Consider the following 72,089-nt stretch of genomic DNA (forward strand, 5'->3'; position numbering starts at 1 on the left):
ATCAGCAGTATGACTTTCCAAAGGCCAAAGCTACAAGGACACCCTGGACCATAAGCTGTGGCCTCCTTAAGCCAGACCAATGCCAGGACCTCTCAGCCCTCAGAGAAAAGAAAAAAATAATAAAATAACGAAAATTAAAATTATGAAATATAAGATAAGAAAAAGTGGCTTGGCACCTGTAGTATAGTGGTTATGGTGCCAGCCACATACACCGGGCCTGGTGGGTTCAAACCTGGCCCAGGACAGCTAAACAACAATGACAACTGCAACAAAAAAATAGCTGGGCATTGTGATAGGTGCCTGTAGTCTCAGCTACTTGGAGGCTAAGACAAGAGATTCACTCTCAAATAAATTAATAAACAAATAAATAAGTAAATAAGTAAATAAAAACAAAAAAGAGAAAAAAGGATATCTTAGCTGTTGCATGAGAAATTTATGTGGAAAATATTTTAAAAAGTGAAAAAATGCCTACCAAAATGGAGGGGAAAAGTGAGAAATAAAAAAGAAAAAAGAAAAGGACCTAAAAAACTGCAATGAAAATGGAGGACCCCTTGCTATTGAGGAAAGTAAAACTGAAAAACTAAAAATACAACCAAACAGAAAGAACACAACAAAAAATAACAACCACAACCATAAAAAATCAAAAAAACTACAGAAAAAAAATTGAGAAAGGAGCAAAAAAATGAGAGAAATATACGTGTGTGTGTGTGTGTGTGTGTGTGTGTATGTGTGTGTGTCATACGTATACTGCAATATATTGTCTGGACAACAGGTGGTGCTGTGGTGCTAGGAGACAGAGAATGCACATGCTGGTTTTGCTGTATAAAATGGGGGCCAGAAGCCACTCTCTAGTTGCAGAGGAGACCCAGTTCTGTCTCCATGACTTATTTGCCCTCAAGCAGAGCCTGGTTGCTTCATCAGCTTTCAGTCTCCATAGGTTTGGGGTCCTAAAGCTCTTGTCACATTTCTTAGGAGGCACATCAAAAAGTGCCTCCTGTTAACACAGTGGCCTTTCTGGAGGCCCCTGGGGCTGCCCACCTCACCCCAAGGATGTTTGCCCAGGCTCAGCAGGCATGCCAGAGACTGCTATGCACTAAGAACCTGCAGATCGTTCTTCCCACACACAGCCTTCCCACAATGATGGCACCCTGCTAGTAGCCAAGCTAATGGGAGATCCACTCCACCCAGTATTCAATCCCTCTCACTGTTTTTGGACTCTGTTCAAATCCACTCACTCATTTAAACCTTCCAAGGCAGATCCAGCAAGCTGCTCAGTTCAAAATCAAAAACCTGCAGGATAGCCCTTTCCAGTCCTCCATGGAAGGGCCAGGTGATCAGGTCCTGCTCATACATAGCAACTTGCCTTCTGTGCTAGTTTTCCTCAGCTCAAGACCTCCTTCCTCACTGGCTGCTGGAGTCCCCCACTGCTTCATTGTGTGTGATTTCCCTGGGTAGGTGCCCTGAGCTGGAGATGGAAGTAGTCCTCTTTCCCTTGTCTCACTGTGAGTGGCTAGTGAGGAGATGCCTTAGTCTGCCATCTTGCTCCACCACCACCCCCATTACTTTTCTACACATACTTTTTTTGGCAGAAATATCTAGAATTTGAATTGCCGAATCAGAGTATACATATGACCAGTATTAGATATAACCTTTAAAGCAGATTTCCAAAGTAATTGTACAAGTTTACATTCCCACCAGCACTGTTTGAGAGTTCCAGTTGCTTCATGTTCCTGCTAACATTTGGTATTACCTTTTTATTTGTTGTTTTAATTGTAGCCATTTGGATGAGAAAGTAATGCTATCTCAGTATGGCTTTAATTTAGATTTCTCCAGTGACTAATAAGGTTAGATGCCTTTAGTGTACCTGTATCTTCTTTTGCAAACTACCTGTTCAAGTTCTTTGTTCACTTTACTAATGGATTGGCCATTTTTTCTTTCCTGATTTGCAGGTATTGTTTGTATATTCTGAATTCAAGCCCTCTTCGGTTATATGTGTTGCAAACATCCTCTTAAAGTCTTTTTAAGTACTGTTTCGGTAATCCAAAATTTTTTAATGTTGATGTGGTCAAATTTTTCAATCTTTGTCTTTATGTATGTGTGCATTCATTTCAGAAATCTTTCCTCATCCTAGGTTTATGCAGCCCTTTTTCTATGTCATGTTCCAGTGTCTTTATTCTTTTACTTGTCACACACATGCAGAGCTACAACCCACTGGAAATAATTTCTGTATATTTTGCTTGAGGTAGGGGTTCAAAATTTTTTGTTTATATATGGATATTCCATTCACTTAGTGTTACTATTTAAAAGATATTCTCTTCCCCCAATCTTCAGTGTCATTTTTTTTACTTTTTATTAAATCATGACTGTATACATTTATGAGGTATAATGTGATGATTCGATATATAATGTGGAATGCTTAAATCAAACTAATTAACATAACCATCACCTCACTTATTTCTGTGGTACGATATTTGTAATATACTCTTAGATGTTCTGAAATACACCCTTGCATTGTGAATTTTAAAAAAAAATGACACACACTAGATGGAGTGCCATTTTTTTTAATTCACTAGGAATCATGTGTTTCTGAACTCTCCTATTTCATTTACCTATGTGTCCCTCCTTGTATCAACAGAACATTATTTGAAAAGTCTCTAGTGTTTTCATCTTTAAAATTGTCTTGCCATTCTTGGCCTTTTGCATTTTAGAATCAGCAGCCTTCACCCCCAAAAAATTCTTTTTTTTTCCTTTTTTTTTTTTATTGTTGGGGATTCATTGAGGGTACAATAAGCCAGGTTACACTGATTGCAATTGTTAGGTAAAGTCCCTCTTGCAATCATGTCTTGCCCCTATAAAGTGTGACACACACCAAGGCCCCACCCACCTCCCTCCTTCCCTCTTTCTGTTTCCCCCCATAACCATAATTGTATTAATTGTCCTCATATCAAAATTGAGTACATAGCATTCATGCTTCTCCATTCTTGTGATGCTTTACTAAGAATAATGTCTTCCACGTCCATCCAGTTTAATACGAAGGATGTAAAGTCTCCATTTTTTTTAACGGCTGAATAGTATTCCATGGTATACATATACCACAGCTTGTTAACCCATTCCTGGGTTGGTGGGCATTTAGGGTGTTTCCAAATTTTGGCGATTGTAAATTGAGCTGCAATAAACAGTCTAGTACAAGTGTCCTTATGATAAAAGGATTTCTTTCCTTCTGGGTAGATGCGCAGTAATGGGATTGCAGGATCAAATGGGAGGTCTAGCTTGAGTGCTTTGAGGTTTCTCCATACTTCCTTCCAGAAAGGTTGTACTAGTTTGCAGTCCCACCAGCAGTGTAAAAGTGTTCCCTTCTCTCCACATCCATGCCAGCATCTGCAGTTTTGAGATTTTATGATGTGAGCCATTCTTACTGGGGTTAGATGATATCTCAGGGTTGTTTTGATTTGCATTTCTCTAATATATAGAGATGATGAACATTTTTTCATGTGTTTGTTAGCCATTCATCTCTCATCTTTAGAGAAAGTTCTATTCATGTCTCTTGCCCATTGATATAAGGGATTGTTGGCTTTTTTCATGTGGATTAATTTGAGTTCTCTATAGATCCTAGTTATCAAGCTTTTGTCTGATTCAAAATATGCATATATCCTTTCCCATTGTGTAGGTTGTCTCTTTGCTTTGGTTAATGTCTCCTTCGCTGTACAGAAGCTTTTCAGTTTAAGGAAGTCCCATTTGTTTATTTTTGTTGTTGTTGCAATTGCCATGGCAGTCCTCTTCATGAAGTCTTTCCCAAGGCCAATATCTTCCAGTGTTTTTCCTATGCTTTCTTGGAGGATTTTTATTGTTTCACGCCTTAAGTTTAAGTCCTTTATCCATCTTGAGTCAATTTTTGTGAGTGGGGAAAGGTGTGGGTCCAGTTTCAGTCTTTTACATGTAGACATCCAGTTCTCCCAACAGCATTTATTGAATAGGGAGTCTTTCCCCCAAGGTATGTTCTTCTTTGGTTTATCAAAGATTAGGTGGTTGTAAAATGTTAGTTTCATTTCTTGGTTTTCAATTCGATTCCAAGTGTCTATGTCTCTGTTTTTGTGCCAGTACCATGCTATATTGAGCACTATGGCTTTGTAGTACAGACTAAAATGTGGTATGCTGATGCCCCCAGCTTTATTTTTGTTACAGAGAACTGCCTTAGCTATACGGGGTTTTTTCCGGTTCCATACAAAACGCAGAATCATTTTTTCCAAATCTTGAAAGTACGATGTTGGTATTTTGATAGGAATGGCATTGAATAGGTAGATTGCTTTGGGAAGTATAGACATTTTAACAATGTTGATTCTTCCCATCCATGAGCATGGTATGTTCTTCCATTTGTTAATATCATCTGCTATTTCCTTTCTGAGGATTTCATAGTTTTCTTTATAGAGGTTCTTCACCTCCTTCATTAAGTATATTCCTAGGTATTTCATTTTCTTTGAGACTATGGTGAAGGGAGTTGTGTCCTTAATTAGCTTCTCATCTTGACTGTTATTGGTGTACACAAAGGCTACTGACTTGTGGACATTGATTTTATATCCTGAAACATTACTGTATTTTTTGATGACTTCTAGGAGTCTTGTAGTTGAGTCTTTGGGGTTCTCTAAGTATAAGATCATGTCGTCAGCAAAGAGGGAGAGTTTGACCTCCTCTGCTCCCATTTGGATTCCCTTTATTTCCTTGTCTTGCCTAATTGTATTGGCTAGAACTTCCAGCACTATGTTGAATAGTAAAGGTGACAGAGGACAACCTCGTCTGGTTCCAGTTCTAAGAGGAAAAGCTTTGAGTTTTACTCCATTCAGTAAAATATTGGCTGTGGGTTTGTCATAGATAGCTTCAATCAGTTTTAGAAATGTGCCACCTATCCCTATACTCTTCAGTGTTCTAATTAGAAAAGGATGCTGGATTTTGTCAAATGCTTTTTCTGCATCCATTGAGAGGATCATGTGATCTTTATTTTTGCCTCTGTTAATATGGTGGATAACGTTTATAGACTTGCGTAAGTTAAACCAGCCTTGCATCCCTGGGATGAAGCCTACTTGATCATGATGAATGGCTTTTTTGATGATAAGCTGTAATCTATTGGCTAGGATTTTGTTGAGAATTTTTGCGTCTATGTTCATGAGTGAGATTTGTCTGAAATTCTCCTTTTTGGGGGGGTCTTTTCCTGGTTTTGGTATCAGGGTGATATTTGCTTCATAGAATGTGTTGGAGAAGATTCCTTCTTCCTCAATTTTTTGGAATAATTTCTGCAGTACAGGAATAAGCTCTTCCTTGAAGGTTTGATAGAATTCTGGAGTGAAGCCATCTAGACCAGGGCATTTTTTGGTTGCAAGATTTTTCATTGTTTCTTTGATCTCAGTGCTTGAAATTGGTCTGTTCAGGAGCTCTATTTCTTCCTGGCTGAGTCTAGGGAGAGGGTGTGATTCCAAATATTGATCCATTTCTTTCACATTGTCAAATTTCTGGGCATAGAGTTTCTGGTAGTATTCAGAGATGATCTCTTGTATCTTTGTGGGATCAGTTGTTATTTCCCCTTTATCATTTCTGATTGAGGTTACTAGAGATTTTACTTTTCTATTCCTCGTTAGTCTGGCCAATGGTTTATCTATTTTATTTATTTTTTCAAAAAACCAACTCCTTGTTTTATTAATTTTCTGAATGATTCTTTTGTTTTGAATTTCATTGATCTCTGATTTGATTTTGGAGATTTCTTTTCTTCTACAGAGTTTAGGCTTAGATTGTTCTTCTTTTTCCAATTGCATAAGATCTCTTGTGAGATCGTTGATGTGCTCTCTTTCTGTTTTTCGAATGTAGGCATCTAAAGCGATGAATTTTCCTCTCAAAACTGCTTTTGCAGTATCCCACAGGTTTTGGTAGCTTGTGTCTTCATTGTTGTTATGCTCAAGGAAGTTAATGATTTCCTGTTTTATTTCTTCCTTCACCCATCTGTTATTCAACAAAAGATTGTTTAGTTTCCATGCCGTTGTGTGGGGTCGAGCATTTTTGTTAGAGTTGAGTTCCACCTTTAGTGCCTTATGGTCTGAGAAGATACAAGGTAAAATTTCAATTCTTTTGATTCTGTTAATAATTGTTTTGTGTCCCAGGATATGATCAATTTTGGAGAATGTTCCATGGGGTGATGAGAAGAATGTATATTCCTTATATTTGGGATGGAGTGTTCTATATGCGTCTATCAAGCACAGTTGTTCTAGGGTCTCTTTTAAGTCTCTTATATCCTTGTTTAATTTCTGTTTAGAGGATCTGTCTAGCTCTGTAAGAGGAGTGTTAAGGTCCCCTGTTATTATGATATTATCAGATATCATATTGCTCAGACTGAGTAAGGTCTGTTTCAAGAATCTGGGAGCATTTAAATTGGGTGCATAGATATTTAGAATTGAAATGTCTTCTTGTTGTATTTTTCCGTTGACCAATATAAAGTGACCATCTTTGTCTTTTTTGACTTTAGTTTCTTTAAATCCAAGTGTATCTGAAAATAAGATTGCAACTCCTCTTTGCTTCTGAATTCCATTTGCCTGAAAAATTGTCTTCCAACCCTTGACTCGGAGCTTTAATTTGTCTTTTGAGGCCAGGTGTGTTTCTTGCAGACAGCAAATGGATGGCTTGTGTTTTTTAATCCATTCAGCCAATCTATGTCTCTTCAGTGGGGAATTCAAGCCATTAACATTTATTGAGATAATTGATAAGTGTGGTAGTATTCTATTCGTCTCATTTGGTGAGAGTCCATTGTTTAGTTTTATCTTTTGCATCAGTGTGGAGGTTAGGTTCTGTCCTTTGATTTCTGAGTTCTTACTTTGCTTCTGATCCATTGTGGTGGTCAGTGTGCAGAACAGGTTGAAGTATTTCCTGTAGAGCTGGTCTTGTTGTGGCGAATTTCCTCAATGTTTCTATATCCATAAATGATTTGATTTCTCCGTCAATTTTGAAGCTTAGCTTAGCAGGGTACAGAATTCTGGGCTGGAAATTGTTCTGTTTAAGTAGATTAAAGGTAGATGACCATTGTCTTCTTGCTTGGAAAGTTTCATTAGAGAAGTCTGCGGTCACTCTGATGGATTTGCCCCTGTAGGTCAACTGGCGCTTACTCCTGGCAGCTTGCAGAATCTTTTCTTTTGTCTTGACTTTGGACAGGTTCATCACAATGTGTCTTGGAGAAGCTCGGTTAGAGTTGAGGCGACCTGGGGTCTGATATCCCTCTGAAAGCAGTGTGTCAGAATCTTTGGTGATATTTGGGAAATTTTCTTTTATAATATTCTCTAGTATGGCTTCCATTCCTCTGGGGCATTCTTCTTCCCCTTCTGGAATTCCTATAACTCATATGTTGGAACGCTTCATAAAGTCCCATAATTCTGACAGTGAACGTTCTGCTTTCTCTCTCTTCTTTTCTGCCTCTTTTACTATCTGAGTTATCTCAAGAACTTTGTCTTCTACCTCTGAAATTCTTTCTTCTGCATGGTCTAACCTGTTGCTGATACTTTCCATTGCATCTTTAAGTTCCGTGATTGACTGTTTCATTTCCTTCAGCTCTGCTATATCCTTTTTATATTCTTCATATCGTTCATCTCTTATTTGATTCTGTTTTTGGATTTCCTTTTGATTATTTTCCACTTTATTAGCAGTTTCCTTCATTGTTTCCATCATTTATTTCATTGTTTTCTACATGTGTATTCTAAATTCCCTTTCTGTCATTCCTAACATTTCTGTATAGGTGGAATCCTCTGCAGTAGCTACCTCATGGTCCCTTGGCGGTGTTGTTCTGGACTGGTTCTTCATGTTGCCTGGAGTTTTCTGCTGATTCTTCCTCATGGGTGATTTCTTTTATCTGTTTGCTTGCCCTAATTTTCCTTTCACTTCCTCTTGCTCTTTAAGTTCTCATGCCTGTGGAAGTTGTGGGCGGGTTTAGACGGATTGAACACACGTGACCACTTGCCAGTTTTCCACTGTTTTAGTCCTCCTCTTGGGGTCCAGAAGTCTCTCGCTGACTTCCTGTATCCTTTCAGGGGTGGTGGTAGGCAGATCCCACCAGCCAGAGATGCCTGGAGTCCTATATCCCCAGACTCACGGTGCCCAGATGCAAGGAAGCTGTTACTCGGCTGCCATCTTGCTCCGCCTCGCTCTACTTTAGTTCTTCCCCCAAAAAATTCTTAATCATATGTATGCATATTATAAGTATCATGTAATGAAGTATCATGTTAAGATGTATGATGTTTAAGATCTCTATCTTATCTCAAAAATGAATAAAGTTATTAACAGACAACTGCTTTATATGCAATAACATGGCCTTTCTCAGCAAACCAGATGCACATCTTTTTTGTTGTTGACACATGGCATGCTTTACAAAACATCTACATGTGGTACTTAGTCTACTAATTGTACCGGGAATTCAAATTGAGTCTTTTCCTGAAGATCATTTTTTTAATGTATTGTACTGAGTGTAGGACATATAAATATACACATTTTCTGTATAAATATCCACCTCAAAAATGCCCCATTGAGAAACATTTATGCCTTATACAGTTTGGGGATTAAAACCCAGGCAGCATCAACCATAAATGTGTTTTGAAGGGTATGCTTGTAGCCATTTCATAGAACAAGAGTATAGACACACCAGCTAAATGTCATCTGTTAATTTGAGATTTGGCAGTCATTAATTTAAAGAGATTAAGATTTTATACATAAGCATTTTAATTGTTGTGTGATGGATAAGCAGAAGGTGAATAGTTGGATCCAAGCAGTGATTGGGAAGAAAAAGACAATTGTGAGTGTCTGCAAGGGTGGTGATAGCGGTGAGGCTTCCACTGCACACTGGGAGGGACAACTGCAGGGCTGATACCCAGTGAAAAAATGTGCCAGTACTTTTCTTTTATAGATGTTTTAAGAAGGTTTTTGGCATTTCCAAAGCTGAAAATGATTGTCTGAGGCATATCTGACCAAAATATATTAAAATTGGATTAGGCTGATTAGAAAAATCAAGGTCATCTCTGCCACCTTCTTCCTTTAATCTCTCTTTCTCTGATTCTTGCTTTGTTCTTTTCCTTTCCCAAGCATATTTCCCCTCTCCTTTTTATCTCTCAATTTCCTACCTCTAAAGCCTAAATTACTCGTTCTTTCCTTGTTCTTTTCCCTTTCCTGTTCTTCTATTTCCTGATTCAATCTTATCTTCCTGTGAAATACCAGGATTGAGAGACAGTGGTGATGCCAAGGATTAGTAAATAATGGCCCGCCCTTTCTCTTGAATTTCTTTGCCTTTCTGCTGCTTACACGTGTTCTACCGAACACATATTATGTCTATAGTTTATTTCTTTGTAAATGGTATCTTGCCTATACATTATTTGTTACCATTTTCAAAGATGCTCACACCCATTACATAATGCATGTCTCAGAACATCTCACTGGCAAGTTCAAGAAAACCTGACTCTTTAAGTATTATACTCAGCAGAGAAGGAGATCAGTTCTGGATGCAATCCTCTGTACACCAGCCATTCATGTTCTTACAGAGAGCTAGTAATTCACCCCTCAGCCTTAATTTAAAAGTTCCTAATGTATTAACAGTACAATTTTCAAAATGAGGTTTGGTAAGATACGCTTAATAATTAAAACCTAGATCCTATGTTAGGATGTCAGAGGGCTAAGCTCAGACCCCAGAGGGCAGTAATTGGAACTCGGATACCAATGCTACAGTCTTGGGAAACACTTGTTTACAAAACACATACTACGCATCATTTCACTTCATCTGGCAACACCTTATAGACGACGTGGGTCTGCCTTTAATTAATGAGAACCATCAGTTGCTGTGCTCCTGTCTCACCTTGGAGGTGGCAGCATTTATCTAACCCGGATTGGGGCCTCTGGCCATGGACTGTACATTATGCAGCACTAATGATGCAATTAATCCCCTATATTAGCTGACACATCATTCCTTAAAGTAAAAATTTCCAAGTTGAAACTGTAAAAAGAAAAAAAAAAAAAAAGAAAAGGCAAAGCTTAGGGTTAGCTAAAAAAAAGACTTGTACGAGGAGTCTTAATTCATTCCCAGCTTCTGCCTATTATATTGACAAATACAGTACTTTAATCTCTCCTTACCAGGCCTTGCACATAGTGGTCAAGAGGCCACTTTATTAGTTTCTTTTTTTTTTTTTCATCCATTGGTTGTAAGAAAGGTTATGAGTACAAATACCTCATAGCCAAGTATTAAAAGGACATACTGGCAGGAAAAAAAATTATATAGTCAGTCTTGCTAAATTAGTTTACCTAAAATTGTATGTGTGAGTGATTTTAATCAAAATCTAATTTCCCCTCTTTTTAGAGTAACTGAAATGAGATTTTTCTAATTTACTTTTTGCGGTTCAAGTTTCTCATAATTCTTCTATGGTAGTGACAGCACCGTGAACGCGTCTGCTGCTACAAAGCATTAAAAAAAAATTAGATTTTCAAATTGATGTGCTAAATTAAAAATGTTTAATGTTTCTCATCAAAAGGCACAGGAGTATGCAAGGGGCCTCCAGTACAGTTAAAAGCGCAATACTTTTTTCATCTGTTTCTTTAATTCACAACCCAGGGCAACTGTACTGTGAAAATTAACAAGCTATAAGTAAAAGAATCCTTGCAAGCAGTGTCCTCTGAGAAGTTTCCTTTTAATTTCCTTCTGTCCCTTGACATGGTGACCTCAAGGATGTCACAATGAAAATGGATGTTGATGCCTTGGGTTTATTTCTTGTTTATCTGCTTCTTATTGGGTATGGAGTATGTATATGTGTGTGTGTGTGTGTGTGTGGTTTTTTTTCCTTTCTGCCCCAGTTGGGGTTTGCCAGATGTTATTAGGGCTTGTGAGCCTCAGAGTAATTGTAACTCTCAGGCTTGACTAGCTAATTCCTATAATTTAGAAAATCATAAATTAGCTATAAATTAGCTGCAGTTGTTGTAATAGAATCCAAGCTTCTGCCCTTGCTGGGTGCCTACTGCTTAGCCCAGGGCAAGGCTGGGCTAAAGATGTGGATGAGGTCCACATCCAGACTTTGGAAGGTGACTCAGTAGGTGGAAAGGCATGGGAAGGGATTTGGGTATGCAGCCTGGTGCTCAACTTTCATATGCATTAGATTCTCTCTGAGTAGAATGTGAGAGTTCAGAACCATTCTTGCTATGAAATTGAATTTTATTTCTGAGATCCAGTGCTCAGATACTACAGCCTTTTCTGCTTTTCTAAAATATGAGCCCAAGGTCCAATTAGGAATGATGTAGCTAGTCCTATATGGCCCCTCTCACCACCACCCCTGGCATGCTGTTAACACAAGAGGTCTTCAGAAAGAAAAATAGTCTTGCCTAAGGCCACACAGTAAATCTTAACAAAGCAAGGCCCAGAACCTAGGTAACCAACCTGGTATCCAGTGCTATTTCTAATCCATGAAATGCACTCCCATCTCAGTGAAGGGTCTCTCGGCTCCTGATTTGGCTCACAGCAAAACCATCAGCCCCCACGCCACAAGCAGGCAGGCACAAATGTGTTAGCACTTAACGCTGAGTAATTGCAGCCATACCCCTTCATCAGAAAAGGATAATGAAGAAAGAAGGAAAAAAAAAAACATGACTCCTGCAGACCCTGCATGGCCAAAGCCTTCAACTATAGCTGCTGAGATTATAGAGCAGCCCCAGTTTGTTTTTCTCTTCTTTGTCTCCCACCCACACTTCATTCATGAAAACATGTCAATTTCTCATTCTTTCCCCACAGTTCACTCCTCTCCTACTTAACCTTAATGGGACTCTGGAGCAGCAAAGCCCTGCTATAAAGAAGCTACCCACTTTGGTTTGAATGTGTCCCCCCACAAAAGCATGTGTTAGAAACTTACTCTCAAAAGCAACAATGTTGAGAAATGGGACTTTTAAGGGACAAAAAGTCCTTCAGAGCTCATCTGTCATAAATGGACTGATGCAGTTGTTGCAGGAGTGGATTTATTATAAAAGCAAGTTTGATCTTTTCATGTGTTCCCTTTATTTTTCCATCATGAAATGATGCAAAAAGGAGGCCCTCACCAGATGCAAGGTTGGACAATTAAGTTCATGAACTCATGCTAGAAAAAGTACTCCATACCCCACTGCTGAATATCAATACAGTTGCCTTTGAAGTACTCCCCTTGGCTGCTGGTGACTACAGTGATATTTGGCAATGAGGTATGTACCATTTTTTCTAGGATGAGTTCACCAACTTAATTGTCAGACCTTGTACAACGCAGCTCTTATGGCCATTCCAGAAAAAATGTTCCAAAATTGCTTTGAAGGGTGAGCAAGGTGCTCAAATTGATGCATATCTTTTCAAGAGGAATACTTCAAAGGTGACCATAGTGATACTCAGCAATGAGGTATGTGGCACTTTTTCTTAGGATGAGTTAAAGAACTTAATTGCCCTCATACATCCCTCAGTCTTAGACATCCCTGTCTCTGGAATTGTGAGCCTAAACAGTTTCTGTTTATTATAAATTTCTCAGTCTCAGGTATTCTGTTTCATCAGCAGAAAAACCATCTAAGACACTCAAGATATTGCTCTTCTAAGTAATAAGGTCTTAATCTATCCACAGAGTAAATGTCTTTAGAAAGCACCTACCCACAAACCCCAGTGGTGGGAATGTTGGTTGCAGTGGGCTAGGGGAAGAACTATTAGACGTCTTCTTGGCCTTGAGGTACCTTGGGTCACACTGCACAGACTGCAGGTCTAGTCCTGCCACTCCATCACCAAGTAAAGCAAACTTCTGTGCTATCTCTTTCTAATAATGCTGGAAGCAATGAAGTTATATGGAGAGGTCAACACAGATTCTGTCTTGATAGAAGTTAGTGGAGCCATCTTAATTCACTGGTTTTTCTTCCTTCACATGTTCTATCAGCTGATACTTACCCAAAACAAGATCCTCTCCCACCTCAACCCACTCCCAACAACTCAGTTTAATTTTTGTTTTGAAAAAAAAAAAAATTATTTCTCCCCATTCACTTGTTCTTGTTTTTTCTGTATGTCATTAGGCTATTTTGTGGTTTCAAATAATTTTGTAAATTATTTGTTTTATGGAAGCTGCAATTAAGCCAAGTTATATTGTATTGAGGTCATTTTCTCCCTTGGGATTGTGTCTGTTGTGATCACCAGTGCTGCAAAGATGACAGCTTCTGCATATTGCTGTGGACCTAAGGACAAAGGAAAAAAATTAGTTCCCCTAGAAAATATAAATATAAATATAAATAAATGGGCCTCCTCTGCTAGCTTGTAAGAGTTGGGATACATCTTATCCATCCTTTGTTCAACTCCTCTGGTTTGTTTATGGTAAGTATTCCATAAATATTATAGTTACTGACTTAATGAAGAATTCAGAGACTTTGATGGGGACCCTGACTGTCAATGACCACCCAATGTCATTTCCTAAGCTTTAATGTTTTAACCTTGTAGGGACTGGCATTTTCTGAAACTACATGAGGAGTTTTGGAGTTGGGATGTCATATGGGGCAACTTTTTGTACTAGGATACACGGGGCCTGGAGAGTGAGGAGGAAGGAGCAGAAGGAATGGCCAACAGCCTCGTTGACTCAGCGAGTTCCAACTCCAAATAATTTTTTATTTTTCAACCTAAGCTTGTATCTCAAGCTAAAATAAGATGAGGAAGCAAAACTTCTGAGTAGATGGCATAGATAACTGTGAAGATGAAACCTACTGAGACTTTATGATTCCAGGACTTAGTAATAAATGCTTAAATAAAAGAAATCCGTATCTAGGGATATTTTGTGATACCAACTCATTATCATTCAAAACATCCTAAATATCACTTATCTTAAAGTGATAATAGTAAGAAGATATAAGTTTTGCCAGGCACAGCAGCTTGCATCTGTAATCCCAGAACTCTGGGAGGCCAAGGCAGGAGATATCTTGAGGTCAGGAGTTTGAGACCAACCTGAGCTAATCAAGACCATGTCTCTACTAAAAATAGAATAAGTAGCCAGATGTTGTGATGGACTCCTATAGTCTCAGCTATGTGGGAGGTTGAGGCAGAAGGATTACTTGAACACAGGAGTTTGAAGTTGCTATAAGCTAAGCTAATGCTTTGGCACTCTAGCTTGAGGCAACAGAGTGCGAGTCTGTCAAAGGACAGAAGGAAGTGGGGAGGGGAGGAGGAGGGAGGCAGGAAACGAGAGAGGGAAAGAAAAAAGAAAACTTTTAACTTTTGCACCAAATTTTGCATAGGCTATATGAACCAGGGTTTTCTAGAGAAACAGACCAATAGAATATAAATATAAATTATATATAAGAGGAAATTTATTATAGATATTGGCTAACACAGTTATGAAGGCTGAAATTTTCTATTATCTGTCATCTGCACATTGGAGAACCAAGAAAACTGGTGGTGTAAATCAATTCAAGTCCAAAAGCCCCAGAAGCAAGAATGCTAATGTCCAATGGTGGGAAAAGATGGATATCCCAGATCACCTATCTAGGTCCTCACAAATTGGACAATGCCTGGCTGCATTGGTGAGGGCCACCTTCTTTACTCAGTCTGCTAATTCAGATCTTAATCTCTTCCAGAAACATCCTGACAGATACCCTCAGAAACAATGTTTTACTAGCTATCTGGGCATCTTTTAGCCCAGTTGAGTGGACACATAATATTAACCATCACACAAAACATCATGTAAAGAAAAGTCTGGCAGCAGAGGCACTCACAGAGCCACTTTAGAGAACTAACATTTTCAAGCATTTTGAAAGCTCACACTGATGTATAAACAATAAAAGTTAATTACACATCATTCACACATTCACACAAAGATCTATATTTGGCAAAACATCCAGCAACATTTTGTTAGCCTAGAATATTTACTGTGCCCATTTGAAAGTAATAAAAATGACATTTCTAAAAATGTATTCCATTATTCAAACCATTCCCTGACCCCTCTGTGAGCACAAACCACAGAGATTTTGCAGTAAATCTTGAGAAAATCCTCTGCCTTATAAAGTGCTACCAAGTGATACTAGAAGTCACATATGTTCAAAAGTCCAGAAGCATTAACTACTCACAAAGTCTTAGATTATTAGAAACTAGATAGGCAAATTCTGAGATCACTCACTCTAACCTCCACATTATAATGGTGAAGTAGAAGTCTCAGAGAAGTTAAATGATTTGCCCAAAGCCAAAAAATAAGATGTTTAGTTGGGACTTGAACCCTCAGACTATGACATTTCAAAAGATAGCAGATCTATCTACCACTTTGCATTGCTATCTTTTAATCTGTAACAAATAATTCTGGAATAACAGAGAACGCTGCTGTGAACAGAGCTCCCCACTGATGGCAGTAATCTAACTGCATGCTGATTTTGTCTCTGTCCTATTATTTTACATGTCAAAGACATAGTGTACTTCTCCTTTTCTAAAGTATAGCAAGTGCGTCTATCTTCTCCATGGGCCTTTGAGCCTGGGCCTAATCGTACAGAGGAAACTTCCCCCCCTTACTTGATAGTACATGGAGAGATAATGCATTTTTTCCAACTCAGCCCCAGAGCAATCAGTTGACAAGTCCAGAGTAGACCTCTGCAGTAAAGTGAAATACAAAGACCCTCTGGGTAGCAGGTGTATCCCTTTTAATGACAGCATAACTTGTGGAGTGTTGAGCAGAATGCTATCATCCCTCCCTGCTGTTTGCACTGGACTGGAAACAGCAAAAACTTGGTTTAGTGATGTTTTAGGTCAGGTTATTACGTCAGGAATTTCCCATGCAGCCAGTGAAGGTTGCAGGGCTGTAGACAACTGCAGCCCACACACCTGTAACTAGATTCAAAGAAGGATGAACCCAAAGAAAGAAGGGTACCTTGAGGGCTATGGTCCACAACAAGACCTTTAAGGGGGCAGAAGAGAACAAAGGGTGGGCTTTATCTAGAAACACTAAGCCATTTATATGTATGTACTTAAAAAAAAATTATATATCAGGGTGTGAATGAAAAACAGATGGAATTGTTTAAGGCTGCAGTGATTCCTCAATCTCTCATCCTTTTATTCAATAGATTCATGAAATTAAGCTCTTTGAGTATCAAAGTACTCACTAGGCCATGGGTAGGTACTCTCCTTAGTGTCAAACTTCAATAAATTTATAATCTGAAAAAGCAAAGAAAAGGTGTACAAATAACTTTTAGCACAATAACTGTAAAGAAAAGGTGAATTTGCTTAAGGATTAGAATTTCTACAGATCAGAAGAAATAAAATAACTTTATAAGCTTAGCAACCAGGATGAATCAAAGATTAGGAAAAGAGCTATGTCATGGGATATCAGGAAATAAGGAGGAAGTATTTTTTTTCTTTGTTAAACTATAACTGTGTACATTGATGCATTTGTGAGGTACAGCGTGGTACCCCACTGATTTGATATACAGTGTGAAATGTTTACATCAAACTGATTATCACAACCATCACCCCACTTAAGACAAAGCTCTTCATAGGAAAATAAAAAATTAATCCTGAAAATAAAAGCTTGCCCAATAGGGTGACATACCCCAAGTATCTGAGCAAGAAGTGTTTTCTTTCCTTGTGAGATGCTGAAGGTTCTGAGCAAGAGAGTGGTGGTATTGTCTGAATATCCACCCAAGGCAAGTGGAAAGAATAGATGAAATTACAGGGTGGAAAGGAATAGTAAGGAAAAGAACAGGGAAAATGGAGGTTAAGTTGAGTTGGATTCATGACGTAAAATAAAGGAAAGCATAGGCTAGGAAGAGTTGAGGGGAAGAGTAGGAAAGGGGAAGAGAAGAGTAGTTAGGTAGTATCTCAGAGAAAGACAGACACAAGATTCAAGGGTTGCTCCAATTCATTTAAGCCCAAAGGAGACAGTCAACCAAAGAAAAAAATGGCAAATGAAACCAAAGCTCTAGAGTGGTGTCTTGGTCTCTCTGGGTTGCCACAACAAAATACCACAGACCGAATGGTTCATAAACAATGGAAATGTATTGCCAATAGATTCAGGGTCTGGTGAGAGCCCACTTCCTGGATCAAAATGGCCATCTTTCGGCAATGTCCTCACTGGCAGAAGAGGCGGGGGATCTCTCTAGAGTCTCTTTCGTAAGGACACTAGTCACCTCACAAAGGCCACACTTCTTAATACTATCACCACAGGGTTTAGCATTTCAACATAGGAATTTTGAACACTAAGTTCATTGCAAGTGGCACTGAGGCAAGATGAAGTGGTTGGGACTCAAAATGGCAAACAGAAGGAATGGACAAGAGAAGTTCTCTATGGGAACAGCAAGAGACAAGTCCGCTGCACAAAAGTCTATGGCTCCGAAATGGTATCACACATGCCAGTCACAGTCTCTGATGACATATTGTTGGTTGGATATATTGAAAAAAGAAGAGGAAAAAAATAGGAAGAAAAGGAGAATCAATTTAGTGAGCATAGTTCATCAACTCCCTTCATATCCAGAAGAGATGGAAACCTAAAGTGGCTAACAGCAATGGTGACAGAGAATAAGCAGCCGAGTGCAAGAAGGAGCAAGGTTTGTGAAGTGTTCTTCCTGAAGCTTGGCAGCTCATTGAGTGCAGGAAAAAAGGGAAACAAAAGAACTAAAGTCTGAAATGGCTGGATGAAGCAGATTTAAAAATGCAGATAAAAAGTAAGAGCTTCTTTGTGAGTGAGAAATGGGAGACTTGATCTGAGTCATAGTGAGTTTGAGAGGTGAGCAAGATGTCCAAGACAGTGGCAACTAGTCAATCAAAATCCAGGGATTCAGCTCTGGAGACCAAATGTGTTTATAGAAAATTTAGAGTTAAAAAGTATTCACACACCAGTTGCAGTTGAAACCATGGATTGTGGACAGAGATAATTCTAAGAATACATGCTCTAAGTCAGTCCTCAGGCATGACAGTGAACCATCCAGACCCGATAAATGAGGTTGCTCTTAAAAGATTACATAGACATCAATACAGAATGGATTCTTGAAGAGAATCCATTGAACATTTTTGGCCAGTTAATTTAATCTTGAAAAGGGCCAGGTGTGATGGCCTGTAATCCTAGCACTCTGGGAAGCCGAGACAGGTAGATTGCTTGAGCTCACAAGTTCAAAACCAACCTAAGTAAGAACAAGATCCCATCTCTAAAAAATAGCCAGGCATTGTGGTGGGCATCTGTAGTCCCAGCTACTCAGGAAACTGAGGCCACTAGATCACTTGAGCCCAAGAATTTGAGGTTGCTGTGAGTTGTGACTCCCTGGCACTCTATACAGTGTGACAAAGTGAGACTCTGTCTCAAAAAAAAAAAAAATCTTAAAAAGGTAGAGTGATTCTTAAAATGACCTGTATCTCCTACAGTAGGCAATCAACAAATTTTAGGTCATTGAAGATGTGTAATAATTTACCTTAATTAGATAGAAGATTCATGTCTAAGGAAAGATGACATCCCTGAGAAATTGGGTTGATTAGAGAAGGAGGAATGGGAAGGACGGCACTGGATTGCCTCTGTGGCTCCTGGGCAGACTGGTACATACTGTGGAAATGAACAAATGAGGATATTTCAGGTGTGACTGCCAGGACTTAGTTTTATGATGAATGTTTAAAGGTTTCAGGCTATGAAAATCAGAGAACTCTTCTAGTTATGTTTCAAGGCATACCTAGAAACCTGATTATATTAACTTAGATCCCATGCAGTTTTTCTACAGAAAGAAGATGTGCTGTCAAATGGAAATGAAAATTCGTTCCCTTTGGTCATTATATTTCACACTATAAATTATTAATTTCCATTGTGTTTTTCATATCAGTGTCTTGTGAACTTCATATCTTAAGTTCTCCAGCACAACTGAGTTCAGTCATTCCTGGGACAGCTGAAAGATGATGTTTCTGTGTTTGCAGGGTTGAGAGCAGGACTCAGCACCATGGGAAATACACCAAGCTGACAGCTTTCTGACAGACCTCTCAGTAGCCAGCCTACTGATATGCTTTAATCAGCGATGGGATTTGTCCTATATAGTAAAACCACATTGAACATTTTTGGCCAGTTAATTTAAGACTCAGTAAATTATAGCTGACTTTCCAAAAGTAGAAATAGAGGAACTTTTAAATTCACACTGGAATTGTATCAAGCCTTTCTCTCCCATATTGACTGAAAGAGGCACATAGAATAGCACAGTAAGAACATATATTACATATATTCTGGGTCCAATTCAGCTCTGCACTTACTGGCTGTTGTGAATTTCACGTGGTAACTTGATGTCTACCTCAATTCCTGTATTCATAATAACTAAGATGATAATACTATTTATCTCATAGGGTTAAATGAGGTAGTATTTGTAAACACTTAAAATAGCAGCTACTAAATTTAGAAACAAACCAAACTGACAATATTGAGTGCTATCAAGGAGGCAGAGCAACTGGAACTCTCATCCATTACTGGTAGGAAGGCAAAATGGTACAGCCACTTTAAAAAAACACTTTGGCAGCTTCTTACAAAGCGAAACACACATTATAGTCAACATCCCACCCAGTAATCTCATTCCTGGTTACCCAAGAGAAGTAAAAACATGCCCACAGAAAAACCTGTATGCAAATGTTCCAGCTACTTTATTCATTATTGCCACAAACAGGGAATAATCCAAACATCCTTCTGCTGGTGAAGGGATGAACAGACTGTGACCCACCCATGTAATTGAACACTACCCAACAAAAAAACGGAATAAGCAACTGATAGACCCAATGACTGAACCTCAAATGCATTATGCTAAGTAAAAGAAGCCATACTTGAAGGTTACATACATATAATTGCAAATATACAACATTCTGTAAAAAGCAAAACTACAAGGAGAGAAAATAGATCAGTGGTTGCTGGGGGCTGTGATCATGGGGCATTATTACAAAGGGTCGTGAGGAATCTGGGAGGTCTGATGAAACTGTTCTGTGTCTTGATTGTGGTGGCTACACTACTGCATATATTTAACAAAACTCATAGACTTATACACCAAAAATGATAGATTTTACTGCCATAAAAAATATACAAAGAAAGGAGAGGAGGAAGGGGAAGATATTAAGGAAAAGAGGGAAGGAAAAGAAGAGAGAGAGGAAACCGGGGGTGGGAAGGAAGAAAGGAAGAGAGACGATAGTGTCTGTTTTATGGGAAGTGTTAAATTAGAAATTTAAATGTTATATTAAAAATTAAAATTTTTGGCCAGGTGTGGTGGCTCATGCCTATAATCCTAGCACTCTGGGAGGCCAAGGTAGGTGGATTGACTTAAGCTCAGGAGTTCAAGACCAGCCTGAGCAAGTGCCAAACTCTGTCTCTGCTAAAAAAGAAAAAGAAGAAAAAGAAGGAGAAGGAGAAAAGAAAGAAAGAAAAAAAGAGGGCAGTGCCTGGAGTAGGGCGCTGGCCCCATGCACTGGAGATGGCAGGTTCAAACCCAGCCCCAGCCAAAAACTGAAAAAAAAAAAAAAAAAGGAAAAAAGAACTAGCAGACCTGGTGGCACACAGTTGTAGTCCCAGCTACTGGGGAGGCTGAGGCAAGAGGATAACTTAAGCCCAGGGATTTGAGCTTGCTATGAGCTATGATACCATTGCACTCTAGCCTGGGGGAACAGAGGGAAACTCAATCTCAAAAAACAATTAAATTAAAATTTATTTTTTGGCACGTTCCTAATAATCCTAAGACCTTATTGTCTAAAAATACTGGTAGAAATATTTCCTAAATTCTTACAGAGAAAAAAACCTAAGGATGATAATTACATAAGTAATTCATGTTCCTTGGGATGAAAAAAATGGAAGATACAGACAAAAAGGAAAAATAATCACCCATAAATCCACCATCTAAATATGACCATAATTGAAAATGAATTTATAGCCACCTATATTTTTGCTATAGGTGAATAAACCATTCTTTAAACTTAGAAAATGGTTTCATATCATACATTTGCTGTGAAAGTACTTTGCACTTAGCAATATGCTCTGGAAAAAAAAAACACAGATCTACATCATCACTTTTGAAGACTGCTAATTTATGCTACTGAACCTCTGTTGCTGAACATTTAATTTGGCTCCATTTTTTTGGTAGTATAAGCCAGAATGTGTTGAATAACCTTGGTATAGATAATTTAGTGCATACAACATTATTTCTTAATGGTAAATTTCCAGAACGGGAATTACAGTATTGAAAAAATATACATTATATGATTTTTCATTCATATTGCCAAATTGCTCTCCAGGAGATTATATAATTTCCTTACAGCAGCTGCAAATGAAAGTTGAGGCTGAGTTTCAGGGGTCCCTTTCCTTCAAAATCTGACAATCCTTTTTTCTAATTACTTTGTATATTTATAAATGCTGATTTTTTAATTAAAATACTATTAAATTGACCTTAAACACTAGGAAAATGTGCTCAATTTTTATTGGGCATCAAGTGATATAAAACATAATTAGGAAATTAAATCAGCTGAGCATCTAAAGTTACCTTTGGATTAGTTTTGGGGGGTATCACCTACACTATTTCTAACTACCTTGCCTGGTAGTTTGAGGAGAAGTGAGTTCACTTTGTATTCAGGGACATTTCTTAGAAAAACAATAGTGTTCTGCATGTTTCTAGAATATCCAATCATGATACTTTGAATTTTGACTTGTTCAACATATTTATTAACAATCTTGAGTTACACTAATCACAATAGCCTCTCATTCTGGGGAAGGACCCTAAATCAACCTACCACTTTTCTATTAGGTAAACAAATGAGTACTGTCTGCGTTCCTTTCCTTAATCCAGTTACATCAAATGATTAGGAAGCCAGTGAAGAAGCACCACCCTTGCCCACCACCATTTCCCTGAAGCTACAAACAAACAAAAATCTGAGTTTCATTCTGCACAAAGATCTATATTTTGTAAAACAATGTATATTCATCTCCATGCTGCCATTCCTCATTAAATCCTCTCATGATTTCACAGGTCACCCCAGGCTTATTTCAAGTAAGTCTTGTTCAAGAGAAGAACAAAGTCAATTGTACCCCCAAAGATCAGAACTAGTAAGCAAAAATGAATACATGTTTAGTTCAGACAGAAAAAAGTGGGTCAATTCGGGGAACACAACCTTTTTCGAAGACAAAAGGACTCATTTAACATATGTATCTATTTCCATACAACTGCTGGCCTACATGTGTCTAAGATCATATTACTTATAAGACCTTGAGTTATTTCTCTTAAAATCTAGACTGTCTAAATAATTAGATTCTAATTCATTCTATGTTAAGATAATTCAGGGGATTTCTTTTATTTCTTAATTACCCCCACTGAGATGGAAACAATAACATCTTAATAAGAATGTTTGTGCCATATATTCATTAATTACATAACACGGTTATGATTGTTTTTCAATTAACATATATATTAACCTCCAACTGTGTGCCAGGCATCATGTTGGGCTGTGAGGAAGTATACTGGCTCTTGTAATAAATCTTTGTTGTCATGGAAAGGGAGGTGTAGCCCCTTTGTGACAGACAGGGGACCTCGGGCTTGCTGCTGGTGTAAGTAACTGAAATGAAAGGGGATTGAGCGTCCTCCTTGACTGGTGCTGGGCTCTGTAGTACCCTGATCATTGCAACCTTTTAATCTCACAGGCTCTGGAAAACTGACTTGAGCTAAAATATTTCTACTGTTTGGAAAGTGAAGGCGCTGGCAGGAGCTGGGCTGCCAGGTACTGGGGGAGCCCATGAAAGCAAAGAGCCTAAAATAAAAGGGCCTCTATTCACTTACTGCAATGGGATATAAGAGGTTAAAACTAGAGAAACTTGTGCCAACTGCCCCTGTCCCATCTTCTCCCAGGGTGGTGGTGGCTCAAGTGAGTCAGCACAGACTGGAGGCTGCCTCATGTTAGGGGAGCCTCTCACAGCTCCATGTCTCTGACACATAAGCAGGGGGCAAGGTGGGAGGACTAAGAGTGAGAACGTACAGGGTCTTTCAGGCTTTCCCAGTCCCCAGCCTAAGGACATCTCAACAGAGATGCCTGGAGGAGACCTCAGATGGAGAAAACTAGGTTCCTACAAGGTACCTGGGCCAGGAGCAGCAAAAACGGTGAGAGTAGGAATGACAGAGGGGCCTAAGACCATGACAGCAGCCCCTGCAGAGACTGGTGTGGGGAGGGCAGCTTCTCACATAAGCCTGCCAGGAAAAGCCTTTGTAACTGCTACAGTTGGACTTGGGGGGGGGAAATCATCATGGATTTTCAACAAGGAACCAGACTCCTCAGCTGCTAGTATGATAGAAATCCTAGCAGTAGACATCTCTCTCAAATAATAAGAACCAGCAATTTGTCTGAATTGCTCCAAACTCTTCTGAGATGAGAGTGGATTCGGAAATCCCTGAGAATTCCAAAGCAAGAACCTCCTTCCCTGGGCCGTCAAAACTTGTCAGGACTCTGGCGCCCCCACAAAGAGTTCCCAATGAGCAGCAGGACCTTCAAATGTCTTCTGCGGGACTTGCATGAGCAGCAGCCGGAAAGTTTGCAAATGGTGTCCTTGGAATAGAAGCAAGGACAAATGACTGAGAAGAGGGAGGGAAAAGAGTGAATTAAAATTAATTTAGCCATAATTTACCTAAGGCCAAGTCTCAGGGAAAAAAATTATCACTGCTTCATAACTACCTTTTCTAACAGTTTGGAGTTTCTTCCTAGCCTTCTGTTTATTTTCTTTACTGTAGTTCTTTCCAAGACATGTATTCACAGCATGATTTCTTAACACTCATGAAGTTGTAGGGCTCTCATAAGCTAAACCTCTCATTTTACAGAGGCCCTCCTAGTGTGCCCCAACTCACGCAGACAGTATTAGGATAAATGGTCAGTCCCAGGTGTGCTAAATCCCTCCCTGGGGCTCTTCTTTCCTTTCCTTTTCCTTTTTTATTTTGAGACAGAGTCTCACGCTGTGCCCTGGGTAGAGTGCTGTAGCGTCATAGCTCACAACAACCTCAAACTCTGAGCTCAAGAGATTCTCTTGCCTCAGCCTCCCAGGTAGCTGGGACTACAGGCACCAGCCACAATGCCTGGGTAGTTTTTCTATTTTTAGTAGAGATGGGTCTCAGTCTTGCTCAGGCTGATCTCGCAACTGTGAGCTCAGGCTATCCACCAGCCTCGGCCTCCTCCAGGGCTAGGATTACAGTCTCGAGCCACCCGCACCCAGCCTGGAGTTCTGCTGACAGCAGGTAGTATTTCTACCTCACTGTTCCCACCTTCAAATCTGATCTGACTTAAAAGTGTTTATAGATTTAAACCCAGATATAACCTACAAGTCCTCACTTCAAGATATCCCACCTTTTGGGCCAAACCAATGGACACCTGCCATGTGTTGATTTATGAGTGTACATATAAGTCCTGCCTCCATGAATGTGTAAAACCCAACTGTAATATGTTCTCAGCACCTCTTGAAGCTATCTGCTCTGGGCCAGTCACACCCATTAAGCTCAAAATAAACCCCTTTAATTTTTTTTTTTTTAATCTAGTATCTTTTGTAACAAACTGGATGCAACTGAAGACTATTCTTCCAAGTGACATATGACAAGAATGGAAAAATGAACACCACATGTACTCAATAATAAATTGGAAATAGTCGATCAATCCTTATGTGTACATAGAAAAGTAAAACTCAACACAAATCAAGTAGTGGGGGAGGAGGGAGGAGAAGATGGGTAAATTCACACCTAACTGGTACAATGCACAAATTCTGGTTAAGGGCACACTTATAACTTTAACTGAAGATGTACAAAGATAAATTATGTAACCAAAACATGTGTACCCCCTGTAATATTCTGAAATTTAAAAAAAAAGTTTTAACAAAGCTGGTATTTCTTCAAAAAGTGCTACCTATATCTAGAATAAAAGAATCTTAGGTTTCCTGATCATATCAAAGAAGTCACTTCAATTCCTACATCAAATCTTCAGTGTCTTTCAAAAAGTAAGTTCTTAATAGTCACATTAAAATGAAATGGACTTTTTTTGAGGGAGGGAGGGGTCAGAAACTTGCACTAAAAATGTTTACTCCACAGATCAGTAATCCTGGAGTCTAGCAATATATACAGCCTGGAAATACTCAAATTTAACAAAGGACATATCCACAGGTACATTCATTCTAGTTTTTACTATGTAGTGAAACTTAAAAATAACTACCTTGAAATAATGTAAAGATATGTAACTTATACTGCCTGCCTCCAGGAATAAGCCAATAGAGAAGATGTATATAAAAACATACAAGGTACAAGGCTAGGATTCCAAGAAGGAAAGGGAATCTCTTGACTAAGAAAATGCTTCCTGGCAGAGGTAGCATTCCTTTCAGGCATTTAGGCTGAGCCTGAAAGAATGAGTAAAATTTGGACAGAAGACATGATGATGGATGGGCTAATTCAGATAAAGACAAGAGTCCTGTAGCAGGAAATTATAAGGACTGCCAAACAAAAGATGTGTACTCTAGATGACTGAGCGTGGGATGCACAAAAATGCACAATGAGAGAAAAGGCCCCTGTTAATATGAAGACACTTTGTAGATGGCATAAAAGGCCAAGCTCTGGAGTTCTTTTCTTTTTAACCTAATTTTGTGGGCAACTCAGGCTTCTGGAAGGTGACAATACATTTATAGAACCACTCCTTCCTTTTCCAAAGTCTAGCCCCAATGGAGTTTGCAAACTGTAGTTTCTTTGCTTTATTGACTAGCCAACAATCACCTCATTAAGCTTGGGTGAACAGGATTCAGAGAGTCATCATTCTATTTTGGTGGCATTGAAACTTGATCCTTTCTATGGTTTTCAATTTTAAATGCTTGGAAGCTTAGCTGTCAGAGAGGTTTGGCCATCCTTACCTGGCAGAAAAGCTTTGTGAGTCAGTAGATTGGGTTTCATTTAACTTTCCAAAGTGTGTTGTGGCTGTCACTTCCACCACTTTAAACAATCAGAATGAAATGTGTCAAGTCCAGGGTATTGAGAACCTCAGCCTGAATTGTCAGAAGGAACTGTCCTCTCGACCCCCCACCTGAGGACTTCTATATCCCCATTGGAGAGACAAGCTTTCCCAAACATTCCCAAGCACCCATCCTGTTTGGGAATTTTCTGATCTCCAAGGAGCTGACAGTCAAGAAGTAACCCTTTGTGTGAGTGTGGAAGGTATGATAAATTCCCTTGTGCTCTGTCACCATGTTGTTGCTACTGTGAAATCCCCAAAACAACTCAGCTCGGTGAGTACAGCAAATGCATTATCTCGGTACCGACCCAGAGGAAATTTGGCCATATACTATTCCAGCTTCAATCTCAGCTCTGCCTGAAAGTGAGCAGAAACTTCTTTCTCTTTCTTTAGATGTGGTCTTAGACCAGTGGTTCTCAACCTGTGGGTCACGACCCCTTTGGGGGTTGAATGACCCTTTCACAGGGGTCACCTAAGACCATCCTGCATATCAGATATTTACATTACAATTCATAACAGTAGCAAAATTACAGTTATGAAGTAGCAACAAAAATAATTTTATGGTTGGGAGTCACCACAACATGAGGAACTGTATTAAAGAGTCACAGCATTAGGAAGGTTGAGAACCACTGTCTTAAACTATTTTGCTGGGCAGAAAATAACTAGGTTTTACCCTATTTCATGATATTTCTATTCACTCCTCCTTCTAGATCTGTCTTCACTACCTCCCCAGTATAATGTGCTGTCAATGGAGCTAAAATATCAAAAAGAAAAACAAACACCCTCCCTATAGGGAGCTAAACAAATCAACTGACTTGTTAAAGAAGGCTTTGACCAAAGCAAGTTCAACTAGAATAAATCTATCCAGGCTATAGCTTCACAGGAAGAGCAGCATTTTCTACTGTGTCCTAATTGTTCTTAATCAAAGCGCATTCCTCCTCATGAATATTTGCTTTCATCTGCTTCATTATATATGATTTAATTTAAATGCTGAATGTTCCAGAATGGCAGCTTAAATTCTTGCACCAAGTGCATTGCATGCTAAGTATCTCTACTATCAATTAGTATAATGCCAAGCCCTGAACAGGGTACAAACTAAATCTTCAATGATTTCCGGATCCTAAACTACAGTGAAGATCATATATTGATTCCTTCCTAAACCAACATTATGATAATCTAGCTAGTTATTTTCAACTCCAGGGTGCAAAGTAATAGCTGTTCTCTTTATGAGTATGTGATGTGAACTACTGACAAAATTACACTGTAATTACTATGTAGAGTCAAGGTAATTACATAGCAATTGTCCTATAATTATTGGATTTTGTATCTTATTTATAAACTGCAGTATGAATTACATGGTAATTAATACTGGGTCTTCCTGGTATAATTTAGTTATTATTCATTAGTTCCTTAGGAAATCCTGCATTCACACAGATCAGTGTGTTTCAACCATAGCAATCAGTATTCAAATCTCTAAAACTTAGGAGTCTGATTCACATGTTGAATAACTAAAAACACTAATGTAAGGCTAGTTACAGTTTGACAAAATTAACCAAAGCAGTGCTCAAATGTGATGCTAATCCACATAATAATATTTAAGAAATTTATATATTTCCAGTATTTAGGAAACATGTACTTTTACATACACACACATCATATTTGTTTTTGAAAACTACCACCAGTTCTACATCTGTTCCTACCAAGCAGATAAATGTGGAGTATTGCACACAACAAGTCAGGTGGCTGAAATAAAATCCCCCCACTACCACCCAAAACATTTTCATGCAGCTGTTCTCAATGCTGGCAACACATTGTCCTCACCAGGGGAGCTTTCAAATGCTGATGCTTAGATCTTACTCCCAGAGATTCTGACTTAATTGATCTGGGGTAGGGGCTGGGATACTGAAACTTCTAGAAGTTTTCTGGATGGCTACAATCTACAGCCCAGAAGGTTTTTATTTGCAGTCATTTTGAGCACCACTGATTTTGAAACACCATTGGAGACAAGGCCTAAATGTTGCTGCGTATTTGCAATTTCCAAAACTCTAAAGTAAAGTTTACCAAGTGTAGAGTATAAGGGTTTGAACACAATAATTAAGAAAATGCCATGAAGGCTATGTTAACCAGTTTGGTGAAAATATTTCAGACTGTATATGGAACCAGCACATTGTACCTCATGATTGCATTATTGTACACAGCTATGATTTAATAAAAAAAAGAAAGAAAGAAAAAAATACACACAAAATAAAAATCAAAAAAATAATAATAATAAAATAAATTTTTGTTTTGTAGCTCACAACGTTTGGACAATAGAGGCAAAGACTATTATTACACTTTGGGTAACGAAACTTAATGTAGCTCATCCTGCCTTGCTAAGTGTGTTCTATCACGTATGTTAACTTTATTATTCATTTCTTTTTTTCTTTTTTTCTTTCTTTTTTTTTTTGCAGTTTTTGGCCAGAGCTGGGCTTGAACCTGCCACCCCTGGGTATATGGGGCCAGCGCCCTACTCCTTTGAGCCACAGGTGCCACCCACTTAATTATTTATTACTTAAAAATTTTATGAAGATATATAGATATGGGCTGGATGAGATGGTGGCTTACACCTGTAATTCCAGAAATTTAGAGGCAGAGGTGGTAGGTTCCCTTGAGGCAAGGAGTTCAAGACTAGCCTGGGAAACATAAGTGAGATCCTATCTAAACAAAAAAAATTTCAATGATAAGTATATAGGTACATATTTTTTTAAGTCAAAATACTACCATGGGGGTTTGTAATGGAAATCAATAGCTCTCTGTTTTACTTCACCCTAGTCTAGTGTTATAATCTCTAGAGATAGTTAACACTAACTCTCCTAGCCATTTGTAAAAAATGCAGTTTAGACTGCTATAATCTTGATTTTACAGTTTGATACTGTATCATTGGATTTCCTCTCCACCCAAATCATCTCCTTACCACACATATAAACACACCCCATGGTTCTCCCAGTCTCCCAAAACCCTTCAGCCATAATGTTGATTAAATCAATAGTTAATGGCTATATAATCATGATGGTAAGTATCTTTGACAGTGGGAACTTGTGTTATAATACTCTGTCTCAAGGAGGGGAATATGTGTTCAATATTCCATGTGACTACCAGTAATTTATCCCCAAATTATCCCACAGAGTCATAAAACATTTTTAGAAATAAAAGGAGAACATAATTGAGGCCTTATTATATGCTGGGAACTATTTAAAGCACTCTGCATGTATTAATTTCACCTTCACCTAACCTAGTATCCTTATTATAATATTTCCAGTTTGCAAAAAAGAAAACTGAGTTAAATAATATGGCAGCATGGTTAGTAAGCGATACAATGGAGACAGAAACCCAAGCAATCTGACTTCTAGAGGCTGAGCTCTTAACTCTGGCCCAAGATAGTCAAATAAGCCCATCAGCCTCTTGTCACCTGCCTAGGGAATTCTCTGAACTTCAGGTCTCTTCTTTCCTGAACCTCATACTCTTCCTCATGCTGGGCCTTCATTTAGTAAATACTTTCTCTAGTAAATTCCCACTAAAAAGGGAAAAAGAAGGAAAGCTTTTGAGGCATGAATATTTAAAGCGTCTTTCCTTTGCCTGCACACTGGATTAGTAATTGGACAGTGTAGTCTTTTCTCTTGCCAGGGTAACAAATCACCACGGACATAGTGGCTTAAGACATAAATTTATCTGATGATTTCTGCAGAATAGAAATGTAAAATAAGTCTGCTGGGCTGCTCTCCTTCTGCAGCACCAGAGAAGATCTATTTCCTTACCCATTCCACCGATATCTGGCTGTCTATCTATCTCTTTCTCTCTTCTCCATCTTTGCATCACCTATTCCTTGACTCTGACCTCTTGTGGTTATACCAGACACACCTGATAATCCAGGCAGCTCTCCTCATCTCAAGATCCTTAACTTGATGACATTTGCAAAGCTGCTTTGCTGTAAAGTTGTCCCCTGAACATGGGTTCGAGCTGGACAGGTTCACTTACATGGGGATGTTTTTCAACCAAACGAGGATTGAGAATACAGTACTCTTGGGATCAGAAACCTGTATATAGAGAGAGCTGACTTTCCTACAGACTCAGGCTCCCTGGAGCCAACTGCAGGACTTGAGGGTGGCTAGACTTTGGCACACCATGGGGGTCCCGGAAGCATTTCCCACAGGTGTAGGGGGATGAGTGTATATGGTAATGTTCACTAGTTATGGGATTAGGACATGAACATCTTGGGGGGCAGTGGGTGGCATAATGCAGCCTACCAAAACCAGATAATAGAGATTTATGTTGAAAATCACTTACCCTCAAATTTTGAAGAGATTGATTTGTGGTGCTTTTGCCATCCTGTGCTGCTCTAGCGGAGCCTACAGCCAATACATGTCCTTATCTTGTGTATATGGCCTGGTTTTTCATCTCCTGAGTAAGCTTTTAGAAACTTCTATTTATACCTCTTCAAACTACAATGAATGCCTTGGTGCAAGTTTTTTTTATATGTTATAATGAGCACTTAAGTAAGCACTTTATATAAGAAAATGCATGCTTTTGAATTCTGAGAAATCTTATTAATTTATTTCCTTGATACTGCCTCACATTTTTTCTTTTCTTTCATTCTAGTATTTGAAGTCAGTAAAATATATACATATATTTTTTGGGGGGATTATATTATATATATATTTTTTGGGGGATATATATATATTTGGGGATTCATTGAGGGTACAAGAAACCAGGTTACACTGATTGCATTTGTTAGATATAGTCCCCCTTACAATTGTGTCTTGCCCCCAAAAGGTGTGGCACACACTGAGACCCCACCTACCTACCTCCGTCCCTCTCTTTGTTTTTCCTTTTCTGCACCCCCTTCCTCCTTCTCTCTCTCTCTTTGCTCTCTCCTTCCCCCACCCCCCACTGTGTACTAGGTCATTAATTGTCCATTTACCTAAATTAAGTACATAGGATTCATGCTTCTCTATTCTTGTGATGCTTTACTAAGAATAATGTGTTCCACTTCCATCCAGGTTAATACAAAGGATGTAGTCTCCATCTTTTTTAGTGGCTGAATAATATTCCATGGTATTCATATACCACAGCCTGTTAATCCATTCCTGGGTTGGTGGGCATTTAGGCTGTTTAACATTTTGGCAATTGTAAATTGAGCTGCAATAAACAGTCTAGTGCAAGTGTCCTTATGGTAAAAAGTAAAGTCAGCATTCTTAAATTGACACCTCCTCCAATTTTCCTTTTTTTTTTTTTTTTTTTTTTGTGCCATTTTGTACTTCCTGGGAGAGTTCTTTAACTTTAACTTTCAACCTTTCATATGATTTTTTCATTTCTGCTATTCTATTTTTGCATTCTAAGACTTCCACGTGGTTCCCTTATGTTGCTTTTATGTTATTGGGGCAGAGGGGTGTTGTTGGTTTTAGTTGCTTTTACTCTGAATAAGGGTATCTCCTTGTTATATGGATATATCAGCTTTTGTGTATCTGAGAATATGGATTATAGTTATTTTTGTGGTTCTGTGTGTTTTATTTTACTTTGAAGTTATCTTTTCCCTCTGCATTGCTTCTATATTGTCCAATTTGCTTTTTGTCATTGTGGGTGATTTCTTTACTGCCTTTCATGTTTGAGGCGTTCATCAATTGTGTGGTGCTTGTTGGCTGAATACTGGGGATTGAGGCACTAAAAGCTACATGTCATTTCTGTGTCAGTAAGTGAGTTCCAGTCTCATATGTTAGGGGCCTTTTCACTGAAGGAATATCCAAATGTCAGTATCTGTAGGTCTTTTTTCTAAGGTCAGCTAACTCCTACAGAGAAGAATGCCCAATCTTAGCCCTGCTGAGGTGGAGGCAGTATGTCTCCATCTGAAAGCATTCTTGGAACTGCAAGCATTGGCAGACATACAGGGGACAGTGGTCCTGATATTTTAGTACATGGACTTTCACTTCTTTCCCCTGTTATTCACAAGGCAGGTGCTCTGCCTGCTACATGCCAGGTGACCCGAAATCCAGATTCTCACAGGTTCAGTCTCTCTAAAGAAACCAATCTTTGGCAAAGATTTAAGAGATATTCTGAAAACCTAGCTTCCCCTTAAAAGACCTTCACTCATTCTTGTTTTCAGTTTCGTCCTTCATCTCTACTTTCAGAGATACCTGGTACTCCAATTTCCTGAGATTTTCTATGGTCCTGAAGCAGGAATTGAACTGTTTCTTGTTGCTTTATCCCTCTGAAAGTTCTTAAAGTGGAGTTTCTCTGTTTTGTTCAGTAAGTGTTCCAACTTCCAAAATGTTGTTTGATTAATTTTGTCATCTTCTCTCACATTATTTTGCCCACACAAGTTTAAAGCCTTTTCCCCCTTAGAAGTAGAATTTACAGAGGTATAAACAGATGCACAGTTTTCCATGTTTAAGACTCCAAAACGTAATCCAGGCCCTGATAGGAAACAGATAAAAAAAAAAAAAAAAAAAAACTCAAAATGGATAATTGAGGAGATTTTAACAAACTGTTTATTTAGGAAAGTATAGACAAGGAGGACCCAGTAATCTGACTAATGATAGTGAAATTCTACTACCCCTAGGAATAATTAGCAAGAAGAAAGAAAAGGAACCCAAAGAAAAAGCTACATTGGGAGAGCTATTAAACAAGACATGTGACCTTATGCTAGATTGTCAAACTAGCCACAATTTTTTTTACTTTTTCCTGTATTCACATCCTTTAAAATATAGTTTTATAGTTCTTTCTTCCACCTCTTGAATATAGATTGATTGTGTGTTCCATTAGCTAAGAGAAATGTAATAACAGATACTAGATATTTAGTCAAAGGGGAAAAAAGGCATTCTACCATAAAGACACCTGCATGTGAATGCCTCACAAGTCACAATTGCAAATATGTGGAAACAACTCAAGTGCTCTTCAAGACATGAATGGGTGAATAAAGTGTGAGCTATGTGTGCCACGGAATATTATTCAACCATAAAAGAAGGTGGAGATTAGGTATCTTTTGCAACAACCTGGATGGAATTGGGGACCATTCTCCTAAGTGAAGCATCACAAGAATGGAAAAACAAACAATACATGTATCCAGTACTAAATTGGAACTAGTAGATTAACAACAACATGGTCTCATGAGAGAAAAACCCAGTAAAATGAAAGGATGGTGGGTGTTGGGTACACTACCTAGGTGTGGGACACACCTATAAATCAGATTTTGACCTTATCTATGCAAACTACAGACTCTACTGTTCATACCCCCACATTAATGTGAATTAAAAAAAAAAAAAAAAAGATGGGGTAGAGCAAGATGGCGGCCGGGTAACAGCTTCCCTAAAACTGGGCACAGTGAGTCTGGGGAAATAAGACTCCAGGCATCTCTGGCTGGTTGGATCTGCCTATAATCATCCCTTTAAGGATACAGGGAGTCAGCAAGGTACTTCTGGACCCCAAGAGGAGGACAAAAATAGTCAAAAACTAGCAAGTGGTGCTCGCTTGGGCAGCACATATACTAAAATTGGAACGATACAGAGAAGATTAACATGGCCCCTGCGCAAGGATGACATGCAAATTCGTGAAGCGTTCCATATTTAAAAAAAAAAAAACAACTAGCAAGTGGTTATGTGTGTTCGATTGACCTAATCCCATCAGCAACTGTTAAGTACAAGCAGCAGTGAGACTGCAAACTGGAAAGGCCTTACCCGTGAACTGTTTCAGTGTTTTTGGACTTGGCACTCAGTTGAACTGCCTTGGGGAGAGCTTGAGCAGGAGTGCGGAGAACTTTGGGCATTGTATAGGGCCCCAGACTGAGCCGCTGAGCTGGGCCGCTGGGAGCCATTGTGAGAGAACTGGCCTGGCAAGCTCCGCCCTCAGGGTCCCAGAGCAAGGATCGGGCGGGAACTAGTAACCTAGTGACTGAGCAGCCTAAAGGTGGGGACTGAGCTGCCTTACAGCCTTAACCCTTAGGGGCAGAGTGAGACTGGTTTTGCCACACTGGAGCCTTGGGCTGTTGCCCTGGATAGAGTGCTGTGGCGCCACAGCTAATAGCAAAATCAAACTCCTGGGCTTGGTGCTGCCTGGACGTCCATAAGAGCTGTGCCACGACCCATGCCCACTGGGCCTCCACATGCCCTGACAAGGAACTCGGGAGCCATACAACCCTGCATCCTCCCTCCTGTATCCTCCCTGCCTCCACACTGGCCCACTCGTCTGGCAGGGATACTGGTAGCTGCATGCCATCTGGAGCCCTCCCTGCCTCTGTGCAGAGCCATTCTCCTGGCCAGAGACTGCTATAGCCTTGGGCACTCTGTACCGAAGTCACTGTACCAAAGTCACCCCAGAAGTGTGCACACCACCTCCTGCCCTGTTGCTGGATCCGGGTGTGTCACACTCTGGAGCTGCTTCCACAACCAAAACTCCCAACCTGGGTCAGCCCCAGAGGAACTACACAGGGTCACTCCCTACAAAGATCCAGCAACAATAGAGTGATCCCCCTGGGGTCTAATCTCGGAGAGACACCTCCCCAACTCTGAGGAAGGCCAGAGGCAATGGTGAAAAACAATCATGAGGTGAAATCAACAGAAAAACTCTGGCAATAGGAATAATCAGAGTAGATCAACTCCCCCAAGGATCAATGCAAAAACAAATAGCTGAGATGTCAGAAATCGAATTCAGAATCTGGATAGCAAATAAGATCAAATTAGAATTCCAAGCAGTAACCCAAAAGGTATCTCAAGAATTCAACAAATTCAAAGACCAAATGACCAAAGATTTTGACACATTTACACAAGAAGTTTCAGCCCTCAAAGATCTGAGAAATACGGATCCCCAAAAGGTATGAAGTGGCTTCACAAGGCACAGAGTCTCTTCTCCATGACATTATAAAGGAGAATGTTCCAGACATGCCAAGAGATTCTGAAATTCAGATAGCAGACAGTTTCAGAACTCCAGCACGACTCAACTCAAATAAGAAATCACTGAGACACATCATAATCAATTTCACTAAAGTTAATATGAAGGAGAAAATTCTGAAAGCTGCCAGATGAAAGAAAAACATTACCTAAAATGGGAAGAATATTAGAATAACTGCAGATCTTTCTGCTGAAACTTTTCAAGCTAGAAGAGGATGGTCATCGACTTTTAATCTCCTAAAACAAAATAATTTTCAACCCAGGATTCTGTACCCAGCTAAACTGAGTTTCATTTATGACAGAGAAATAAAATACTTCAATGGCATTCATGTTGAAGAAATTTGCCATAACTAAACCAGCTCTCCAGGATATTATCAGACCTATCCTCCACAAAGACCAATGTAATCCTCCACCACAAAAGTAAACCCACCCAGAAAATTTTGATCAAAGTCCAACATCCACAAGCACAAAAGGATTAAAAATGTCCACCAGACTCTCGAAAGGCTTACCAATATTCTCAATTAATATGAATGGTTTAAACTGTCCTCTAAAGAGGCACAGGTTGGCTGACTGGATACAAAAACTCAAGCCAGATATCTGCTGCATACAAGAATTGTATCTTACATTAAAAAGCAAATATAGACTCAAGGTGAAGGGATGGTCATCTATATTCCAGGCAAATGGAAAGCAGAAAAAAGCAGGCTTTGCAATCCTGTTTGCAGATGCAATAGGCTTTAAACTAACCAAAATATGGAAGGATAAAGATGGACACTTCATATTTGTTAAAGGTGATACTCAATATGATGAGATCTCAATTATTAATATTTATGCACTAAACCAGAATGCACCTCAATTTATAAGAGAAACTCTAACAGACATGAGCAACTTGATTTCCTCCACTTCCATAGTATTTGGAGATATTAACACCCCTATAGCAGTGCTGGAGAGATCCTCCAAAAAGAAGCTAAGCAAAGAAATTTTAGATTTAAACTTAACCATTCAACATCTGGACTTAACAGACATCTACAGAACATTTCATCCCAACAAAACTGAATATATATTCTTCTCATCAGCCCATGGAACATACTCCAAAATCAACCAAATCCAAGGCCACAAATCTAACGTCAGCAAATTTAAAAAAAATAGAAATTACTCCTTGCACCTTCTCAGACCATCATGGAATAAAAGTTGAACTCAATACCAACAGGAACCTGCATACCCATAAAAAACATGGGAACTATACAACCTTACACTGAAGGATAGATGGGGTAGAGATGAGATTAAGAAGGAAATCACCAAATTTTTGGAACAAAACAACAATCAAGACATGAATTACCAGTTGGGATACTGCAAAGGCAGTCCTAAGAGGGAAATTTATAGCACTGCAAGCCTTCCTCAAGAAAACAGAAAGAGAGGAAGTTAATAACTTAATGGGACATCTCAAGCAACTGGAGAAGGAAGAACACTCCAACTCCAAACCCAGCAGAAGAAAAGAAATAACCAAAATCAGAGCAGAATTAAATGAAATTGAAAACAAAAGAATTATACAACAGATCCATTGAATTGGATTTATACAATAAATCCAAAAGTTGGTTTTTTGAAAAGATAAATAAAATAGATAAACCTTTGGGCAACCTAACCAGGAAAAAAAGAGTAAAATCTCTAATTTCATCGATCAGAAATGGTTATGATGAAATAACAACAGACCCCTCAGAAATTCAAAAAATCCTTAACGAATACTACAAGAAACTCTACTCTCAGAAAGAAAACTCTACTCTCTAAAAGAAATTGACCAATACCTGGAAGTACACCACCTACCAAGACTTAGCCAGAATGAAGTGGAAATGTTGAACAGGCCTATATCAAGTTCTGAAATAACATCAACTATACAAAATCTCCCTAAAAAGAAAATCCCAGGACCAGATGGCTTTACATCAGAATTCTACCAAACCTTTAAAGAAGAACTAGTACCTATACTACTAAACCTCTTCCAAAATATAGAAAAAGAAGGAATATTACCCAACACATTCTACAAACCAAACATCACCTTGATTCCCAAACCAGGGAAAGACCCAATAAGAAAAGAAAAGTATAGACCAATTATCACTAATGAATATAGATGCTAAAATACTCAATAAGATCCTAACAAACAGAATCCACAACACATCAAAAAAATTATACACCATGACCAAGTTGGATTTATCCCAGGGTCTCAAGGCTGGTTCAATATACATAAATCTATAAATGTAATTCAGCACATAAACAAACAAAAAAATAAGTACCATATCATTCTTTCAATTGATGCAGAAAAACCTTTTGATAATATCCAGCATCCCTTCATGATCAGAACACTTAAGAAAATTGGTATAGAAGGGACATTTCTTAAACTAATAGAGACCATCTACAGGAAACCCGCAGCCAATATCATATTGAATGGAGTTAAATTGAAATTATTTCCAGACCCAGCTGCTTCAGCTCCAGGTCTCTGAGCCTCTGGGTTTCACCGTCTCCCCTCCAGGATGGACCACGACAGCTCTGCTAGCCAAACCAGAGCAACAAATCATAGGCACAGTCACACCAAACTCACAGACGATCAGCTGAAAATCCTCATCAATACCTTCAATCAAAAACCTTACCCGGATTATGCCACCAAAGAAAAATTTGCTTTAGAAATTAACACTGATGAGTCAAGAATCCAGATTTGGTTTCAGAATCAAAGAGCCAGGCACAAATTGGAGAGAAAAACAGAACTTGAGGAAACTTTAGAATTGAGCCAAAACCAAGGACAAATTTGCCCTGCAGAAGAGAAGCAAAGAAGAGAAACCAGATGGTGTCGCACCTCCTTCAGTCCCACACAGTTACAAACTCTCATCCAGGCTTTTGCGAAAGACTGTTACCCCAGGATTGAGGGCAGAGAACAACTTGCTGAAGAAACTGGGGTTCCAGAGTCAAGAGTCCAAATTTGGTTTCAAAATCGAAGGTCTAAATACTATTCCCAGAGAAGAAAAAGAGAACATGATAAGTCTTTAGAACAAGACCAAGATCAAGATCTCTGGGGGAGATCAAGGTATAGAAGATATACAGTAGGACCAGCCTCACCAGCAACACTATTATTTCTCTGAAGCCAGAACATGGTGGCTTCTTTTATTTATTTATTTTCCATGAGCTGCAGAAGATCATAAATGGTACAGAGTATATCATCAACTTCGGTCCCAAATCTCTCCTACAGTTTTCATATGAATTTACCTTTCTCCTGAGATTGCAGACTGAGCCTTTTGGAGATTGCAAAGGGCTTCCAGGGGCAGAGACAGACACCAGAGGCACCACATAGCCCTACTGACCTGGACTGGATCTAGTGTTCAGAGCTTGAGATGATAAAAATAAACTTAGTAATAACCAAAAAAAAAAAAAAGAAAGAAAGAAATCATTTTCACTTAGATCAGGAACCAGGCAAGGTTGCCCATTGTCTCCACTGCTCCACATTGTAATGGAAGTTTTAGCCATTGCAATTGGGGGGAAAAAGGAGAACAGGGGTTTCACATAGGGTCAGAAGAGATCAAACTTTCACTCTTCGCAGATGATATGATCATATATCTGGAAAACACTAGGGATTCTACTACAAAACTTTTAGAAGTGATAAAGGAATACAGCAATGTCTCAGGCTACAAAATCAACACGCATAAATCCGTAGCCTTTTTATATACCAACAATAACCAAGCTGAAAAAACAGTCAAGGACTCTATTCCTTTCACAGTAGTGCCAAAGAAGATGAAATATTTGGGAGTATACCTAACAAAGGACATGAAAGATCTCTACAAAGAGAACTATGAAATTTTAAGAAAAGAAATAGCCGAAGATGTTAACAAATTGAAAAACATATCATGCTGATGGCTGGGAAGAATCAACATTGTTAAAATGTCCATGCTACCCAAAGCAATATATAATTTTAATGCAATTCCTATTAAAGCTCCATTGTCACATGTTAAAGATCTTGAAAAAATAATACTTTCTTTTATATGGAATCAGAAAAAAACTCAAATAGCCAAAACATTACTCAGAAATAAAAACAAAGCAGGAGGAATCACCCTACCAGACCTGAGACTATACTATAAATCAATAGTGATCAAAACAGCATGGTACAGGCACAAAAACAGAGAAGTAGATGTCTGGAACAGAATAGAGAACCAAGAGATGAATCCAGCTACTTAACATTATTTGATCTTTGACAAGCCAATTAAAAACATTCAGTGGGGAAAAGATTCCCTATTTAACAAATGGTGCTGAGTGAACTGGCTGGCAACCTGTAGAAGATTGAAACTGGACCTACACCTTTCACCATTAACTAAGATAGACTCTCACTGGATAAAAGATTTAAATTGAACACATGGAACTATAAAAATACTAGAAGAAAGTGCAGGGAAAACTCTTGAAGGAATCGGCCTGGGTGAATATTTTACGAGGAGGACTCCCCAGGCAATTTAGGCAGTATCAAAAAATACACTACTGGGACCTCATCAAACTAAAAAGCTTCTGCACAGCCAAGAACAGAGTAAGTAAAGCAAGCAGACAGCCCTCAGAATCAGAGAAAATATTTGCAGGTTATACCTCTAATAAAGGTCTAATAATCAGAATCCACAGAGAACTCAAACGTATTAGCAAGAAAAGCACACATGACCCCATCTCAGGGTGGGCAAGGGACTTGAAGAGAAACTTCTCTAAAGAAGACAGATGCATGATCTACAAACACATGAAAAAAAAGCTCATCATCCATAATCATCAGAGAAATGCAAATCAAAACTACTTTGAGACATCACTTAACCTCAGTAAGAGTAGCCCACATAACAAAATCCCAAAACCAGAGATGTTGGCATGGATGTGGAGAAAAGGACACACTTCTACACTGCTGGTGGGAATGCACACTAATACATTCCTTCTGGAAGGAGGTTTGGAGAATACTTAGAGACCTAAAAATAGACCTGCTATTTGATCCTATAATTCCTTTACTAGGGTTATACCCAGAAGACCAAAAATCACAATATAACAAATACATCTGTACCAGAATGTTTATTGCAGCCTAATTCATAATTGCTACGTCATGGAAGAAGCCCAAGTGCCCATTGACCCACAAATAGACTAGCAAATTGTGATACATGTATACCATAAAATATTATGTAGCGTTAAAGAAAGATGGAGACTTTACCTCTTTCATGTTTACATGGATGGAGCTGGAACATATTCTTCTTAGCAAAGTATCTCAGGAATGGAAGAAAAAGTATCCAATGTATTCAGCTCTACTACCCTATTTCCCCGAAAATAAGACAGTGTCCTATTTTAAGGTGTGCTCCCAAAGATGCACTAGGTCTTATTTTCAGGGGACGTCTTATCTTTCCTTTAAGTAGGTCTTATTTTCAGAGGATGTCTTATTTTCAGGGAAACAGGGTATGAAGCTAAATTATAGCTTTCACATGAAGGTTATAACCCAACTATAGCACAAGACTATGGGGAAAGGGCCAAGGAAGGGGAAAGGAATGGGGAGGTTATGGTGGAGGGAGGATAATGGGTGGGGCCATACCTATGCTGCATCTTAGAATGGGTACAGGCGAAACTTACTAAATGCAGAATACAAATGCCTACATACAGTAACTAAGAAAATGCCATGAAGGCTACATTGAACAGTTTGATGAGAATATTTCAGATTGTATATGAAACCAGCACATTGTACCTCTTGATTGCACTAATGTACACAGCTATGATTTAACAATAAAAATAAATAAATAAATATGCTAAAAAAAAAAAAAAAAGGACAAGTGAAGAGGGAGCAGCTCTTATTCTAGGCTTCAAAACACCTGCTCACCTCAGATTATTATCTTAAAACTCTGCCAGGATTCCATGAGAACAAGCCTGAGGCAGCTTTCTGAATGATAAGGAAAAAACTTCCCCAGCTGCTCTGTTGCCCAACTAATATCCCAATAGGCAGATTTGGAAAGGAAGCCATCCTGTACCAGCCAAGCACCCAGCCACATACAAACTGACTGAATAAACCCAGACATGCCATGGCCAGGCCAGAAGAACTAGCCAATGGAGCCCAGCACAATTTTCCACCTACAGAATGGTGAGCTCAATAAATGGATTCTTTTTTGGAGTCACTATATTTGCAAAAGTTTGTTACAGAGCAATAGCTGACTGATATAAACTGTAAGTCAAGACAAGCAGCCAATGTGAGACACAAGTCAAAAGAACAAATATCCTGACTTCTCTTCTCCCCTCTTTCAGAGGTCCTGATCATGCCTCACGTTCATCTAATCCAATCTTATGTTGGAGAGTAAGAGAGTCCATTGAATGTTTTCCATATGTCAACCTCCCAGTGCACAAAGGAATCACTCTTCCTTAAGCTAATCACTTAGAAATAGGTCATCGAAGTTCCCCTTCAAACTCCCCTGAGTTGCCAGGGATCATTAAACCTGAAGGTGAAGCTGACAATAGCACACAAAACAGCCACACACTTGCTTCATTTCCATCTGGGTCTTATATACTTTCTGGGGAGGAAAAAAAGCCATCTAACTGACACTTACACTAGACTATTTACTGAAGCTCAATTTACAATTGCCAAAATGTGGAAACAGCCTAAATGCCCACCAACCCAGGAATGGATTAAAAATCTGGGGTATGTGTATACCATGGAATATTATTCAGCCATTAAAAAAATGGAGACTTCGCAGCAATTGTATTAACCTGGATGGGAGTGGAACACATTATTCTTAGTAAAGCATTGCAAGAATGGAGAATCATGAATGCTATGTATTCAATCTTGATTTGAGGACAATTAATGACACGGTGGTGGGTGGGGAAAGGGGAAAGCAAAGAGAGAGAGAAGGGAGGGGGCAGGGAAATGGAAGAGCAGAGAGAGGGAAGGAGGGAGGGGGATGGGGTCTCAGTGTGCAACACTGTATGTGTACCCTCAATAAATCCCCAATTCACTGTGTATCCTCAATGAATCCCCAATTAAAAAAAAAAAAAGCCATCTAACCGGCCGAGCTTGAATGGAGCATTCAGCAAAAGGTATTTTCCTTTACATCAAATGATTTCTTCCTAAGAAATCATCACTGTTACAATAGCAAGACAATTAGAGAAGCAGTGAGAAGGGTTTGATTAATGCTGCTTCTTATGTGTCCTATCTAACAAGAATGGGGGTGTCTATGCCAGAACAGCCAATAGGCTTAGATCCTGGATGAGAGCACAGATGTGATGGTGATTTTTTTTTTTTTTTTAAGAGACAGGATCTTTCTATGTTGGCCAGGCTGGAATGCAGTGGCTGTTCACAGGTATAATCCTGGCTCACTGGAGCCTCAAACTCCTGGGCTCAAGCAATCCTCCCACCTTGGCCCCCTAAGTAGCTGGGACTACAGATGCACACCGCCATGCCCAGTGTCTTTTAATATGTGTGGAGAGTGTGTGTACATTGTAATTGCTTATTATAAATCAAAAGTAATTTGGTAGATATTAAAGTAATACCAAAGTAAAGTATTATAAATCAAAAGTAATTTGGTATATTTACTCATAGTTTCCTTGCTACTATGCAGATCTGTATAAAGTGTTTATCATAAGAGGATTCGTTTTGTTTCATTGTGAATGAGCATTACATGCAAATACAGGAAGAAATTTTTCAGGCTTAAAGAGTAATCCATAAACTTCCCTTCCACTCAGCTTCAAGTCCCTCAATGCCAAAATAAGGGCTGTGAAACCCCAGCTGAGAGAACGTCTTAGGTGATGAAGATATGTTTGGCAAGACACACATATGCATATGCACCCACACACATTCTAGAGAATGTTGTAAACAAGGCTAAGCATTCCTGGACAAACATAATTCTAGTTGTAAGTATCTTTTAGCATATAGTCTTTTCCTATTCATTGGGAAAGTCTGTTTTTGTGTTCTGTGTAGCTAAAAAAAAAAAGCAATATAGAATATCATGAGACATTCTATAGGCAAGTTGGTGTCAAAAGATTATTTGCTATGTTAATATCTCTTTCTTCTCTATGGCTCTAGAACTACACACTTAATTTGCAAAGAATTCCAAGCAATATAAACAAAAAATAGAACCCCAGGAAGGAATTCGCTAGAACATTGATGATATCATTAATTTTATTCTTAATTATGAGCCAATGCTTAGGCACCACATGTAGATTGTTTTAATCATTAGGTCTTGAACTCATGTTTCTACCACCTGTGCTGTTTAGTACATCATCACCCACCGAGAAACATTCCTCTTTAACTATTAATAGCTTTCTCTAATCACTTTTCTGATCTTTCTCTGTCTCTTAACCCATGTATGTGCACATACACAAGTGCACACATATACCAGGTGTTTTCTCTACCTCCCCAATTATGCATTTTTTTTGCTACCCAGTCTTAGTAATCTCTTACCACCTTTAATTATACAATAAATATGTACAGACTCCTGAGCAATAAAACAGATAGATTCTAGGCACCCTTATGAAAAGCAGTTCCTTTTTTATAAAGTCACAGTTTAGCGTATCTGTGCAGGGATATTTACAGGTCCCACATAGTGATTTGTTGTGAAATATCACATAATTACCCTCAAACATTAAAATACATATATGATAGGCAATACATAAGGTTCTGGCTTATTTTACTTCTTCACTGAGCATCAAAACACCCCAAAACTTAATGTTATTTTTAAAAAAGATTTATTTATTATTTTTCATGATTCTATATGTTGACTGGGTGGTACTCATGCAGCAGCATTCAGCTGGTGGGGACCAAGCTCACATAAGACCAAGCTCACATAAGACCACTCAGATGGTGCAGCCTCACACTGGTGGCCTTTCATTCTGGGCTTTGATGTGACAACAGTGCAGGGAAGCATTCCAAGACGGAAGCCCCAATAGCTGAGTGCTTCTCAAGTCTTTATTTGGGTCACATTTGTGACGTCTCATTGGCCAAAGCAAGTCTGTGGTCATGTCCAAAGTCAATATGGGAGAGGAATACATAAGTTCCTGGTCCTAGAAGGTGTGACTCATTGTAAGACATTACTGTGACAGCCTACCATGTGGCCCAATATCAATTCAGTTATCCAAAGACGTGGGATCTGAACTCTTCATATAAAGAATGATGTGTCTGCACACAGGCAATCCAAAAACATGTTTACCGTGTGTTCTGGAAGGCAAGCTTTACCTTGAAGATAGGCTCAACAAATGAAACATGCTTCTGGGTTATTCACAACAATTAATAGCCTCTTTAATACAAGGCACACTTCCTGAACAAAAATGAGAAGGCATGAAAGAACAGGAGAAATGTGAATGAGACAAATCTGGGTAGATTCCCTTTCTTTGTCAGCTGACATTTTCTGTTCATATACCTTCCCAGTGACCTTGCACCAATGTCTCTGACTCAGTGTAGACTGATATTAGATTGACAGGTGTCTTGCTTTAGTTTTTCCTCTACATCTAGAGTCCTACCCTGGAGTGTAGAATAAGTTGTTATTGAGGAAGAGAATCCCTGAGGATAGGGAAAACAGGCTAATGAGGCTCTAGTTTTCCAGAAAAAAGGAACCTAAGAAATCCTAAGAGAATCAAGCAATCTAGTGGTATTTGGGGGGAGTTCATGGAGGAGCAGGTAGGCATCTTATTAGACGATGACTACTTATTCCTTGAGAGATGTATGTGAATTGCTTTGTGCTTCTTTGTCCTTTCTGGTTGTTCCCTAAGGACCAAGGGGAGTTCCATTGTATCATAAGTTACTTGAATTTTGTTCAAAAAAACAAACTTCATCGCCTGAACCAAGCATCTTCATTTTTAAGCACCTGTGGACATTACTTACAAAATTTTTAATACTAACTAACCCCAGGAGAGAAAGTTTTCCTTGGCTAAATTTTTGAGGTTACTTCATTAACAGACTCCCTGCTGTTACCTTCTTTGCAAATTCATCAGAAACACTGTTGTAGCTGTTCTATAAAAACAAAATCTTCTAACTCCAGAGAAGTGACACCACAGAGATTTGCTGCAGATGCATTTCAGACAAAAGTTGCTTCCCAGAAACTGCCTGAAGGATCAAAACTTTCCCTCCTGCCAAATCTCAGATGCCACATACAGGCAGAGAGAGCCAGGAGCTTGGGCTTAAAGCCAGTTTACTGGACTGGGCAATCTAATCTCATAACTAGATCCCATTCTCTATTATGTATTAAAATGAAATTAGACTTCCTTATAAGCATAAATACCTTTTTATGGTTTTAACTAAATCTCTGTATCAGTAAGAAAACCAGACTGGTGAAGACTCTCAGGTGATCTGAGCCACCAAAGATAACTTTGTTGGGGTATAATGTTTGGCATTATAGGAAGTAAGATGAACTAATTCAGCCAAATATTTTATTCCTAAAATATTAACTTATGGCTTAGGGAGCCAACCCTAAATAATACCCTGAATTGATGTATAATCCATACATAGCCTTATAATATTTACCTATTGGGATCCTTGGGATCAGTGTATCCCTATCCCAACCACACCAAAATATAGCTGCTAAAGACCAACCTATTGTTTTGTACCACCTGGGGACAGAAAACATACAATCTCCTGAGATTGAACCAGGAAGAACTAAAACTGACTAGATCAATGATGAATAGCAAGATTGAATCAGTAATTAAAAAATCTTCCAACAGAAAAAAAGCTCAGGTCCAGATGGATTCACAGCAGAATTATACCAGATATATAAAGAAAATTGATGCTAATCTTAAACTATTTTAAAAGATTGAGAAGGAGTGAATGCTCCCCCACCTCATTCTATGAATCCAGTATTATCCTGATACCAAAGTCAGGAAAGGATGCAATGAAAAAAGAAAACTAGAGACCAGAATCTCTGATGAACACCGAAGTAAAAATCCTCAACAAAATACTAGCAAATAAAACCCAACAGCACATCAAAAGGATAATTCACCACAAGCAAGCGGGTTTCATCCCAGGTATGCAAGGGTGATTCAACAAATAAAAGTAAATAAATTGATTTGCTATGTAAATAAAATTAAAAACAAAAACCACATGATCATCTCAATAGATGTTAAAAAAGCATTCAGTAAAATCTAGCATCCCTTTATGAAAAATGCCCTCAAAATATCAGCATGCAAAGAACATATTTCAAAATAATACAAGCCATATATTACAAGCCCATAGCCAACATCATATTAAATGGGGAAAAGTTGAAAATATTCCCACTAAGTACTGGTACAATGTTCCATTCAAAATAGTATTTGTAATCCTAGCCAGAACAATAAGACAAGAGAAATAAAGGGTATCCAAATTGGAAAAGAGGAAGTCAAACTATCTCTGTTTACTGATAATATCATTTTTTATATAGAAAACCACAATGACTTGTCCAAAAGACTCTTAGACTTGATAAATGTGTTTAACAAATGCACCAAAACAAATAAGCTGAGAACCCAATCAGGAACTAAATGCCATTTATAGTAGCTGTAAGAAAAAAACTTAGAGATAAATTTAACCAAGAAGGTGAAAGACCTCTGCAAGGAGAATAATAAAGCACTGATGAGAGAAATCATAGACAACACACAAGCACACACTCAAAAAAACAAAGAAAAGAAAAGAAAAGAAAAAATACCTGCTGCTCATAGATTAGAAAATATTATTAAAATGATCATATTACCCAAAGCAATCTATAGATTCAATGCAATTTCTAACAAAATACCAACATTGTTTTTCACAGAATTAGATGAAACGATTCTAAAATTCATATGAAACCCAAAGAAAGCCCCAATAGCCAAAGCAATCCTAAGCAAAAAGAACAAAACTGAAAGCATTGTATTACCTGACTTCAAACTATAATATAGGCTACAATAACCAAAACAGCATGGTACTGCATAAATGAAGACACATAAATCAATGTAACAGAATAGAGAATCTAGAAATAAAACTGTATGCCTCCAACCAAATGATCTTTGACAAAGCAGGCAAAATATACATGGGGGAAAGGACACACTAAGCAATAAATGGTGCTGGGAGAATTCTGTAGCCATCAGCAGAAGAATGAAACTGGATTCCTACCTCTCCACATATACAAATTAATTCATGATGGATTGAAGACTTAAATGTAAGACCTAAAACAATAAAATCCTGGAAGAAACCTGGGAAAAACTCTTCTGGACATTGGCCTAGGCAAAGAATTTATGACTAAGACTCTAAAAGCAAGTGCAATAAAAACAAAAAAGACAACTTCCCATAGCAGCATTGTTTATAATAGCTAAAAAGTGGACACAACCCAAATATGTGTCAATTGATGAATAGACAAATAAAATTCAGCATACCCACTCAGCAACAAAATAATGAATTAATGATAAACTTTTACCATATAAAAAATTTAAAAATAAATGAATTAACAGTATGTAACCTGGCTCAATCTTGAAACCATTATGCTAAATAAAATAAGGCAGGCATAAAAAGCCACTTATTACCAATTTCCATTCAGATCAATGTCCAGAGCAGGCAAAAACAGGAAGATGGAAAACTTCCTTGCCTGAGATGAATTACAGGGCAAATGGAGAGAAACTGTACCATATGGTGTTTCCTTTGGTGGATGATGGAAATGTTTTGGAATTAAACAGTTATGAAAGCTGCACAAATATGAGTATACAGTGAAGCCTCTGAATAGTACACTGTAACATACTTTAAATGGTAAATTTTATGTCATGTTAGTTCTACCTCAACAAAAAAATAATAAAATAAAATATAGAGATTTTTATTTTTTGCCATAAATTTAATAAAACTGTGATCAAAGGACATGGTCTCTAAGATACTAAATCACTGAAATTTGCTAAGACTTGTTTTGTGGTTTGATACAAGGGCAACTTTTATAAATTTTTATAAATATTCTAATTATTGAAGGAAGAGTTCTACATATGTTCAATGTGTAAAGCATATTGATTGTGTTGCTGAAATGTTTTATTCCTGCATTAGTATTTTGTTTGCTTGATAAATAAAGAAAAAAAATGTCACAATTTCCTATTTGGCAGATGGATTTGTCAATTTCTCCCTGAAGTTCCATCAAGTTTTGCTTTATATTTTATTGACTATATTACTAGTTAGAAGCAAATTTTGAACTTTTATCCTGATAAGTTAAACTTTTGTGTAATGATACACAATTATCATTATGTAATGAACTTCATTACACCTCTAATGCTTTTTGTCCGAAAGTCAGTTTTATTTGCTTTTGGTTTCGATTTATCTATCTTTTTCCTTTATTTTCATCCTGCTTACAATTTTTATGCATTACGTTGTCTTTGAAAGATCAGATGGCTGCATTTGTTAGTGCACTTGACCCAGTTGGTCAAACTGTATTTTAATCATCAAGTTTAGTTCTTTTCAATATACTGTGACCACAGACATATTTGAACTTGATTTTTATATTTTTTTCATCTGCCTTTGATTTGTTCTCTTTTCTGTTATTGGTTTTCTCCTCAATTCCTTTGTATAGATTTTTAATAACCTCTTATTCCATCTATTCACTATTTGTTAGAAATTATGTACTCTCTACATATTGTTTTAGAAGTTATCCTTGAAATTTAGTGTTTATAGAAAACAAATCTATAAAGCTAAGTGTTTTCTCCTCACTCTGATCCATTAGGATTCTTAGAACTTTTCAAGTTTGGTCCCCTCACATCTGCCACACATGCCCTTGCTCTCCAGTGTTTTATTTTACCAGTGTCTTTACCAGCCATCACAAAGTGTTTGTTATCATTACATACACATTTCTTCTTTACCTGCATGTTTAAAACTTATTTGCTCACAATTTCATTTTGCATCTTAGAACTTCCTTTTAAACTTATTTTACTTCTTCTTGAAATAAATTTTCAGAAGTTTATTTAGTGTAGATCTATTTGGGGGGGTTGTTTTGTTTTCTTGTTCTTGTTTTTTTGAGTTAGCATCTCACTCTGTTATCCTAGTAGCGTGCTGTGGCACATCACAGCAACCTCAAACTCCTGGGCTCAAGTGATCCTCTTGCCTCAGCCTCCCAAGTGGCTGAGACTGCAGGTGTCCACCATGACACCCAGCTAGTTTTTTCTATTTTTAGTAAAGACAAAATCTCACTATTGCTCAGACTGGTCTGGAACTCCTGAGCTCAAGCAATCCACCCACCTCACCCTCCCAGAGGGCTAGGATTACAGGATGCCTGACCATGCAGATCTATTTTTGATTAACACTTAGGCTATGGTCAACATCTAATTGTATACAAATATTTATATATTTATTTAGAGACAGAGTCTCACTTTGTTGTATCCGGTAGAGTGCCCTGGTGTCTTAGCTCACAGCAACCTCAAATTCTTGGGCTCAAGTGATTCTCTTGCCTCAGCCTCCTGAGTAGCTGGGACTACAGGTGCCCATCATAAAGCCTGGCTATGTATAGAGATGGGGGCTCACTCTTGCTCAGGCTGGTCTCTAACTCATGAGCTCAGGCAATCTGCCCACCTAAGCCTCCCAAAGTGCTGGGATTACAGGTGTGAGCCACCATGCCTGGCCAATTTTTATATTACTCTCTTTCTTGAGATAATACAATTTAGATTAACATTTTTATCTATGAATTTTATATGTGAGTATTAGCATATACAATTATTCTGGCTTCCAACTTTGTGCATTAAAATGCCTGCTTTAAGTCTTTTTTATGAGAAATAGGGTGGTAATCTGTCTTTTCTAATTGGCTACTTTGTAGATGTCTTTGTCCTTGAAGTTTTGCAGTTGTTCATCAGCCACCTCATAACTAGGGTCAGATTTCTTTTCACATTATTCTGCTTGGTAAACATCATCCTTCCTTGATCCAGGGCTTTATATATTTTATCAGTTCTGGAAAATTCTCAAACATTATGTTTTCAAATATTGCCTGTCCTTTATTATTTTTATTTTCTTTGTCTGGGGCTTCACTGTAGGCATGTTAGATAGCCTCTATTTTCTATACCTATTAACCTCTCTCATATTTTACATTTAAGTTTTGTGTGTGGTATTCTGAAATAATAACCCCTTTATTATTTTTATTTTCTTCATCTAGGGCTTCAACTCGAAGCATGTTAGATAGCCTCTATTTTCCATACCTATTAACCTCTCTCATATTTTACATTTAAGCTTTGTGTGTGGAATTCTAAAACATTCTTCAGTTCTATCTTTCAGGTCACTAATTCTCTCTTCAGCTTTATCTACTATGTTATTTGGCCCAACTGTTGAGTTTTTTTTAAATTGACAATTATTCCTTGTTTTACAATTTTTACTTTGTTCTTTACAAATCTATCTGGTCACTCTTATACAGGGTGTCCTTAAAGTTCCTGTGCAATTTAAAATTTTTGTTGGCTATTTTAAATTGCAAATTAACTTTATGGATGCCCTATATATTGACATGGTGCTTGTCTTTTTTACTCCATTCTTTAAAAATTATTTAAGCATTCGTGCATAATGTGGAAGACAAGATAATGCTCTCCTCCCTGACAGGGTCCATTCAAGTCATCAGGAGCTGTGAATAGCTATGGCTCAGGATCTTAAGATGGTGAGAGTATTGTAAATTATCTGGATTGGCCTCTTGTTTTCACAAAGGTCTTTATAAGAGAAAAGTAAGAGAGCAGTCAGCAAAAGAAGATGTGACAAGGACTCAGAAGTTGAAGTCACACTTCTGAGAATGGGGGAAGATCCATGAGCCAAGGCATGCAAATAGTCCCTAGAAGCTGGAAAAGGAAAAGGAATGTATTTTCCTCTGAATCCTCCAAAAGGAACACCTTAATTTTAGACTTCTGAAGTCCAGAACTATAAGAGAATAAATTGGTGTTGTTTTAACATACTAAGTTTATGGTAATATGTTACTGCAACAATAGAAAACTAGTACACATAGTTATCTTATAGCCATAGATAATAGTTTCATTATCTGAAGTCATTAAGGAATTAAACCTGTTGTTTCTCTCTCTCAGGATGGTTTGTAAACTCATAATGACTGCTTACTCAGTATTCTCCAGAGAAATAGGACCAATAAAATATATCTTTGTGTGTGCTTATACACACACGTGCACATACACAGAAAGATTCATTATAGGAATTGGATCACACAGTTATAGAGGCCAAGTAGTCACACAGTCTGTTATATGCAAGCTGGAGAATCAGGAAAGCCAGTGTTTTCATTCAATCCAAGTCCAAAGGCTTGAGAATTGGGAGGTCAATGGTATGTTTCCAGTCTGTGTCTGAAAGCCCAAGAAACAGCAGCACTGGTATCCAGGAGAAGAGAGATGTCTCAGCTCAAGCAAAGAGAGTAAGTGAGCCCATCACTCATCTTTTTGTTCTATTCAGGCCCTCAATGAATTGCATGATGCCCACTCACGTTGGTGTGGAGCTTCTTTGATCAGGCCCCTTGATTCAAATGTCAGTCTCTTCTGGGGACATCTTCACAGACACACATCCAGAAACATTTTCCCAGATATTGGGGTATCCCTTAGTCCCATCAAGTTGACACAAAAAATTAACCATCACGATGGTTGATTTTAAACTGTTGAAAATTGGGGGGGGGGGTCTCAATAAAAAATATATTTCTCTGGATATTTATTTGTTTTTGCTTCTGCTAACACCAGGGTTTCTACCTGTCAGAAACCCTCCGGTTCATTTCCAACCTCACCAGTTAAACCTGGAAGTCTTGGATTCTACTCCTTTATTTTGTCACCTGCCCAAAGCACTTTTTCTGCTGTCATGAAAATACATTCACATGTCCTCAGAGAAACAGAGTCACAAAGGAAAGTTGTGCATGTTTTCCAAAAGCACTACAGGGGGTCTGTTTAAATGTGCTCATTGTTCACCATTTTAGTTTCGGCTTATATTGTTTCCCTCTTTTTCTCTTTGACCTTTGAAGATTTTTTCACTTCATGAGAGTCCATCTATGTGATGAAACCTTTTCTTTTTTTCACAAGGGCCCCCATTATTTTGAATTTGAAGGAACTCCCTCCCCAAAATATCTAACACATCTAAGTAACTAAAGCATAAGTTGCTACTCTACCCTTTGTAACATTTTTTTCCTGATTTCCCTTCTGCCTCTCTAGCCATTCTTACTATGCCTACTTTTAGCATTAGTCTCTTGTGTCTGGACAAGAAGTATAAGGGGTCTTAAGGAATATCATAGAGGCTATCTTTTCTCCCAATTCTTTTCTAGATGATCTAATCCACTCAGCTATAGTGAAGTTTCCCTCTACATGGGAATCAGCCTGTCAAGGAAAAAAGAGAAAAAAAGGCAATTAGTCAAAATTACTCAAGAAAGAAAATGCCCTAAGAATTGTCATATTTGAGACTTATATACCATCGCTCAATGTATTCGACACAGATGATTTTCTATCCAAGATTTGAAAGACTGTTGATTTCTTAGTTTATCTCCAGAAGGAGTTGGCTTGTATTTAGGTGTTATATTGTGTGAAACCAATGTGCAGTATTTTTAAATATTAGAATCACACTTAACTTAGTGAAATGCTCACATTAGAACTTGGACTAAATGGATTAAAAACAGCTGATATGTGTCTTCCAAATCCCACTCAATCTAGTGAGTTTGCTCTGGCACACCGGTATGCCATGAGAGGATCTTAGGTATGCCATGAAAAATTTTAAAGATCTTTAATTAAATTATTTTCAAAAGAAGTTCAAAGCACAGTAAGCATATTCCTTTTTCTTTTTCTTTGTTTCTTTTTTTTTTTTTTTTGCTCTTTTTTTTCTATCAAAATAACTTAAGTGGGCCAGGGAAGATTAACTATAGGTTCAAGTGTTCCACGTGATGGGGAAAAAAAGTTGGAAAACACTGATCTAGGGCATGTATTCATTGAACAGATTGGTGGCAAGAATGTTCTGTACTTCCACCCTGTTTAAACTGCCGCTTGCTCTCCTGTTTTATTTTGGGTTATTTGAGTGGGGGGAGCTTAAAGGCTAGAGTTTCTATAAATGAAGTGAGACTATCTTCACTGGACTATGTATATGCAGGTGCCTCCGGAAGTCCTGTTACACTTTACCTTAGACTTAGCTGTGCTGCAGATCCTAACTGCTTAAATCACACTTCCTATTGAATGTCTCAAAAATACTCCAAAGTTAACATATCTAAAAACAAACTTTTGATCAACCTACTTGTACTTCTCTTCATCTCTACAACTTCAAATCAAATTAAGATCATCTGTTCCCTACAACAATACAAAAGCTACCCAGCTGATACACCTGCATCCATTCTTATCCTCTATAATTGATTATCCCCATTGAAATTGGAATGATATTTCTAAAATTCAAATATAATCAATCAGGTGCCACCCACATGCGTGTACACCAGAGCCTTGCCTTGACTGCCCCCTGGTGGTTAATGTGGCCCCTTCCTGCTCCATGTTTCTATCCCTTTCTCTGCGCTAGTCATACTGGACTTCAGTTTCTCTCACTGATCATTCTCCCCTGACACCCCCCTCTTCCCACAATTGGTACTCTCTTTGCTCTGCTTATATATTTATATCCCTTTACTGCCTATTTACCTCTTACTCTTTCTTCAGCCCAATCATAATTCTTTCCAGATAATCCTAACTTGAAGACCTTTCTTCATAATCAATTCCCACAATGTGGACTCTTCCTTTTTTTTCTGTTAGCCAATTAATTTCTTTAACTCCCAAATAATAATTTTGTATATACATAGGGTACAATGTGATACTTTGATCTGTGTATACATTAAAGTTTAAATCAAACTAATTAACATAGCCATTACCTTACCAAATTTTTTTATGTTCATAAAAATACAAACATTAAAAATCTATTTTTTCAGCAATTTTGAAGTATATAATACATTATCAATAACTACAGTCATCATTCAGTGCAATAGATCACCAAAATTACTTTTGTAGTCTAACCAAAACTTTTCCTAGTCTATCTCTGATGCCCATCCAGTCTCTGGGAAAAATCTTTCTACTCTTTGTTTCTGTGAGGTCAACTTTTTGAGATTCTACATATGAGAGACATGATACATATTTGTCTTTCTGTGCCTGGCTTGTTTCTCTTAGTATAATGTCCTCCAAGTCCATCTATGTTGTCACAAATGACAAATTTTCCTTCATTTTTAAGGCTTTTTAGTATTCCATTATGTATATATACCACATTTTCTTTATCCATTCAACTGTAGTTGGACACTTAGGCTGCTTCCTATCTTAGTTATGTGAATAATGCCAAAATTAACATGGAGTAAAGATCTCTCTTTGACATACCATTTTCAGTTCCTTTAGATATATGCCTAGAAGTGGTACTAATGGACATATAGTATCTCTATTTTTAATTTTTTAATAACCTCTGTACTATTTTCTAAAATGACTATACTAATTTCATCCCTTTCTTCATATTTTCATCAACACTTGTTGATTTTGGTAGTTTTTATAGTAGCCATTCTAAAAGGTGTGAGATAGCATTTGGAGGAGAGGCAAGATGGCCGACTAGATGCAGCCTCCAACATAGGCTCCTGTCCAGAGAGAAGGGTAATGTCCAAAGGGTATCCAATTGAGCTGAAGACAGGAAGCCCAGCCGAGAGAGAAGAGAGATACCTACAGGCCACCCTTGCTGAGGCAAGCTGTGATTCCAAGACAACAATCTCCAGGTATAAAACTCAACTGAAAGGTAAAATGCCCAACCCCTCCCCAAAGAAAGCTGTGGGTTCTCTTTTCGTTTTCCTCTCGCTCTTCATTTGCTCCTGAGGGATTTCTACAGGCAAGTAGTGAACTGAGGATCTCTTGTCTCAACCCATGGGTGAGAGCAGTAAGAAGTGGGGACTATTTCCTCCAGAGGAACCCTTTAGTGACTCTGAACATTTCTCTTACCAGGCAGAAAAATTGAACTTACATTTTCCCTGCCATTCTGAACTTTCAGTCCACCCTTCCCCCCTTACCAGATAAACCAGATCCCTAACCCCTGCAGGGACTGAGGGAGGAGGCTCATGAGCAGCGCCTCTTCCCCCCAACCTGCCTGACTGAGTGCCCCACCCCCTGCCTGTGGTCCCCCGCTCCCTCCCTGTCTCCAAGCCATGCATGCCCCCGCTGCCCTCCCTGCCAATGGGCTGTGCCCCACCTGCCTGGAGACAACTGAGGCCATGTGCTGCACATCCAGAGACCCCTGAAGCTGCACATCGCACTTGCCCTGCCTCCATGCCAGGCTCCCACCCAACCAGAATCACCAGTGGAGTAGTGTTCTCCTTGCTGAAATTACCAGGTGCTGGATATTGCCAGAATCACATTCAGAGTACCCCGCCCTGCTGCCAGATCTGTGTGCAGCACACTCCTAGAGCTGCTCCTACAGCCAGAATTCTCTGGCTTTGGCAGTGGCAGTGGAGCTGTGCAGGGGCACAAAGATCCATCAACAATAGAGTGATCACACCGGGGTCTAATCTTGGAGAAACACTCCCCCAACTCTGTGCACTGCCAGAGGAAGCCAGAAGTCACTCTATAGGGATACTGGTGCTGCAGAGCAACAGGAACAAAAGCACAGTGGATGAGGGAGATAAGCATTTGCAAGCCTGGTACCCCCAGGATTAGACTGAGCCCAAGAGGAACACTCGCCAGTGGATTTTGAACACCCGAGGCAGGCAGGCCTCAGCTCCCACAGCTGGATGGTAGCCAAGGGCAGTGGCTGGGCCTCAGGGTTACTGACCTTCCTTTGACTCTGACAGGCACTAAGCCCTGGCACTTTGCATTATTGGAGGAAACAGTACTGCAGCTGTCCTGTCACCAGTGATTGGCTGTGAAAAAGGAACAAAGTAGAGAAAGAGACTCAGCCCCCTGGTCCTACTGTGCTACCAGGCGGGCCTTTCTGACTCCATAGAGCACCGGGGAGTGCCAAATCTGAACAGCCAGTAGACCCAGTAGACCTCTGCTATCTAGCTGCTGGAGATCTTTCAAACTCTCCCACTGAGAGTTTGTACTGACAGGGTCAATTGGTTTGGAACCCCTAACTTGGGACAATCACCCAAGGCCCCTCTTGGGTGATACCCTGGTTGTCTAGTAAAAGGAAGGGTCGATTTTCCCATTCCAGTTGTTGTCTGGGGGGGTAGGGTTTCTTAATTGCTTGTATTTCTTCATAGATAAGACTTCACCAGAGTGAAGATAGCATTGATCCACCAGGATCAGACAAGAACCAGTTGAATACAAGACTGAGCCACCTAACCCCACCACACGAAGCAGGTTTCCCCAGCCTCAGACTGTAATACTGTACAGGTCCTTTGCAAAGCTAAAGGGGAAAAAGATGCAGTCATCAGTCCCAGATCCTTAACAAAGGGCTAGTTAACCACAACCCCAGAAAACCCCAATCCAATCTCACCTTACCAGACAACCTAGCCAACAGTGAAAAACAATCATGAGGTGGAATCAGTGGAAAAACTCTGGCAACATAAACAATCAGAGTAGATCAACTTCCCCAAGAAATGATAAAGCAGACACAGCGCAAGATCCTATTCACAAACAAATGGCTGAGATGTCAGAAATCGAGTTCAGAATTTGGATAGCAAATAGAATCAAAAAATGGAGGAAATGATGAAATTAGAATTTAAAGCAGAAATTCAAAAGATGTCTCAAGAATTTAACAAATTTAAAGACAAAACGACCAAAGATTTTGACACATTAAAGCAAGAATTTGCAGCCCTCAAAGATCTAAAAAATACAGTAAATCACTCAGTAACAGAATGGAGCAGGCAGAAGAAAGGATCTCCGATATTGAAGACAAAGCTTTTGAATGCTCCCAAACACTCAAAGAGGAAAAAAAGTGGAGAACAAAAACAGATCATTCTCTCAGAGAGCTCTGGGATAATTCAAAGAGGTCTAATATTCACCTTATAAGAATACCTGAAAGTGATGAGGTTGCTGTGAAGGATATAGATGCTTTGCTTCATGAAATAACTAAAGAGAATTTTCCAGACATGACCAGAGATTCTGAAATTCAGATAGCAGACAGTTTCAGAACACTGGCATGACTCAACCCAAATAAAAATTCTCATAGACACATTATAATTAATTTTGCTAAAGTTAATATGAAGGAGAAAATTCTGAAAGCTGTAAGATATAAGAAAACAATTACATACAAGGGAAAGAACATTACAATGACTGAAGATCTCTCCACTGAAACTTTTCAAGCTAGAAGAGGGTGGTCATTGACCTTTAATCTCCTTAAACAAAATAACTTTCAACCCAGGATTCTGTATCCAGCTAAACTGAGTTTCATCTGTAATGGAGAAATTAAATACTTTAATGACATTCACATGTTGAAGAAATTTGCCATATCTAAACCAGCTCTTCAGGATATTCTCAGACCTATCCTCCATAATGAACAACACAATCCTCCACCACCAAAGTAAAATCACTCAGAAACTTTTGATCAAACTCTAACTTCCATAGTGGCAAAAGAATTAAAAATGTCCACTGGAATTTTGAAAAACTCGATACCCAAAACTCTGTCAGGTTTATCATTACTCTCAATTAATGTGAATGTCTTAAATTGCCCTCTAAAGAGACACAAACTCTTTGACTGGATACAAAACTCAGGCCAGACAACTTTTGCATTCAAGAATCTCACCTTACTTTAAAAGATAAACATAGACTCAGGGTGAAGGGATGGTCATCTATAATTCAGGCAAATGGAAATCAGAAAAAAGCAGGTGTTGCAATTTTATTCACAGATACAATAGGCTTTAAACAAATCGAAGTAGGAAAAGACAATGATGGTCACTTCTTATTTGTTAAGGGCAACACTCAACCTGGTGAGATTTCAATTATCAACATCTATGCACCCAACCAGAATGCGCCTCAATTTATAAGAGAAACTCTAACTGATGAGCAATTTCATTTCCCCCAGCACCATAATTGTTGGAGACTTTAACACTCCTCTGGCAGTGTTGGATAGATCCTCAAAAAAAGAAGCTAAGCAAAGAAATTTTAGAAATAAACTTAGCCATTCAACATTTGCATCTAATAGACATTTATAGAACATTTCATCCTAACAAAACTGAATACACATTCTTCTCATTAGCCCATGGATCATCCTCCAAAATTGATCACATCGTAGGTCACAAGTCTAACCTCAGCAAATTTAAAAGAATAGAAATCATTCCTTGTATTTTCTCAGACCACCACAGAATAAAAGTTGAACTCAGTAACAACAGGAATCTCCACATGCATACAAAAACATGGAAACTAAATAACCTCATGCTGAATGATAGCTGGGTCATAGACAAGATTAAGAAAGAAATTACCAAATTTTTTGAACAAAACAATAATGAAGAAACGAACTATCAGAACCTCTGGGATACAGCAAAGGGAGTCTTAAGAGAAAAATTTATAGCGTTGCAAGCCTTCCTCAAGAGAACAGAAAGAGAGGAAGTCAATAACTTAATGAGTCATCTCAAGCAACTGGAAAAGGAAGAACGTTCCAACCCTAAACCCAGCAGAAGAAAAGAAATAACTAAAATTAGAGCAGAACTAAATGAAATTGAAAACAAAAGAATCATACAACAGATGAAAAGTTTTTTTGAAAAGGTCAATAAAATAAATAAACCATTGGCTAACTTAACCAGAAGTAGAAGAATAAAATCCCTAATTTAATCAATCAGAAATGATAAAGGCCAAATAACAATGGACTCCTCAGAAGTTCAGCAAATCCTTAATGAATACTACATAAAACTCTACTCTCAGAAGTATGAAAACCTGAAGGAAATAGATCAATACTTGGAAACATGTCACCCTCCCAGACTTAGCCAGAAAAAAGTGGAAATGTTTAACAAGCCTATAACAAGCTCTGAAATAGCATCAACTATAAGACATCTCCCCCAAAAGAAAAGCCCGGGACCAGATGGCTTCACATCAGAATTCTACCAAACCTTTAAAGAGGAACTAGTACCTATATTACTTAATATTTTCCAAAACATAGAAAAAGAAGGAATACTTCCCAACTCATTATATGAAACAAATATCACCCTGATACCCAAACCAGGAAAAGACACAACAAGAAAAGAAAATTATACACCAATATCTCTAATAAATATTGATGCAAAAATATTCAATAAAATCCTAGCAAACAGAATCCAACAACACATCAAACAAATTATACACCACAACCAGGTGGGTTTTATCCCAGGATCCCAAAGATAGTTCAATATATGTAAATCTATAAATATAATACATCACATAAACAAATTAAAAAACAAAAACCAGATGATTCTCTCAATTAATGCAGAAAAAGCTTTTGACAATGTCCAGCATCCTTTCTTGATCAGAACACTTAAGAAAATAGGTATTGAATGAACATTTCTTAAACTGATAAAGGCCATCTACAGCAAACCCACAGCCAATATCATATTGAATGGAGTAAATTGAAATCATTTCCATGCAGATCAGGAACCAGGCAAGGATGTCCACTGTCTCCACTGCTTTTTAACATTGTAATGGAAGTCTTAGCCAGCACAATCAGGCAAGAGAAGGCAATCAAGGGGATCCAAATAGGACAGAGAAAATCAAATTGTCACTGTTCACAGACAATATGATTATATATCTGGAAAACCCCAGGGAATCAACTACAAAACTCCTAGAAGTGATCAAGGAATATAGTAACGTCTCAGGATACAAAATTACCACTCATAAATCTGTAGCCTTTATATACAGCAACAATAGTCAAGGTGAAAAAACAATCAAAGATTCTATTTCCTTTAAAATAGTGACAAAGAAGATGAAATATCTAGGTGTATATCTAACTAAGGATGTGAAAGATCTCTATGAAGAGAACAATGAAATTTTGAGAAAAAAAAATAGCTGAAGATGTTAACAAATGGAAAAATATACCATGCTCATGGCTGGGAAGAATCAACATTGTTAAAATGTCTATACTACCTAAAGCAATGTACAGATTTAACGCAATCCCTATTAAAGCACCTCTCTCATATTTTAAAGACCTGGAAAAATTAGTACTTTGTTTTATATGGAAACAGAAAAAAAAACTCAAATAGCCAAGACATTACTCTTGGAATGAAAATAAAATAAAATGAAAGAAATAAAAACAAATCAGGAGGAATCACACTCAAGACTTCTAGACTTAAGACTATATTATAAATCAATAGTGATCAAAACAGCATGGTACTGGCACAAAAATAGAGAGGTAGATGTATGGAACAGAATTGAAGACTTATTGTCATTTGATTTTCAATAAGCCTATTAAAAATAAAAATTGGGAGAAAGATTCCCTATTCAACAAATGGTGCTGGATGAATTAGCTGGCAACTTATAGAAGACTGAAACTGGACCCACACCTTTCTCCTCTAACAAAAATTGACTCTCACTGATTAAAGGACTTAAACTTAAGACATGAAACTATAAATATTCTTAGAGAGAGTGCAGGGGAAATGCTTGAGAAAATTGGCCTGGGAGTATATTTAATGAGGAAGACACCCCGGGCAATTGAAGCAACATCAAAAATACATTACTGGGATCTGATCAAATTAAAATGCTTCTGCACTGCCAAGAACACAGTAGGTAAAGCAAATAGATAGCCCTCAGAATGGGAGAGAATTTTTGCAAGTTATACTACCGACAAAGGTCTAATAACCAGAATCCACAGAGAATTCAAAATTATTACTAAGCAAAAAACAAGTGATCCCATTTCATTGTGGGCAAGAGACATGAACAGAAGCTTCTCTGAAGAAGACAGGCACATGGCCTACAAACACATGAAAAAATGCTCATCATTTTCAATCATTAGAGAAATACAAACCAAAACTACTCTGAGATAACATCTAATTCCCGTAAGAGGAGCCCACATCACAAAATCCCCAAACAACAGATGTTGGCATGGATGTGGAGAAAAGAGAACACTTCTGCACTGCTGGTGGGAATGCAAGCTAGTACGATCCTTTTGGAAGGCAGTTTAGAGAACACTCGGGGATCTAAATGTAGACCTGCTGTTTGATCCTGCAATTCCTCTTCTAGGTGTATACCCAAAGGACCAAAAATCATTTGGCCATTAAATATATTTGCACCAAATTGTTCATTGCAGCTCAATTCATAATTTCCAAGTCATGGAAGAAGTCCAAGTGCCCTTCAACCCATGAATGGATTAATAAATTGTGGTATATGTTTACCATGGAATATTATGCAGCAGTAACAAAAAAAGGAGGCTTTACCTCCTTTATGTTTACATGGATGGAGCTGGAAAATATTCTTCTTAGTAAAGTATCTCAGGAATGGGGGAAAAAAGTATCCAATGTACTCAGTACTACTGTGAAAACAATTTATAATAACTCACACTTGCATATGAGAAATGAAACGCAACTTTAGTCTATGAAGAAAAAGGGAAGGGGAGGGCGAGGGTGGGAGGGATACTAGGAGATAGTAGGGGGACCACAACTATGGAGCACATTGCAAGTACAAGTTGGTTCTATCATGTGTAGAACACAAATGTCCTAATGCTATAATTGGGGAAATGAGATGAAAGCTATGCTGATTAGTATGATGTAAGCACTCCAATTTGTACAAATAATCAACACATTGAAATGGGCATAAATGTATTTATGTTCTATGTACAAAAGACTTAATAAAAATAAAATGTGTGAGATAATATCTCTTCATGGTTTTAATACAAATTTCCCTGACGATTAGAGATGTTCGTAGAGTTTCCCTATAACTGTTGACCATTCTTCTGTCTTTTCTGGAGAACTGTCTATGTCCACTTGTTAGTAGAATTGTTTTCTTGGTTTTGAGTTGAGTTCCATATATATTTTAGATATTGGCCCTTAATCATATGTCACTTGGATGCTTCTTTTAAAGCACTTAAGTGTTAGTTAAGATTTAGTCAGGAAAGCAGAGCCACTATGAGATTATGGGATGAAGAATTTAGAATAGCAATTAGAGATTACATAATTATAAGAGGAGCTTATGTGAAGATCTGGAAGTGGATAGTTGGATGATTAGAATAGACATTTCAAACCATAGCCAAAACCTAAAGTTTCTATGCCCTAAATGTATCTCATGTCTTCTGGCCTGGCATTAGCTAAAATCAAATTTACATGCTAAAAACATAGGATGCTAGATATTTCAAGAGTTCAACTCTAGTTTCAACACATCTGTCATGTGAATGACTGGAAAAGAATGGTATGCTAAGAATTAGAATGAAGAGTTTTGGCAGGATTTAATAACTTCATTTTTTCTTAAATCTCAAAGACTGATAAGCTTCTTCATGAGTAAAAGCAGTGACTTCTCCTGGTATGATGTAGTTGACTATGCCTTGCTCAAATACCCCAAAACAACATGGCCTGTGGCTGTTACCTGACAAGTGAATGACAGTTTTCTTTATTCTCCATTCTTATCACACATACATTTCAGTAAATGAAACACAGACTCGGTGTGGTCTACATAAAATAGCATAGATACTAGAAATCACTGGATATGGCAGAGATTAAGGGAATAGAAGCAAGGAGATGGATTTATCACTGGTGACTTGCGTACCCATGGTAGAAAGGCCGCATCCCTGGAAAGCTGCAGAGATTAATGCCAACTTGAAAAATGCAAGGGTATTGTTTCTTAGCATCATCATTTGACTCTGCCTTCACAAAAGGCAGATAGATCTTGAAGGACAGTGGATTATCACAAACTTAATTAGAAAACGGATCCATTTTTCCAGAAGTAGTCTCCTTACTGGAGCAAATCAGCGCATACTGAAGCACTTGGTATGCTGAAGTGATCTGGAAAATGCTTTCTTTTCTAGAGCAAGAAGCAGAAATCATCACAAGTGGTTTACTTGCACTTTTTGATGAAGAGCGCAATTTCCCTCTCTTGCTTCAGGGCCACATCAACTATACAGCCTTTACCATAATCTCGTTTAGAGAGACCTTGCTTTTCTTACTATCTTGTATAATGTCATGGGCATTGATGACATCACACTGATAGAACCTGGTGAATAAGAAGTAGCAGGTACCCTAAATGCCTTGGTAACACCTGCTTGTCACAGAAGATGGTCAATACACTCCAAGAAGGTTTAACTCAGTGAGATTTCTTGAAGTTCAGTGGTGTTGGCTTCATATTTTCTATAAAGTAAAAGACAAATTGCCCTAACTTACACTCTCTATCAACACAAAAGGGGCTTAATACTTGTGACTTACTTTGGGGAAAAAATGGCACATTTGGGGGTGTTGCTCTAACTCATTTAGCAGGAATGAAACTTTTTACTTGAGTCTAGAACAGAAAAAAGTCTCTGGCTGCTCCTGGCTGCACTAGGTCAAGACCTGGAGGATTCAGTGATACTTGCAGTACTGATAGCACATCAGAATTCTGAGAGTAATTTTATTTTGTGAAAAGTTCTACAATAATTTTTGAACATAATTAATAACTATCTGGAAGTGAAAGACATTTATCATGATAAAATTAAGTGTCCTTTTTATTCATATCTACAGATCTCTTTTGTAAATCTGATCACAATTTGACATAATTTAATATTTTAAAGTTATTTTGAACCATTCATGACAAATCTCAATCAGGCAGAGGTGCCAGAAGTTGAAGATTCAGTGTAGGTCAATTCCTAGAAATATTTAGCATAAAACATGGCTTATTAGATGGCATTAAGTCATACAAAAATGACACAAAAAGTCCAATTTTTATTTTTTAGAAAGTGATCAAGCTGTCAAAAAAAGAATATTGAAAGAACTTCTCTTTCGTTTAAACAATCTTCTCTAATTTCCATTCTATAATTCTAAGGTTTTTATCTCATATTACTGGAAAATTCAGTAACTTGGATGGACAAAAGCAAAGCCAAAAACATTTTTTGAAGTGTTGATGGTCTTCTGAGAAAAAGACAGAGAAAAGAAGTGCCCTGCGATTTGTAATACCCACAGTCTGCCTACAGTTTTTCTCTGGGAAGTTCTCTTTACCATGAGAGAGAGTGAAATAACTTGTCATGAGGTCAAGGATTAGTAGTCACAGTAAAATGATTTCTGTGTTTCTGAATGCTTATCCAGTTTTAAGTTCATCCCTTATCACTTCCTAACTCAAATGGAGCTCAAAATCAAGTTTTAAATACAAACTGACATCCCTAATTATCTTTTTTTTTTTTTTTTTTTAGTAGAGACAGAGTCGCACTTTATCATCCTCAGTAGAGGGCCGTGGCCTCACACACCTCACAGAAACCTCCAACTCCTGGGTTTAGGCAATTCTCTTGCCTCAGCCTCCCGAGTAGCAGGGACTACATGTGCCTGCCACAATGCCTGGCTATTTTTTTTGCTGCAGTTTGGCTGGGGCTGGGTTTGAACATGCCACCCTCAGTATATGGGGCCAGTGCTCTACCTACTGAGCACAGGTGCCACCACCCTAAAATATCATATTTTATTATAGTGACCAGAAAATAGAATTTTCTATAGTTTTTAGATGATATAATGATAATAATAGCAAATTATAAGAACAAGAGAAAAATTTATTATAATACTGATAGTGCCTTCAGTGAGATTTATCTCCTCTTAATGTATAAGGACCATGAAGTATTGAATGTGAGCACCTAAGTGATAGTGCAAGAGCACATCAGACAGGCCAGGTGAGTCTACTAGTAATGGGTTGGTTCTTTTTTTTTTTTTTATTAAATCATAACTGTATACAATGATATGATTATGGGGCATCATACACTCACTTCATAAGCCATTTGACACATTTTTATCACAGTGGTTAACATAGCCTTTCCGGCGTTATCTCAGTTACTGTGCCAAAACATTTACATTCTACATTTACCAAGTTTTGCAAATACTTAAATAAAGAAATAAAGGAATAACGGATACACAGAGACCATAAAGCAGGAATACCAGAAATCTTATTGTAACCATTATTTTGCTGTTAACCATCATTTCATTTCAAGACTTGAAACTGTACTTACAAAGGAAAAAAAGAAGAAATGTCAGGAAACCTTTAGTTTCTTTATAGTGCATAAGATTTTGCTTTTCTATTTATGAAGATATCAGAACTCCTCCCATTATTCCAGGCTATATTTTTCCTAGTAATGGTATAATATAAATGTATAACTGGCTGGGTTTAAATCCTAGCTCTGCCCCCTTCTAGGAGATTCTTAACTTTCTAATGCTTCTAATGCCTAGTACCTGCAGCAAAAATGTTGTTACAGTCACAAGGATACTTTGAGGGTTAAATAGTGTGTACTACTTCTTCTTATCACATCAATTAGGTCCATAGAGTTTCACTGACATTGAGGAAAGGCTAAATAGGAAGATGCATTTTATAATGCAACATGAAACAACAACAAAGGATTGTATGGTTTGCAGCAGAGAAATGAGAAAGAGAAACCATTTTCTACCATAAGACATGGAAGAGGAAGGCTGGACTTCATCCTGGAAATTGCTTCAAGAAATATCACACTCAGAAAAGTTACAAAACACAAAAACACTTTAATTATTTTATGTAACCTAACATAGATAATAAAATCATCAGATGAGTTCATATTTATGTTTTTTCCTTTAAAACTACAAGTAATGCACCAAACTCTTTCCTGCACAAAATAAATAAGAGCTGGGAAGTGCTGTTATTTATTTGGGGCAGGAAAGAGGTTGGTGCATTACTTGTAGTTTTGCATCAAGGGTGGGGGCAGAGAAATTAGATTGATTCACAGGAAGTCTTTGTATGTTTGTCAATTACTTTTTTTTATTCTTTTTTTTTATTAAATCATAGCTGTGTATATTGATATGATCATGGGGCATCATTCACTAGCTTCACAGACAGTTTGACACACTTTCATCACACTGGTTAACATGGCCTTCCCAGCGTTACTTCAGTTACTGTGCCAAGACACTTACATTCCACATTTACCAATTTCACATATATCCTTGTAAGATGCACCGCAGGTGTGATCCCACCAATCTACTTCCCTCTACCGACCTCTCCCCTCCCTCCTCTCCCTTTCCCCTTTCCCCCTATTCTTAGGTTGTAACTGGGTTATAGCTTTCATGTGAAAGCCCTAAATTAGTTTCATAATAAGGGTGAGTACATTGGGTACTTTTTCTTCCATTCTTGAGATACTTTACTAAGAAGAATATATTCCAGCTCCATCCATGTAAACATGAAAGAGGTAAAGTCTCCATCTTTCTTTAAGGCTGCATAATATTCCATGGTGTACATATACCACAATTTATTAATCCATTCGTGGATCAATGGGCACTTGGGCTTTTTCCATGACTTGGCAATTATGAATAGGGCTGCAATAAACATTCTGGTACAAATATCTTTGTTATGATGTGATTTTTGGTCTTCTGGGTATATGCCCAGTAAAGGGATTACAGGATTGAATGGCAGATCTATTTTTAGATCTCTAAGTGTTCTCCATATATCTTTCCAGAAGGAATGTATTAATTTGCATTCCTACCAGCAGTGCAAAAGTGTTCCCTTTTCTCCACATCCATGCCAGCATCTCTAGTCTTGAGATTTTGTGATATAGGCTAGTCTCACTGGGGTTAGATGATATCTCAAAGTAGTTTTGATTCTCTGATGATTAAAGATGATGAGCATTTTTTCATATGTCTGAAGGCCACGCTCCTGTCTTCTTCAGAGAAGTTTCTCTTCAAATCCCTTGCCCAGCCTGCGATAGGATCCCTTGTTCTTTTCTTGCTGATGCATTTGAGTTCTCTGTGGATTCTGGTTATTAAACCTTTGTCGGAGACATAACCTGCAAATATCTTCTCCCATTCTGAGGGCTGTATGCTTGCTTTACTTACTTTGTTCTTGGCTGTGCAGAAGCTTTTTAGTTTGATCAAGTCCCAGTAGTGTATTTTTGAAGCTGCTTCAATAGCCCAGGGGGTCCTCCTCATAAAATACTCACCCACACCAATTGCTTCAAGGGTTTTTCCCTGCACTCTCCTCTAGTATTTTCATAGTTTCATGTGTTAAGTTTAAATCTTTAATCCAGTGAGAGTCTACCTTAGTTAATGGTGAAAGGTGTGGGTCGAGTTTCAGTCTTCTACAGGTTGCCAGCCAGTTCACCCAGAACCATTTGTTAAATAGGGAATCATTTCCCCACTGAATGTTTTTAATTGGCTTGTCAGAGATTAAATAACGATAAGTAGCTGGATTCATCTCTTGGTTCTCTATTCTGTTCCAGACATCTACTTCTCTGTTTTTGTGCCAATACCATGCTGTTCTGATCACTATCGATTTGTAGTATAGTCTAAGGTCTGGTAGTGTAATTCCTCCTGCTTTGTTTTTATTTCTGAGTAATGTCTTGGCTATTCGAGGTTTTTTCTGAGTCAATATAAAACAAAGTATTGTTTTTTCAAGATCTTTAAAGTATGACAGTGGAGTTTTAATAGGGATTGCGTTGAAATTATATATTGCTTTGGGTAGTATGGACATTTTAACAATGTTGATTCCTCCCAACCATGAGCATGGTATGTTTTTCCATTTGTTAACATTTTCAGCTATTTCTTTGCTTAGAGTTTCATGGTTCTCTTTATAGAGATCTTTCACGTCCTTTGTTAGATAAGTTGCCAAATATTTCATCTTCTTTGGCACTACTGTGAATGGGATAGAGTCCTTAACTGTTTTTTCAAATTGACTATTGTTGGTATATATAAAGGCCACTGATTTATGAATGTTGATTTTGTAACCTGTGACACTGCTGTATTCCTTGAGCACTTCTAAGAGTTTTGTAGTAGAGTCCCTAGTGTTTTCCAGATATACAATCATATCATCTGTGAAGAGTGAAAGTTTGATCCCTTCTGACGCTAGACGGATACCCTTCATCGCCTTTACCTCCCTAATTGCAGTGACTAAAACTTCCATTACAATGTTAGAAAGCAATGGAGACAATGGGCATCTTGTCTGGTTCCTGACCTGAGTGGAAATGATTCCAATTTAACTCCATTCAATATGATATTGGCTGTGGGTTTGCTGTAGATGGTCTCTATCAGTTTAAGAAATGTCCCTTCTATACCAATTTTCTTAAGTGTTCTGATCATGAAGGGATGCTGGATATTATCAAAAGCTTTTTCTGCATCGATTGAGAGAATCGTATGGTCTTTGTTTTTTAATATTTTATGTGCTGAATTACATTTATAGATTTACATATGCTGAACCAGCCTTGAGACCATGTGATAAAACTGACTTGGTCATGATGTATAATTTGTTTGATGTGTTGCTGGATTCTGTCTGTTAGGATCTTGTTGAATATTTTTGCATCTATACTCATTAGTGATAGTAGTGATATTCATTAGTGATATCGATTAGTGATATCAAAAGCTTTTTCTGCATCAATTGAGAAAATCATATGGTCTTTGTTTTTTAATATTTTATGTGCTGAATTACATTTATAGATTTACGTATATTGAACCAGCCTTGAGACCCTGGGATAAAACCAACTTGGTCATGACGTATAATTTGTTTGATGTGTTGCTGGATTCTGTTTGTTAGGATCTTGTTGAATATTTTTGCATCTATATTCATTAGTGATTTCTTGTTGGCTCTTTTCCTGGTTTGGGGATCAGGGTGATGTTTGCATCATAGAACGTGTTGGGTAGTCATCCTTCTTTTACTACCTTTTGGAACAGGTTGAGTAATATAGATACTAATTCCTCTTTAAAGGTTTTGTAGAATTCTGATATGAAACCATCTGGTCCCAGGCTTTTCTTTTTAGCGAGGTTTTGTATGGTTGATGCTATTTCCAAACTTGATATGGGCCTGTTCAACATTTCCACTTGATTCTGGCTAAGTCTGGGAAGGTGACGTGCTTCCAAGTATTGGTCAATTTCCTTCAGATTTTCATATTTATGAGAATAAAGTTTCTGGTAATATTCATTAATAATTTTTTGGATTTCTGAGGAGCCTGTTGTTATTTTGTCTTTGTCGTTTCTGATTGATGAGATTAGAGATTTTACTCTTTTTTTCCTGATGAGGTTGGCCAAAGGTTTATCTATTTTATTGACCTTTTCAAAAAACCAGCTTTTTGATTTATTGATCTGTCGTATTATTCCTTTCTTTTCAATTTCATATAATTCTGCTCTAATTTTGGTTATTTCTTTTCTTCTACTGGGTTTGGGGTTGGAATGTTCTTCCTTTTGCAGTTGCTTGAGATGTCCCATTAAGTTGTTAACTTCCTCTCTTTCCGTTCTCTTGAGGAAGGCTTGCAGTGCTGTAAATTTCCCTCTTAGAACTGCCTTTGGGGTGTCCCAGATGTTCTTATAGTTCGTGTCTTCATTGTCATTTTGTTACAAAAAATTGGCGATTTCTTTCTTAATCTCATCTCTGACCCAGCTATCATTGAGCATAAGGTTATTTAACGTCCATGTTTTTGTATGAGTATGCAGATTCCTGTGCTTACTCAGCTCAAGTTTTATTCCATGGTGATCCAAGAAGATGCATGGAATAATTTCTATTCCTTTAAATTTACTGAGGTTAGACTTGTGACCTAAGATGTGATCAATTTTGGAGTAAGTTCTGTGGGCTGATGAGAAGTATGTGTATTCAGTTTTGTTGGGATGAAATGTTCTGTAGATGTCTGCTAAATCCAAATGTTGGATGGTTAGGTTTAAATCTAAGATTTCTTTGCTCAGCTTCTTTCTGGAGGATCGATCCAACACTGTCAAAGGAGTGTTGAAATCTCTGACTATTATGGAGCTGGAGAAAATCAAGTTGCTCATGTCAGTTAAAGTTTCTCTGGTAAATTGAGGTGCATTCTGGTTGGGTGCATAGATATTAATAATTGAAATCTCATCATACTTAGTATTACCCTTAACAAATGTGAAGTGACCATTCATGTCCTTCCTTACTTTTGTTGGTTTAAAGCCTATTGTATCTGTAAATAAAATTGCAACACCTGCTTTTTTCTGATTACCATTTGCCTGAAATATGGATGACCATCCTTTCACCCTGAGTCTGTATTTGTCTTTTAAGTTAAGATGTGACCCTTGTATGCAACAAATATCTGGCCTGAGTTTTTGTATCCAGTTTGCTAACCTCTGCCTCTTTAGAGGACAGTCTAAGCCGTTCATAATGATGGAGAATATTGACAAGTCTGTTGAAATTTGGGGTATCGAGTTTTTCAGAAGTCCAGTGGACATTTTTAATCCTTTCACCAGTGTGGAAATTGGAGTTTGATCCAAAGTTTCTGAGTGAGTTTACTTTTGTGGTATAGGATTGGGTTGGTCATTATGGAGAATAGGTCTGAGAATATTCTGAAAAGCTGGTTTGGTTATGGCAAATTTCTTCAACATATGAATGTCATTAAAGTATTTAATTTCTCCATCATAAATGAAACTCAGTTTAAAGATGGATACAAGATCCAGGATTGAAAGTTATTTTGCTTTAGGAGATTAAAAGTCGATGACCACCCTCTTCTGGCTTGAAAAGTTTCAGCAGAGAGATCTGCAGTCATTCTAATATTCTTCCCTTTGAACATAATGGTTTCCTTTCTCCTGGCAGCTTTGAGAATTTTTTCCTTCATATTAATTTTAGGGAAGTTAATTATGATATGCCTGTGGGATGTCTTATTGGGGTTGAGTCGTGCTGGGGTTCTGAAGCTGTCTGCTATCTGAATTTCAGAATCTCTAGGCATGTCTGGAAAATTCTCTTTCATAATTTCATGCAGCAGGGCCTCTGTGCCCAGCGAAGTTACTTCATTTGTTTCTGGAACTCCACTGATTTGGATATTAGCCTTCTTCAAATTATCCCAGAGCTCTCTGAGAGAATGATCCATTTTTGCTCTCCATTTCTCTTCCTCTTTGAGAGTTTGGGAGTGTTCAATGGCTTTATCTTCAATGTCAGAAATCCTTTCTTCTGCTTGCTCCATTCTGTTGCTGAGGGATTATACTGTATTTTTCAGATGTTTGAGGGCTGCAAATTCTTGCTTCAGTGTGTCTAAGTCTTTGGTGGATTTGTCTTTAAATTCGTTAAATTCTTGAGACAACTTTTGAATTTCTCCTCGAATTCCTAATTCCACTTTATTAATCTTAACTGCAATCTAAATTCTGAATTTGATTTCTGACATCTCAGCCAGTTGTTTATGCATGGGATCTTCAATTACATCTGCCATATCTTTCCTTGTGGGTGTTGATCTATTCTGGTTATTCACGTTACCAGAATTTTTCCGCTGATTCAGCCCCATGGTTGTTTTACTCCTTTTTATTTTTTCCCCTGGGGCTTTGTTGAGGGCCTGTACATTGTTGTGGCCTGAGAAATTGGGGCCTTGTCTGGTGTGGGTGGGCTAAGTGGTTCTGTCTTATTTTCAGCTGGTTTCTGTTCCATCCTAGTGAGACAGATAGACTGGATTGAAGTCTCAGCTGTGGAGAAATATCAGCATTTAAGTCACCCCTCCTACCATAGGCAACAATTGGAAAAGGAAAATCAAACCTTCCTACAACCGCGCACCCAGGGCACTACCTGATTTTTCCTCAGGTGATTGGTTTATTTTAAAATGTCCAAATCAATTGTCTCAGTCTGCACCTGTCTCAGGTGAGCGAGTTTAAGAGGTCTCCGGGAACTGGATCACAGTGGTCTGGTGACTACTCTGATGTGGCTTGCTCCAGTGCTGCATGGAGTCAGGAGGAGCCACCCAGCCAATAGATCAGTCTGGGAAGGTTGATGCCTCCTTCCCCACCTTGCACCACTGTCACACCCAGGCACTGATAGCCCTGAAGTTGGCTGACCCAGATGCCTGTAGTGAACCGATACTTCAGGAGTTTGCACCTGCCTGAGTCACAAGGAAGTCTACCAGGCCTCTGTGCTCTGCCTCTCTCTAGCTGAAGGAGGTGAGACCTGACAACCTCGGGCGCTTGGTGAAGGTTGGGGTGTTTTCACTCAGGTCCAGTCTCACCCCTGATTAACGTTACTGACAGAACAGAACAAAACAACTTTGCAGTTCCCCTGCAGAAGAGAAGCTGAATTGAGTTCCAAATCAGCTTGTCTTTGTTCTTGTATTGTCTATAGGCTGACGATCCCCTGAGGGCCAGGTGCGTCTTAGGCTCAGTAAAGTGGACCTCTGGGTCAGCCCCTGTTGGGCCTTCTCGCGTGGGCAAGGCCTACTTGATTCCTAGAGGAACTTCCTAAGCCTGAGTCGAGTTGGTGCTGTCCACACACTTTCGCATAGGCGTGACTCAGCAAGACCCAACCTGAAACAGCCTCTGCCTGGATACAGGTGATGGGGTTAGATTTTATTGGCTTGAAGCCTGTCACCTCATTTTATGTACCCC

At 38.3% G+C, this 72,089-nt stretch overlaps 1 non-coding gene across 1 annotated transcript; it reads left to right on the forward strand.

Moving 5' to 3' along the window:
* The first annotated feature begins 33,446 nt into the window (after positions 1-33,446).
* Positions 33,447-33,553, forward strand: LOC128576628 (U6 spliceosomal RNA). The gene has a single exon (XR_008377459.1). It is a non-coding gene; the product is annotated as a U6 spliceosomal RNA (small nuclear RNA).
* The last annotated feature ends 38,536 nt before the right edge of the window (positions 33,554-72,089 follow it).

This window comes from Nycticebus coucang, chromosome 24 (assembly GCF_027406575.1).
Source record: "Nycticebus coucang isolate mNycCou1 chromosome 24, mNycCou1.pri, whole genome shotgun sequence".
In the NCBI taxonomy this organism is placed as follows: domain Eukaryota; kingdom Metazoa; phylum Chordata; class Mammalia; order Primates; family Lorisidae; genus Nycticebus; species Nycticebus coucang.